Here is a 60,727-nt window from a genome sequence, read left to right on the forward strand (position 1 = left end):
AAATATTACTCATTCAATTATGTAATATATACTTTGATAAAGGTACATATATACTATGTGCCTTTTGTATATTGCTATTGTATTTAAAATAATAATATTTTATATATATTTCTTCATGATCATTTAATTAATTTTAGTTAATTATAATGAACTAGGTTTACTAGATTTGGAATATTAATAATTATCATTATATTATTGGAATATTGACAAAATTATCTCACCAGAAGGTCCATTTAGTCGCTGTTATTGACCTTTTCAAACATGTCACATGACCTTCATTAGCATATCAAATATGTGCAGTTGGCATGAAACTGGAAACTGTATTTTTCTGAGCACATTAAGGACTTTTCATCCATGCTTAAACTTAAATGTTGAATATTATTAAATCATAAATGTTATCAAAATCTGTAATATTATTGGAATACTGGGGTCTTTCCTTTTTCTAAGTCAGTATCTTTAATGAGCACACTGCTGTCCCCAAAACTGCCAGAAATTTTAAACAATATGAAGAGTTTGGACGTCAGTACATACTTTTCTGTAACATGACACCTTTCAAATTGCCCTGATAGAGCACATTCTCTGCCAGTGCTTATAAAGCTAGTTTGGACTGTTCACCATCCTGACTCCAGCAACACCTACTGCCAGCTCACTGCACCTCCCTCCTTCCTTCCACTTCTGTCTTTACACTCCCACTGTCCCTCTAATTTGCTCTCTGCTACAAAACCATTGCTGTTTATTGAGATGCTAACTCTCTTTATGAGCACCTAATCCCGGGGCAGGGGGGATAATTTATGAAGCATTTACATGAAGAAGCCCAGCTAATTGGAAGCATGTGTCTGGGTAAGCCTCGCCAATACAGACACACTGCAGATGAGCAGGCCAGGATTCTCACCGCCTCTAATGTAACATCATAATCATCATTTCATCGCAAGAAAAGAATTCTCCAAATCTCTTTTTCGACTCTGCAAGCCAGCTAGTTCATGATAGTGGTGGTTGTAGCGGTGCCATATGTCAAAGAGGCCAAGCTATCAGCGCAGAGAGTCTGGAAAGCTGTCTTTTGTTTGCCTGGAGATGTACAGATGCAGCATTCTTCTCAGGCTAACTGCCCCATCAACAGAGAAATGAGCCGTCGGAGAAACACTCAGCGCTGCCTCTCAAGACTTGACCCCCAGTCTGCCATGTCCAGGGGGAGGTCAAAGGTCAGGTAGGCAGGTCTTTGCCAGACAGCCAAGAGGGCACTGGCCATTTTGATGTCAGATGACACCTCAATCCTCCACTTACTGCACCCCAGCATCCGTGGCCCTATTCTCTCCAAACCGAGCCTTCCTCAAAACACCCCCATCCTCATTTACATCAGGTCGTTTGTTATGACTTTATGATTATATATGGGGCTTTGTCTGGCTGTGCATGTTCCTTCACCACTCCCAGCTGGTCCCCATTAATAACAGGGCCCCGGTGTAGACAGAGCAGGAGAGACGGAGGAGCTTGTTAGCGTCATAGCCGAGCGCAGGGGCTCAGCATGTGAGAGTGGAAGGGCCGACAGGACAGGAGGGAGATGTACAGTACACACACACACACACACACACACACACACACACACACACACACACACACACACACACACACATAGTCACCTGGAGCATCCTCTTACACTCCAACCACAAATTTGAAGTACATGACATGATGTCCGGCATTTGTCCTAGCAATTGCACAAAGCCATCATGGCTGTATTTGTGAGGAGCTACATGTGTAAATGTGTCAGTCTGCCTGTGTTTGTGTTGGTGTGTGTGTGTGTGTGTGTGTGTGTGTGTTTGTGGGCCACTGGGCATGTGTTGGGGTGAAAGCATAATGAGGCTGACTGGACGGAGCGGGCCGCCATGCAGACGGGCTCCATTGTGGGTCCCAAACGGCAGCAGAAGCCCCTAAAATCTGCGTCCCTGATCCAAGCTGCAGGAGTCGGTGGGGAATAAAGGCGTGGAAATAGGATTTATTTAGCACGCCTCATCAAAAGGGAATTAGCAGGGTTTGGGGAGGGAAGACGGGGCTCTGTTTAGAGCTAGGATGAATGGCAGGATCATCTCTGTAATCCCTGGCCCCCCTCCTCTCCTCCTGCACCCAAGAAAAAGAAGAGAATCACCCACATTAGCTGTAAAGGTGCCTTCTGTAGCCTCACCCTGAACCTCAAACCAGAGATCCTAAAAGGGAAAATCAGTTTGTAAGATCCTGGCAGGTGAGGTTAAAGCACAGCACCTGGTTCCTTTCTTCCTTTCTCCCACCCATCTGTATCTTTTAATTCCTCCTCTCCCTTCAAAACATGGCCGCGGAGCTGTCAGACTCAATGATAGCGAGGCTGATGGCAGAGAGCTGGCGCGCCAACATGCAACAAACAACGAGCGAGCGTGTAAACTAAAGCAAACAAAGCCCCTCTCCGCTCCTCCAAAGGCAGGATCCCTCCCACCTGCCACCCTGCGCCGCTGATGAAACATACAGTAACAGAGAACAGCCATTAAATGGGTGAGCGGTAAAACCGAGTTGTACAATGTGAGGGGGGCTTGTTGTGGCACATCCTGCTCTCAGTCACACACACGGAGCTTGTTCATTATCATCCCCGCTCGTGTTTGTGTTTTCCCGACTCCTCAGTCCCAGACATGGCGGCTGGGTGCATTGTGGGGGATTTGTTACCTGAGAAAAGGTGACAGCCTAAAGGATGCTTGACTGGCAAATCTCTGTCACTGAGGTGATGCAGTCAAGTTCCAGACAAATCTCATCAACATTCCTCCAAGTATTTACAGTATATAATCAGATTCGGAGGGGGTATCAATAATTGACAGGGAGCTCAATCTCCAGATGTTGGCCAAACTAAGGTGTAAGCACCAATTTTTTTTAAATGTCAGAACAAAACCAGCATCTGAAATATATATTCCTGGTGAGCTGCAAATATTTTCTGGTCAATCTTTCAATTTCTCTTAAAAAACCACCAAGCTACCAAGACTTAAATGAGGCTAAAGTCCACACATTTAGACAAATGAAGTTTTAATTGTGGTAAAATATGCAACAGTATTAATCTACATTTTCCTCTCCCATGGGCTCATCTTGCTCCCTCTCTGCTTCTCCCTCCTCCTCCTCCTCCTCTTCGTTTCAGGAGCAGGGCTGATATAATGGGCTTGGCCAGAATAAGCAATGTTACCGTGCCCATATATATCTCAGCGCCTGGGTAATTCCAGCTCAGTTTATGTGTCCTCGAGGCTGCGTCAGGCCCCGGCAGACCCATAGCTCCTTTATGTAACACCCAGGAGAATCTGCCCCCTGCACACAGGTACAGGCCTGGGAGAAACAAACACCATCAGTAACCTGTCTGCTGTACACAAGGCTGCTGGGCCCACCTTCACCCCTCCTCCTCCTCCTCCTCCTCCTCCTCCTCCTTCTCTTCCAGTCCATCCGTCCCCTCTTTTCTCTTCTCTCTCGCTCTCTCTCTGCACCCCGCAACCTAATCATCGTCGTCCCCCATTCCCATGATTTATCGCTCCACGCGCTGCTGAAAACCAATAGATCAGGCTTGCGGCGGGGGGCCCGTGAGGCATAGAGGTATTGGGGATGGGGATGGTGGCGGGGGGCCCGGATGGGAGGGGAGGGGACCTGGAGAAAAACCCACCTATGATGAAGTGCTCTGTGACGCAGAGGAAAAGCAACAGCAACATCACAGCTCGCAGTCGGCGCCCTGCCGTCCCTCTGAGCACATTCCTCTTTTTTTCCTTTACTCCATCTCTGTGCAGCCCTCTCTCCAGCGTCCTCCTCTGTGTCTCTGTTATTCTCATCTTTTTTTCTTTATGAGTAGCCTCCCCCCCTTGTTAAAGCTCTTCCCTGTTACTCCATGAGGACTTCATTTCAAAATTAGCACAGAGATAATTTACACAATTAGCTTGGATCAGTGGCCTGCTCAGTGGTGAGTGAAATGGAACAGGGCCGTAGCCAGGATTTACAAACACCCCAATCTGCACCAGTTATCCCCCCACCCAACCCCCAAGCCCCTACACTTTTGTATTATGTGGAACTTTAACATTTTATTTACTTAACTTTTCTGTTATATTTTCTGTAAAATATTTTTCCCAACATGACGGTCTAAATCTGCCTCCTCACTGCTAAAAATAACAGTAGGTTGGTCAGATGCTTGTTTATTCACTTACTTACTGATTTTACTTAAATCAGGAAATTAATTTCTAACTTAAGACTATATCTATATATACAATATATAGGTAAGTAAAAAAAGGGTAAAAACATTGTTTATTCTCCAAATTAAGGCATTTTACTTATGTCGATACCCAGCCCTTGTTCTTTATCAGTTCATTTGCTTTTGGCCTCAAGTAGTCAAATTTAAGTATATATGCTAGAATCAGCCTGTAAAATACCTGCCGTCTGTAAGCTTTTTATTGCAAGGTGTAAACTCCCCCCAGGTTACTATAACCCCTCAAAGTCCCCTCAAAAAAAAATACCACGTACATGACCTCAGTGTCCTCTACGGCAGATATGATGAGCGCAGTGATTTGGACTAATTTGTGGTCGATGTGTGTGACCACTGACCCTGACACAAGCTCACCATATAAAGATGCCTATCAAATCTGTTCATGTGTTCATCCTCTCCTAATCCTTTCATCCACTTGTTGTAGCTAGGCATGACATTGTATATCATGTGGTGACAGAATCGTATTGTAGATAGAATATTCTTTAATGTTTATAGTAGATCATTGAAAGTTGTATTTTATATACTTCTGTAAAAAAAAAAAACTTAAGTCAATAAACCTATTAACAATACATTACAATACAGAAATTTGACAATGTGGATTGTGGAGGTGAAAATTTGATGGTTATGGATAAAAATCAACTAAATCTGACTCCCAAATGATGCTAATTTCTGGTTGTATACACTAAATGCCAGAAAGTGCAATTAATTGCCATCTATTGACACTGTAAACTGTCAAAAGGCCTCAGCTGCTGCCTAAAACTGTTGACATCCTTGTATTAAAAATGTCCTTATCCCTCTCCGGAAATCACAATCAGTTTGTATGAAGATGTTAAAATGGCTTGTTTAGAAAACAGTGAAAAAATGTCGATTACAAGTTCCGATTACTAATCAACCAATCTATCTCTCTCTCTCTCTCTCTCTCTCTCTCTCTCTCTCTCTCTATCTATCTATCTATCTATCTATCTATCTATCTATCTAGAGAAATAGATATACACTCACTTGCCACTTTATTAGTTGCACCTGTACAATCTCATCTTATCAAGCTTTCAGTTTTGTTCAGGTTTTTACACATTGTCAGAAAGGTGATAATTCTACTTTATGTTTATTGTGGAGGTGGGTGGCGGTGTACTGCACTGCATTATATTGACAGCTGTTCCTAATATTTTGTCCACCTCATTTACATACGTGAAGAGTTAGAAATAAAAATATAGGTATAGATTCTGGGTAAATTATCCAGTTAGAGGACAAAAATGTGGTCAATTAGTGAAAGAAACACTCGAGACAACAGACACATTGTGATCCGTTAATCAATTAACTAAATTTTACCGTTAATCAATCAACTGACTAATCAACTAGCACTTATGTAACTTGAAAACACAAGGACAAATAAATAATGAATTTTGTACAGTTTTTTCAAATTCCCTGAGTATAATAAACCGTCATTGTCTATCGTACTGAACCGTGAGCTCACTCCATCTTTACACCAAACCTCTCAATCCAGAAGCAGACACCAAGGACAACAGAATAAGTCCTGGCCTTCCAAAAACGCTCATGGTCTTGCAGGTTGACCTACTGCCACCTGGCCTCTGCGTTTTACAACGGACACATGGTGTAAGTCCTCAGAGACTACACTTCATTACAAACATAGATTGGATTATGTCTTCCAAAACAGACTGACCGTGTCCAATCACTCTAGTGCGGCTTTGAATGAAGAATATTCACCTTATGTCTGGACTGGTGGGTCAGGAAGGTTGATGCACACACACACACACATACTCAGATACTGGTCCTCCTGGGGACTGGTACACTGGGCTGATGGTGGAACTGAGGGGAGAAGGAGGGTGGGGGGGGCAAAAAAAGAAAGAGAAATGTCTTTTAAATGACATCCCCATTGTGAGCCGGAGCAGGACGATGGCACTTTGCAAAACTGCTAACAATGAGCACAGGAGAAATCCTTTATCCTACAGGGGCCCGGCAGCATGCTCGCCATTACCATAGTCATTTAAATACAGTAATCTCATTTTCTGCCTCAGCCGAGGGGGCATGCTAAATTTCCCAGTGTGAAGGGAGGAGGGAGGGGTGTGCACGGCGTCCATGGCATGCAGGATTAGTGACTTTTCCCAATCTGTGTGTGTATGTGTCTGAGTTTGTGAGGTCGTGGTAGTGGCACACTACAAAAAAAAAAAAAAAAAACATTTTACCAAGTAATTTTTGACTACTATTCCACCCTAAAAGTCTAATTCTAGTTTATTACAACTTGCGTCTATGGTCATAATTCTTTTGATAATAATAACATTATACTTACTGAGTTAATAGCTAATCTTGGAATGCAGAGACATCACTAAAAAAAGTCATATTGATCAAAAAACACACGGAAACAATCAAACAGGCTGTAGACAAACAGCCAGGTTATATGGAAGATAAAATAAAGGCAAACTTTAAAATAATTACCCAAACTGTCCGTTGTAAACGTCTTCACACTTAAATGACATTTCAGGTGCTCTCAAAGTGGTTTCAATAAACTGGTTATAATTGTTTTTTTTACAATCTCTCATGTTTCTTGCCCTGTCGGACTTTGTTGTAGCAATGTCACCTTCTTTCCAGATTTCTGCTATTTCAGTGAGTACAATGTTATAACCGATAGAAATGTTGGACAAACCAACAAAAACAAGGCCCAAGTTGTAATAAACAGGAATTGTCCTCTAAAAAAGTTTAAAAATATAAGCTGCCAATGCAGTCAGTTAACTAATTTTCAATGTGTTTCCAGTATAATTCAACTTTTTTTTTTACTTACTTTTACTTTTTAAAATAAACTAAGGCTGCAACTAACAATTATTGTCATTAGCAGTTAATCTCTTTTTTTCCCATTATTCATTATTTTCATTTATAAAATTAAAAAAAAAAAATAGAGAAAAATGCTCATCATAGTTTCCTAGATGCTTAGATGATGACTTTAAATTACTTGCTTTTTCTGACTAACAGTCCAAAATCAAAAGATTTACATGTAAGATGGGAGAAAAGCCAGATAATATTTGGGGTTTTTACTTAATAAAAGACTGAAACAATAACTGCTTATCAAAACCATCATCGATTAAATGATTGATTTATTAAAATCAAGAGTACTTTTCCTGTACTTTGGTGTATCAATCTGCCTGCTTCTGTCTTGTTTCAAGAAACTGACACACACCTCTTGAGACAAGCTGACCTTCACTGACAGAATTTGTTTACTTGCTTTAAGAAAACACAACTTTACAGTCTCTAGACTTGATCAGGGCAGACATTTTTTGCAGTGCAGGTGTCTTTGCATGTGCGAGAGTGTGCGTTTCATGAGGGGAGGTGGAGTGTGTGTGTGTGTGGGCGTTGGTTGGGGTTGCTGCGGCAGCTTTGGGGATATCATATCAGATCGCACAACAAAAGAGGAGCAAGGGAGAAAAAGCTGTTTCCACACAAGCTGTTTTCATTCTTCTCCGCTTCCGGTCCAGTGGAACAGTTGATGAAGTTTAAATGAAGCAGAATTAGGAGATCAAGCAGACACAGGAGCTGGTGTTGATGGTATCTACCAGGCCCCCTCCTTGCACCCGGGGAATCGAACCGGGGACAGCTGACCTGGATGAAATCGAGAGAAAGAGAACCGCGGAGGAGGAGGAAAAAAAAGAGTGAGGGCGAGGAGGAGGGGGAGAGCTGAGAGAGATAAGGGGATGAAGTATCTCCTAAATGTGATAATCTCCAATCACCTCTAACATCAATTCTGTCAAGGCCCGGGTTAATGAGCTCACAGCCGATCAAGCGTTATGCACCGCCACCCCCACCACCCCCTGATTCTCCCTTTCTCTCCCTCGCAGTCGCTCTCATCATCATTGTTGTTCTTTTGATTTAATCCCTCTTACTTCAGCTGATTTGAGCAAGAGGGGAAAGAGGGATGGAGGGAAGGGAAAAGCCTATTACCCAAGCTCCTCTGCTCTCAACTATCTAAATGCTAACGATGTGAGGGGGCGAGAGAGGAGGGGAGGGGAAAGGAGGGTTGGAGGGAAGGAAAATGATGATGGGAGGAAGACACCGAGGGGAAATGGAAAAGAGAGCGTGAGCGTGTTGGCAGGAGAGGACGAGGTGCAGCAGAGGGGGGCTAATCTGCTGTTGCTCGGGGTCTCCGGGAGCAGTTTGGTTATTTTGAAAGCAGGTTAGCTGAGGAGAAAGCCCAGCGTCCTGTGTGCTGACCCTCTGTCCCCAGGGTCAAAGCACCTGATCTTGGTGCTTTACTTCCACTTGAGCAGTTCTGACACACCAGCGGCGGAATCGCTCGCCTTGTCTGCGCTCATTTTTTTTTTTTTTTTACCTGTGTTCACTTTTCTATTGATTAAAACACAAGGAGAGCGCGCCCGCCTGCTGCACAGAATCACATGTTATAGATTTGATTCACTTTGGCTGGTGTAGTTGGTTGGAAAAGACTGGGGTAAAAGCTGTGGGTCACCTTGAACTGAGAGTAATGTCTGATTCGATCTGGTGGCGCACCGAGGGACCAGAGGCTTTTTCAGATTGTTTCGTTAGGAGTTTTCACTCCTCGCTCTGCCTCCTGAACAATTGTTTTCTTAGTTAGGCTTCTTGATACAGTACCCAGAGGCCCTAAAAACAACTGAGTAAATATTTGGCAATTGCTCGAGCTGAAATGATGATTATGAGCCAAGGTTTGGCACAACCACGGGATGCAGTAAATGTGCCACCACAACTCAAACCTACTGAGCTTTAATTGGACTACAAATTCTCCAAAGAGAGCGCACGCAATCCGGCGTTTCCCTTGTTTAATTTCGCTTTTGTGAACTTTGCAATTACACGGCGATAGGTAGCGAGGCACCTGTGTGTCTTGAATTAATTGCCTTGCAAGTTCACACAGCAGCTCGGCTACTTTACATGGCGATATGAGGGGGAGAAACACGGTGCAATGTGCCATTCTTTCAACTGTAACAATCATTTTGATTTGTTTTCACTGCCTGGCACTCAGCATTTCAATTCATCTCGAATACACAAGAACAATGGGAGGAATTTGCTCGAAACACACACACACACACACACACACACACACACACACACACACACACACATTCGGCTTGTTCACGTCTGCCTGAGAAGCACAGTCACTTATTCTGTGCATAACAACTCTACCCCTCAGATTCTCCTCTTTCAAGAATCCCATTTGATTTCATATTGGCCAATGAAACAGTGGAGGGTGAGAGGCAAGTGAACAATCAATCTTTGTAATGTGATCCACGGATTGAGCGCAGTGAGTAAATGTTTGCACAGGCAGCCATCCAAGCCAGCAGTCAAACGAATTCTGCAGAAAAGGAATCTATCCAGGGCAGGCCTCTCTCTTTATCTCTCTCCTGCCCGACAGCAGCAGGGTATCAAGCACATTATATTCCAGCGCTCTGTGCATTTTTCATATAGGCTCGCCTTTTATGTTTTATGTACGCCAGCTCAGGGGAGAACAGCTGTGTGGGCGCCGCATCCTCTGTAAGTTTAGAGGGAGAGAGAGAACTCATTTCAGTGGGAGAAGTGGAGCAGAATGCCAAACGCAGCGAGCGCGGTACCTGCGAACAAACAGGAGCTGCAGACCAAGGCCTGCCTCAGCTATTACATTACCATAATACACGGAAACAACACCTCGCATGCTGTTACTGCAGTAATTTGAAAACAGATTGACAGGATTTACAAGTTCTCAGCTTATCTTCGCTGTGACCTCTGTGACCTCCATCTTCACTGTGAACTTTTGGAGTAAAATCATACGTTGGAGGCTTATTCGCAGTTCCTACAGATGTTTCCAGGATAATCTGGTATTATATACAATAATGCAAATAGATTTCTTTTTTTCTTACATGTTGCATTTGTTTCTGTGGAGATGGGCCCAGACCAAATCAGAAAAGAAAAAATATATAGTGTGATTTTATAATTGACCCTACTTGCTCCTTGATGCAAAGTTGTTAAATCCCTCAGACTGGGACTGTCAATCCGAATATAACACACTGCTTATATGGAGGATCTCATTAAATGGAAACTGTGAGCAGAACAGCTCTTTGAGAGATTAGCCTACCTTTGAAATTAGTTTATGGTCTATTTAAAAATGTAATTCTAACATTTTAAACAAAAAAAGATATTAAAAGTAACCGATAACATGGTTTTTAGTTAGATTTTAGGTTTAAATATTAAAATGCAAAGGTGCTTGTAATTATTGTTGATGCAGTTTAGTTTATTTAGTTTTAAATGTCAAACATTATTCAGGTTGTAAGATTATTTGAAGATTAAAAATCGAAAAAGTGTTGTATGTGAACTCTTTCAGGAAGACTGATTTAGAAAAAGGCAAACCACTGAAAAAATGAGAATGACATTCAGTTTATTTTTTCCAAAGTCAATATAAATATATTTTGTGTGAGCTTTAAAAAAAGTGTACTGTAGCGTCCCTTCTGTTCCACAAACATCTGTTAGCAAGAAATTTATTCCTTAACAATTGGCTTTTTTACATGATTTTTCATGACTTCATTTTTGTTGATAGATTACAGCAAACAAAACTTTATAGTGACTGAATTTAAATATTTGCTCATTTCAATTAAAATATACAGTACATCATGAGGACAGACAAAAACCAGCAAGTTAATTTTGATGTATTTGATTCTTATCTGGAGGAATAGAAATGGGGAAAAAAATATGTGATTAAGACTGTTGTTAAGTCATTTTTAGGATATTTAACTGTATTAAGCCTCAGACTGAACAAACCTTGATGTGGTGTCTGCTAAAATAACCCCAGAGACTCCTCTCACAGACTGAGCTCCTCTGCTGGAGACACAAGGTGAAATCTTTTTGTTTAGAGGGACACACTGCCACCCAGTGTTACAGGCTGTGAGGCAGGAAGAGCTGAAGTTCACTGAGGTTCGTACACTCTGATACCAGCCGCTTCACCCCGCACCTTCTCTGCTTTAATGATCCTGTCTGATGTTATGTGGTCCAGAGAAGCTAACAGAGTGATGCTGAGAATTATCCACTGCTGAGAGCTGCATGTTTATAATGATATAAATGTACGGCTCCTGAATGGAACATCACTCTGCTCAGAGAACTTCACAACTTTGTTTTTGTTCTTTTTTGCCACAGAAAGCATATAAACTCCGGGCTTAGATTTTACATATCAGGTATGCCAGAATCCGAGGATTAATATTGGCCTATGAAACACAGATACTTCCTGCCATGCTGGCTTTTTTGATACCATCAATAGGGGGCACCAAATATTTAATTATGTCACTCACATCTCATATTTTTACTGCCGTGAACAGCCTGAGTTGTGGTGGTGGTGCATTCCTTTCTAAAGCATAAAGAGGAGATTTCAGGACTTCATGTAATTTCATGTACGTGTCAGAATGTTGTTCAATGATAAGATCAGACCAAACGATATCAGTCCGATAATGGCCCGTCCCGACAGATGTGTAGTGTTGGGGAAAATGAACATTAATCATGACAATTACTCGTCTTTCACCATCAGGTGACAGTGAATGGTTTCAGGTTCCCCACATTTACATACACAGATATCCTTGACCCCCTTCTCTTCAGTTAATATATAAATGATTTACCCTAATAATGCAGTGGAGCAGATTTTCAGATGTATGCAGATGATGCAGTTATATACAGTATGTATCTGGTAGAATCATTTAGTTAAGTTTTTTCGCCGTACTTACAATTTATAACTGCAATGGTTTGACGTGTTTCTCTGTTCGGGGGATCAGCACTGTACATGTATGTGGAACTCCTCAACAGAGCTCAAAACAGATCATGACATTTTAAAATCAAGTTAAAGTAGTTTTTAAAGAGGGATCAGTTGTGTAGTCACGGATGATGAGGAACTTTTAAAATGTTTATGGTATTTTTATTGTAACGTTATGTATCTCTTGTATTGTTCTGTTTAACTGTTATGTTGTCTATTTATAGGAAGGCCCAACTAGAGGCAGGTGCTGCAAACTAACTCAGGCTATAACTGCTGTGGTATGTGGCATTGGTCTACACTACGCACTTGTCCCTGTTAAAATAAACAATAAATAAATAAGTAGGTATCCATTTCCATGACATTATTTAATTATGATATACTAAAGTTGTAGTTATGCATGGTTAGCCATCACTTAAATAGCTTAAGTATATCATATTTATGAGATAGCAAGGCAAGTATAACAGAGTTGCCAATTTCATTATGTAAAATTTCTTACTAAATGAGATACTAAGCTCTACTTATACAAAGAATCTAAGAAGTATTAACTTTTCTAGAAATAATATGACTTATTTATATATGAGATGCTATTATACATTAAACTGATTATCTCATTATTGTGGGAAAGTTTATCTCATAAAGTGCTATAAGTCAGATTTATATGTTTCTCATAATATCAGAAATATTATTTATGAAAGTATGAGATGAGCAATATAATGGTGACTTTAAAAAGTTGTATACTAATTGTGTGCTAATTCGGTGTTAATCTCATTGTTTATATGGGCTCATGTCAGTAAGACATGCAGTATGCCCTGATGGATGATAGGGGAGTGTCAGCCTAGTAAATTTCAGTCAGTCACAACAAACATAATTTTCTCACAGACTGATCAGGCAGTAAAATTACCACAATCAAATCTTGATGTTTCAGTGTGGATGTGTCACAGATGCTAAATGTCTCCAGTGAGGCCTGCTTAGCTCAGGGGCAACCATCCATCTGTTAGTCGAGATCATTCTGATACATCCATTATGACATTTTCAATTTTCAGTCTCTGTTTGACGAAAAATGCTCGATTTTGCTAAAACTTGGTTGAATGATGCATCACGACATCTAGATCTCATGTTGTCAAAGTAACACTAATTATTATTGACTCATTTATGTGCCATTCATAAAATCTAAGGTAAGACTGGTGAGATATTGACAAATGCAGCATATTGCTGCTGCATTCAAACACTCGAAATGACAACTGATGCCCTGGTAGGGAAATAGACAGCTGGGTGGTGCAAGGTCATACTGTATGCTGTATTTGTTACTGACTGGCTTAGACAGTGATTTTATTATTCATGAAGAAATGATGAATTCACATGTTGACTGTTGTCTAGTCATGTTATCAATCCGCAAACATTTTCACAGCATCAGCTGAACTGATGCATCTCACACCATTTGTAGTATACAAACACTACAAATAAATAGAGTGATAACCACATTAGGTAGAATGAACAGCACTCATATATATTTTATATCAAACAAACATCATATCCCTGCTGTCAGTCTATTGCTGTTAGTTTTCCAAAGAACAGGAGTCACACTCCTCAGACTGTAAGATAAATATGACGCCACTGCTTCTGTTTATAAATGGTTTCTATTATGCAATACAGTTATAAAAATATGAATAAATGAGCAATGAGTCATTAGACTTGTTTAATTATACCAGATCAGTTCTATTTACTCATCACTCTGTGCTGTTGTCTGCAGATAGTTACAGCACAAGCAGAGAGCTCACTGGAACCACCTCAATGACCTCTAGTGGTCACCAGACATCAACTGCTCCAATCAACAGAAAAAAGACAGATTTCACATTTACAGACTGATGTTATTTATTCTAGGATTAGCAACGGAGATTTGATTCTATATGCTCAGTGGATGTTCTTTGAGCAAATCTGTGAACCCAAAATTGTCTTTTTTAAGAACAATTACAGTCAACCATTTACATAGCACTGAACTAGGAATGAATGTATCTTTACACGTGCCACTCGCATTTAAATTCCTCTGCATGTAGACATGAAGCACCGTAATAACATAACATGTAATCTGGTATTTATTGTTTTTCTTTGTACTGTGATACAATAAACTGGCTTATGCCGCGCCTGTACATTTTCAAAGATCTGAGTGGGCAACACAGACTATTTGGCTCTTAATTGATTCTTTTGTTCACCTCAATCCCCATCAGCATGAGGCTGAACCTCCATTATTGTCCAAAGAAAGAAGGAGGGATAGAGAAATGGACAGACAGAGCGTGAAGAGAGATAGTTAGAGACAGAGAGAGATAACGAGGAGGGCAAAGTACCCTGTAGGATTAGCAAAAAGGGTGGATAATAGGGAGCAAGTGTGACCGCAGATACAGTAGCCTATCAAGTGAGAGTGGAAAATGGGGGAAGGATTGTAAATGAGCAAATCATATGCTGTAACTTATCCTCCCAGCTCACCAGAGACCAAAGGCACTTTGGATTTAAAGCCAGGGAGGCCAAAGTCCAGGTAGCAGCAGTGAGATGGGAGAGCATTTTTTCACGTTTGAGAGGGTCCTCGCTGTGCCTAACTGGCCACACTGGTCACCAATCCTGTACACTGGTCCCAGCTTAGTGCTTTGTCAATGTGCTGTGAATAATCCAGGAGAGGTCCCGCATTTTCCCTCAACCTAATTAAAAGAGGATTAGATGGGATGGAGCTCTAGTCCACTCCAACATGCATAGCCACCGTCCCTTTCCCAGGATAATCACTTACTGGAATTGCCTGGATTTTCTGTGCAGGCCACCACCTGAACTCAACCAACCAAGGTCCAAAAAAGGCACTGTAGCAATACCCCAACTGATAAATACACTACAAACCTGTTTAATTTCTAATGTTGTATTTGATAACTGTTTTTATCTCCATCATTTGCTGCATGTGCTGTGGGGATGTCTAGTGATTTAAATGACACTTGGCCTGTGTATTTTCTTGAAAATACCTAATTCATCAAATTTGCACTAGTCTGATAATCTATTTTAATTTAGAGCAACAGAAAAGGAGCAAAACTGAGTTAGGTGCCTTTACCTTCCTTTACACTCTCAACTTCACTGTATGTACAAATTATTCAACATGTTCTACATGTCAAGTTATATTGAAAAAGAAAGGACATGAAAGAAAACAAAGGGCAAAGTGAACCAAATAACAAGGATTAACTGAATAAAGAGATACAGTAAATGAACTAGAATGCATGATAACTCTCAGCAGATAAAAAAGGCGTGACTGGTATTTGGTGGGTAAAATCTGCCCTGGAATTTGGCTTGTAGGCAGCTTGAGTTGGAGCAGTCTTCCAGACAGATATGTGCAGACCACTGTTTCGACAACTTTAACCGTTCATAAATTGCTTGATTTTCATCCAAATACTTTTTTGTGTTTTAATCTGACTATGATTTGTTGATCTGATTAATTCAAAAAATACTGAAAGGAATATGTATATTTTGTTAAAAGATTGCAAAGTTGCTAAATATATTTGGACTCAATTTTTTTCAGTCAACATATATATCACACAATAAATAAGATGGAATAAATAATGGAAAATCATAGAAATTTCAAATTAATTAATTAATTCTAAGTTTGAAATGAATAATGACAGCGACATCCGTGACACTTTCCACCACTATCTCCCAGAAATGCCATGCTTGCCATAATGACTTAGATACCCATTGTTTTGCTTTTTTGCTTTCGCTTTCCTGAAATACTGTATGTGCAATGCTGTGCGATGTCTTGGAAAAACCGTCTTCCTTGTACATGTTTTTATTTTTAGCCACTTCAAATATTCCAAGCTCTTTATGTACTCACCACAAATCAAGTGACAAACTAAAAGGCTCAAAATTTGCTATATTTGCTGACATTTCTAAATTTTCCCCAACTTTCTCAACAACTATATGGAAACAGGCATGGCTCCAGGTTGCAGGCACAATGTGGTCAGAAATTGCCCTGTGAATTGACTCAACAAACAACCTCATGTTCAGGTGTCATGCAGCTGAATGCTGAACATGAACATGTATGGTTTGCACTTATGGAAAGAATAACATAAAGTTAATATGGAAGATAAGAGTGGAATCTGCTTTCAGCTGTTAACTAATTTGGCTCTGTAGCTTATAAATAGCCAGCTAAGATTAGCTAGTTTTAAGTGCTTGCTAGTTTAGATACCAGCTGTCACACTGAGAAGACTGCATACTAAACACATACTAAAGCTCCATCCACTGAGCTCGACGTTTCTGGTGATGGTTTCATCACCCTCATTAATATTGGGAAACTTCTTGAGAAATAATCTTTAGTGAGAGTCCACTGACCATCTTTTCCCAATGTGTTCCAACACATCTACATCAGCATACCTTGTGTATAGACTGATAAATGCACTTGCACTTTGACACTTCTGACGTAATATATGTCTCTGTGGTGTTGGATATTGTTGGCCAGCTACAGATCAGCCACTGCCATTAATCTTTGTGTATTTAAACTCTTTCTAGCGTTGTCATATTTGTATTCTTGCTTTTTATTATGTGTGTAAATGGATAAAATATTTTTGAATTTAATTGAATTGAATAGGGAATTTGCTCAGTTGTCATCACTTAAGTATGGACAAATTTCAGTTTTGTCTATCTTAATGACTTTTTAGATAGGCTACCAAAAAAAAAAAAAAAAAAATCCGCACGTTTTCTTACATGTATATAATATAATATGATCCAAAAACACTATAAGATCATAGTACATCTTACTCCCTAGCTACATGTTTGCTTATTAGTTCGTGTGATGTTTAGGAAATATACATTCTAGGATAGTTTAAGACTGCATTTAAAAAAGACAAACGTTGGATTTAGCACTGCAAAATTGGTCGTTTGTCTTGACAGGCTGAGCTAACCCACAGCCTTAAAAACTACTATGTGCTGCGTCACAGCGCCTACAAGTCCAGGTTCGGGGTAAACTCACCACAGCACCCCTCAGCAGCAGTATACAGACATTCGGTTTTGTAAGTTCACCACGGTTCTCTTTACTACCGCCAGATATTTCATATAGCGTTACATATGGATCCATACAACGAAGATCTTAAAATGAGAGAAAGTAAAAGACGAGAACGTCAATCAGGTAACGTAATGTCTGCTACCTTCATTAATGTGTTAGCTTAGCGTTATTTCTGGCACTCAGGGCATCATAAGTTAAGTTAATAACTGTAACGTTAGCAAAGAAGGGACATGAATATTAAGCTATTAGACTTTTACATTAACGATAACACAAAAGCTAGTATTAGCTTCGATTTGTAACTTAATTTGGTGTAACAGTCCTAGTAAACGTTAGGGTTAACTCATGTCTGCAAGCGAGCTAAATTAAAGCTAATATTAGCATGTTCGCTTCACAAGTTAATGTTGGCTAAGGATCGATAACGTAACGTTAGTTAACGTAAATGTCGTCTTGACGGTAAATGTGCTTATGCAGATCAAATATTCCCATCGATAGAGCAGAATAATGCTGGTTCCTAAACCCTTAGGTTAGGTTAACGCTAACGGTTGTGCAGCCGTAGGTTTTCCTTGAGGTTACTTATAAATCTGTTCAGTGAAGACAACACTGGAATCCTGTCCTGCAACTTACTAAGGTAACGTTAACAGGTCGTTGCTTGTCTTTAGGACTTACTAGCTAATCTAACTAGCAAGTGCTGAAATCAATCGCAATTACCGCTAATCACAGGGTGTGACCAGAGGCGTGTATCATGAAGCAAATTCACTTTGGGTGAGCTCGCTTCACTGAGCCTAACATTTACCGACCTGGATAACCAGTATCACGAAGCTGACTATTGTCGAGGACATTTACCTGACTGATGAGGTCTATCTGACCCAAATGTTGCATTTATAATCATGGGAGTCAATTAACAGTGTATGGATTATTGTTCTAATAAAAGACAATCCTTTGTGTTTATTTCCAGTTATCATCACACAGTTGTCTCATGTTATTCTGAGCTGCAGTGATGGAATCAGAGTGTAAAATCATCCACACTGTCAGCTGCCACTCTGGGGATAAAACAGAGTTAATTGCAGCTAAAATCATCATTATGTGTTTAGTGTTGTCAACGATCTCTCTGTGTCTTAGAAGCTCTGTTTTAAAACCAGAGTGGAAATTTCGGGATCCTGTGGGAATGATGACTCCCCCCCTCCCCCCAGTGATCTGATTGGTCAGTAGTCGGGGTGTTGACAGGTTATGATCTGATCCTCTGAAGTTAACCTGCTCCTTAGCAGGTTAGCTGTTCGGCTTACGTTGCCATGGTGATTCATCCCAGTTTGAAATGGGCCAGCTTCATGATACTTCAAATCCTGAGTTAAACCCTAAGATAGTTTGATAACCTACTAATCTCTTTTAGTGATAATCAGTATTGATTATGTTTGTGACGTAGGGATGTTGCTGTTATGTGGAATTGGCATTAAGTCCACTGACATAATGGAAGTTGGGTAAAGCTAAACATCAATTAGTAAACGTAAACCTTGTATGATTTTTATTTAGTTATTGTAACGTTACTGAAAGTCATTCAAAGGCGTGTTGACCTCTAACTTTGTCTGTAGGTTCAAGCAGGTATGCTTTACGTGATGTTGAAGGTACATATCTCATCCACTGAATGGTTGCACGTCATTAATAATAATAATAAAAGAATAACCTTTCAAAACAGTGTTACATAGAGCTTTGCAAATAATACAGAATTAATAATACATTATGAAGTTCTGACTGAAGTGAACATAGCATTCAGGGCTCCCAGCGTTTTAGGGGATGAACATCATGCCATGTTTCGATACTGAAACAGAAAGCTTTGAAAGGTTGATACTCAGTGTTTGAAAGCCTGGTTAAAAAAAACAAATACACCGGGAGAACAGTGACGAATTTGAAACTCTGAAAAATGTGTTGGAGAAACATTGTAAAAACAGAGCTGCAGCTGTGAAGAAATACAAAATAATGTATGCAGAGAGTTGAAATTTTTTTGTCAGCCTATCAAAACATTATGCAAGCATTCAAAACTTTGTTTCAATCTTGCAAAATCTTTTTTATTAGGTTTTAAGCTTTCAAACACCGAGTTTTCACCAAACACCAGTGTCAAAACATGATATTCATCCCATAGTGTTCAGCCTAACAAATGTCTAAAAGCGTGGGGGTGTGTACAGACTGCTGTGTACATGTGGGTGGAGATGATATTAAACCTTACTAACCATATTTATTTACAAAAGGATGGATGTTCAGAGATAAAGCTGCTCTGACGCATGACTGGATTGGAAGAAAAATGTCCTGAATTCAGTACATATTAACGATTTCCCACCACTTTGAACCAGTTGAAATGATTTCAGTGCATGTGTTTGTCTTCTTTTTCCCCCAGCCTTGGAGAATGCAGACACGGACATTGGCATGTGTGGCTGGCTGTTGGTGGGGTTCTCCATCCTTCTCATGCTGGTTACCCTGCCCATCTCCATATGGATGTGCATTAAGGTCAGCTGCTGGTCAATTTCAGTGTTTATTCACCACGTTACGAGTCAAACTCCCTGGTATAGTAGAGTAAATTACTAAGGATGATCTACTTTATATATTCAGTGTTTTGGGAATTTGAAACTCATCCACTATATCAGGTATATTTATTTAACGGCCTTTAGAAGCTGGTGAACCATAGTTTTGCATGCGTTGCATTGAGCAGATTAATTGCTCAGTGCCTTTTCAAAACGAGCATCCACAGTCACATCCCAATATCCAATTACAGGATATATGTGGACTGTCAGATAAGAGAAAGAGAGGTCTCCTATACAAGCCTTTTACGTGGTTTGTCTCTGCACACAGATTGTGAAGGAGTATGAGCGAGCCATTATCTTTCGCCTGGGACGCATTTTGCGAGGAGGAGCCAAAGGACCAGGTCAGAAACCATCTGTAATATTCCACACAGCAGCATATTTCTCTACTCCGTCCACATGCTCAGTTCTTTTATTGAAATGTACTTCAAACGTGTTTTATTTAAGTTCCTTAAAATATACAGATACTTTACATTTGTAACAATAGAATACAGTAAAAGTCAATTTTATATGATTAGATTTGGTTGCAGTTAGATTTGATATTTTTATTTTTTAATAAATGGGACTAAAATAAATAATTTCAGAAAATGATGTCTCTAAGCATGGGCTGTGATACACTGGATAACTTCTTAGCCAGCTCCTAAGGCATTTTTTTCACACCAATGCTGCTGATTGCGTATTATTTACTTCAGTTCCTTCAGCATTTGATATTTTCATTGGTTTGAAGCAGGTACGTGTTTGGGAACATGTTTGTTGTCTGGACTTTGTTTACCAGTTTAGGCAATAAACCAAGCCACTAAACAAACCAAGACACAATTTGGTGCAGAGCCTAGAAAAGCCAGTAAATCATGTGATAACAGGACTTAAGCATCTAACTTTTAACTCTGTAATATCTGCTTCATAGTGAAAGAACCTTCTAAAACTAAAATATCTCAGTCAGGACCAGTTGTTTCACATGTTTAGGTTTATATCTCATTAAATATAAAGGTGCGTTGTATTCTCCCCTAAAAGGTTTTCACTTGCATTTTATATTGAAAAGCTTTTTTGTCACAAATTTCACATGACATGGGTAAAACAAGTCAGACAGATTGTGGGGTTTGATGTCTCAGCTGCAAACAACAGTAAAAGGCCACCTCGCTAGCTCTTCCGTTCATGTTGCTGGTCCTTCGTCTTTAATGCCAGTCAGACTCCTGATTGATGACTCATTTTCCCAGCAGCCATGATGACGTAGAATCACATGACTACTTGAATGCTTTTCAGTTTTCTTCACAGAGAACAGCCAAAATACAGCATGCAGGGATGTCACCAGAGATATTTACAGTAACAAATTTTGTTGTTTGTTGTTTTGGGCTCTGTGCTCCAGTACACTCAGTTTGACATGAAACAGTGACTGTGAGGTTAAAGTGCTGACTTACAACGTAAATTTAGGGTTGTTAACATCCACAATGAAAGAAAATCTGGCCCCTCAATTTTAGGGGAACATAAATATTAGACAAGCGATAAAAACCTAGACCTTGTTTGTTTCAAAAGCCTTTTGTCTTCAGTCTGGTCTTAATTATGAAACACATAATTAGTCAGATTGAAGTCATGTGACTGACTCAGCCAGTCAGGATCCTTCTAGTGTTTGGGTATAAAAAATCCTGTGGTTGTCTTGTAGTCATGTGTATGTATCGTGAAATTGGGGGACTATGTATAAAAAGGGTTCTATCCCGTCTCCCAGTATGAATACACAGACTCTTACACACTCCTAAAAACTGAAAGTGAGCACCCAGTCAGTACTTTCCCTCCCATCCGTTTCCTGCCGGTGGCGAGGAACACAAAAAGCAAATCATTAGTACAAATTAAAAATGGGAAAATATGTGGGCCCAATAATAACAACAACAGGATGTCCCAGCTCCAGTTCCCAGCTTCCCCATGTAGCACATAACCAGGTCAACCAAGTTACATGCTACACAGACAGAAGCACATGTATGGTAATGCTACTGCACATGTCTGTTGGAGGTCTGAATTCCTTAATCAGCCTATTATTGGTGGTGCGACTTGTGTTGTAAAGGCAGTGTATTTGTTTAAAAAAAACCACATGACTCCCACGAGGTATCATTTGCATACATCTCATACCTCACTGTCTCTTTATCTTTGATTTAACTGGATCTAAAAACCAGGCAGTGTCCTCTCAAAATGCTAAAATGTGACTGCTCAGAGTGCCGGGGGGAGCCGTTTATGACAGCGTGGGGTAATAATAGCTCTCTGCCAACAAAAGTCACATTCCTGAGGAGCCAATGCCAAAGTCGAATCCAGCATTTAGTTTCCCGTAATGCCCCTTAACCCCAGCCTCAGTGCAACTCCATTTCCCCATATATTTAGTTTAGAAACAGGCTTGTATGATAAAATTGGTCATAAAATGAAAAGGGTGTGTTTGTGGAACATTTTTGATCTATATACACTTTTCTGCTGCCTTGAAGATACATGTTTGTGCATGAAGCTTTTTTTTATGATTCTTGTTAGTGGAATTTTCCACTGCATCACAAGATTGCTTACAGAGTCTGCGTGAGAGCGACTGAGGACTGTTGACTTGTTGGAAAGATAACTGTTGAGAATGCTGGAAATGTCTTGCAGATAGACTGCTGTCGTCTTCCTGCACAGAAGATTGTGGTCTCACCATTAAAACGCACATTTTACTGACAGGAAGTGCATCCCACCAGTCTCTAACTGGTGTAGCATGCATGTTTGCTAAATGATGGCACACCTAGCACATGTCTGTTCCACTCAGGCAAATGCCAAATATTGTTTAATGCACTAATTCAATCATTGTGACTTGAAACAAGCTTATGAAAGCTGCAGATATCCACAGCTTTGCGTGGCTGTCAGCACAGCTGCAGTCTTATAAAGAGAGCTCGACTTGGCCCGCCGCCAGTATTTCATTCATCCCGGTGTTTTCAAACATTTGTGGAGAAGCTTCCTCATTATTGTGTTTACACTGGCTTTAGTCTTTGTTAAATCTATTTGCATTCTTGTGAACCGCAGGGTTGTTCTTCATCTTGCCGTGCACTGACAGCTTTATTAACGTGGACATGCGCACCATCACCTTCGACATCCCACCGCAAGAGGTATGACGTGCACAATTACTGATTAATTAAACACGTTTAATGTCACATAACATCAAAATTCAAATAACAAACACAAATAACTGTGCAAAATCTTGATTCAGTACACCAGTAATTCACTCTGTCCCGTGACATCCAACAAGTTTTACCTTTTATTTCCTGACATACTCTCAGGTTTTGACCAAAGACTCTGTGACAGTGAGTGTCGATGGCGTGGTGTACTACCGGGTCCAGAATGCTACTCTGGCTGTGGCTAACATCACTAACGCGGATGCTGCTACCCGGCTGTTGGCCCAGACTACTCTGAGGAACGTCCTGGGTACCAAAAACCTGGCAGAGATCCTGTCTGACCGTGAAGAGATTGCGCACAGCATGCAGGTAGAGTACATTACTTCATTGATTAGATTCAGAGTAAGCGGGTATTGTGTTCTAGTCAACACATAACATATGGTAGTAATAATATGCTTCCCGGATTGACTAGTCTGTGAATACTTTCTGTGGTTGGTTTACATTTTGAAATGTAAATATGTTGGTAAGAGTAGTTTGTCTAATATTCCATATAGGACTTCCTGTTACCACAGTCGTCATGCTCTTGTGTTTAGAGTGAGGAGACATTTAACATTTAAAATCAATTAGCTGTGCTAGAAGATCCCCGAGATCAGACATGTTTTAAGTAGGGATGCCACTGTGAGGAAATCTTCCCACCGACTAATAAACTCGTGACAACACCGGTATTACTGGTTACACAGGACATTTTACAAAAAAAGATATCCGTCAATGACGCTCATCTGTAGAGCTCTTACTTTGATCTTGATTGATTTTTAGTTTCAATCTTCCCTTTATTTAAGAGTTAGTGACGGCGGGCTTCAGGCTGCTGTGGTCAGCGGCTGTGGCCAGAGGATGCCCGCCGCTTAGAACCAGAACCGGAGCAACTTACCTGCCATCCGGAGAGACACACCGAGAGCAGGTTAAGCAGGCAGAGAGCGGCAGAGTTGCTGCTGAAAACAAGCACTGAGACCTGGGGAGACATGAAGGCAGCTGCCCGCTATCTGCTAGCGTTACGTTTGTTTACAGCAGCAGGACGGAGAACAGACATCTCACTCTGCTACTTTTTGCTGCTCCTGGAGCAGACACTGTCAGGTTATAATTGTAGCGTCTGTTGTCCAACTAAGTATATATAACATGCTTGATACTTTACAAATTGGAGTTTTTTTATTTGATGAACGTGGACACTGATATGCGAAAATGAAATAAATGGGTTTGTTTCTATAGAAAAAAGTAAAACTACGGTATTGGCGGTGGGCAAGTAATGTAATTGGTGTAGGTCCCAACACCGTGTAACACTGGTAACATCGACCACCACGGCAACCCTAGTTTTAAGACATAAAATTTCAGTAATATTTTAATAATCCTTTAAATGGCATCCACACTTTCTCCTTCATTAAAAAATCCACAATCAATGAACATATAAATATTTTTAATTTCAACTTTAACTGCTGGACAAAGATGTCTCCTAATTCACTGATAAGTCTGTTTTCAGTGTTTGTGCACCGGAGGTTTCATGTTTCCACATCACACTTAAGTAAGTTGAATACTGGACCAGGATTGCCTCCAAACTGGTTGCAATGTCATAAATCATGTTTATAGGTTTGCCTTAAAGTGAGACTTTCGATGAGCACAGAGAAACTTTCCCCTTTCAGCAGATGAATGTGAAAACAGCTTTCTTGTGTCAAACTCTGCACATACATCATTCTGCACAGTGAAGCTGAAGGAACAATAAACTTGAGTTGATGGGACTTTAAGTTAAAGCTGCACCAATGACAAACTCTGCTACACAAGACTAGGTCAAAACCTAGTATATGGCTGGACTGTGTATGAAACACTAGAGGGCTTTTAATTTGAAACAACAGATACAGGAAGTGGTGGCACTCGGCTGACTGATGTTGTGGTCCAGTCCACTTTACACTACCTGCCCAGAACCAAGCAGCAGATCTCTACAGTCTTATTCTATATAGATCACTTTAATGGATGATCTCCCTTTATTTGATTTTTGTGACTATTAGACTGTTGATGATCTGTTTTGCTAAAATTTGATCTTGTATATGACTGAGCATAAAAGCCTGAATACTGATGCTAATCCTTCTACAGTTCTGAGTCATTATGTCAATATGTTGATGCTCCTGTGATTGTTAGATGTAGAGCTTGTTTTGGGGGCTGAACCCTTGAATAATGCACAATAAAGCGTCAGTAAAAACGAATGTAGGCAATAATATGATACTTTAATATCACAGACTGACTCATACAGAAAACAGAATGGAGGATTAAAGTGCCACCTCGCCAGCTGCATAATGCATCAAATAACAGACTGCAATAGAAAGTCTATCAGCTGCTTTGAATTCAAATATTAGAATTAGCTACTGTAAATGATTAAATATTTATTTTAGATGCACATACATACATTCAGATGGTTTATCAATAATCAGTAGATATTCATTAATGGTAAAAAGTGCTGTATGTGTTCAGAATTTTACACTAAAGTTCACTATCGCCACTGAAACACAATGGAAAAATGGTTAAACCTCTTCCTCCTCTCATATGGTTTTCCGGGAGGTTTGCAAACATCAAAACTGTGCATTACCGCCATCATCTGGCTCAAAGTGGGCTTGAACTGATAGACCAAGGACATCAACATACTGTACATTTAAATAAAGGTTAAAACACAGGCGATATATCTCTGGTGCTACTGCACAAATATAACATAGCAATTCGATTGCTTAAATTCCAGCACCTGTTAACAACCGAGTCTACTGCTGCTGCATTCAGAGCCTTGATTACTCACAGCAGAAACATAAAGCCGGTGGAATTTACAAACGCATGCAGCACAAAGCATACCCCCGTACGTTTCATTTCTGTTTTCACAGTAGGAGGCTTTGTCTGATTTGATTAAACACAACAAGAACAAAGCTCGTCAGTTTAACACGACCAGTCTGTTCTCTGCTGATAAGGCTTTAATATGTAGAAGGTGATCAGAAAACATCCTTCATAGAACTTAGAGTGTATAAAAGGTAATATGAGTGATGTAATCTGTCACTTGCTCATCATTTAGTGTTTGTTTTCTTCAACTTAATTGTGAAATATAAATGTAGATTGAATGCTGAAATTTGCACATTAATAATATAAAATGAATGCAGTACTATGATGCTGTTAGTGGTTGTATTGTGCCACAGTGTCATGAAATTTTAGGATTGTGTGTTGTGGTGTGATGTTCGCTTTACATGCACCTGCCATCAGCCATATTCCATTAAGGTTTCTCTCACACCTTTACACCATCTAACTGTCATCTCTTTCCTTATGAGAGAAGCATGAAGCCTGGTTGAGCTCCATCTGCTGGACAGACTTGAAAAATGCAAGATAGTCCAGCTTTTAAAGAGAAGGAGAGGGTTCAGGTTCATCTTGATTTTAGAGATGAGGAACTTGTTGGAGTTTAGAGCTGCAACAAATAGTCCATTAATGAATTAGTTGTCAACTATTAAATTAATTGGCTGATTAAATAAATAAATAATTTTAAGAAAAAAATGTCCAAATTCTTGGATTCCTGCTTCTCAAATGTGAATATTTTCTGGTTTCTCTTGTCTTCTATGACAGTAAACTGAATATCTTTGGGTTGTGGACTGTTGGTCAAGACAAAAGAAGAAATTTGAGGACGTCAGCTTGGGCTTTGGGAAGAAGTGATCGACATTTTTCACCATTTTCTGATGTTTCATAGACCAGACAACTAATCGATTAATCAAGAAAATAATCAACAGATTAATCAGTCATGAAAATAATCATTAGTTGCAGCCTTATTGGAGTTATTCAGTTACAAATGTACTTTTTTTGCATTCAAATCTTAGTGGGAAAATCTGCACTTAAATAGAAATGAACTCTAACCTCCGCAAATTATCACCATGTTAATTGAAACTGGCTTGTTGTCAGTTTCTGTCAAACGCAGATAAAATTAGTTGATTTCATCAGAGTCTCCAGAAAACACATTTTTGACCATTTGTCTCTCTCTCCTCAGTCCACCCTGGACGACGCCACAGATGACTGGGGCATCAAGGTGGAGCGGGTGGAGATCAAAGACGTTAAGCTGCCCCTTCAGCTCCAGAGAGCCATGGCAGCCGAGGCCGAAGCCACCCGTGAGGCCAGAGCCAAGGTAAGGTGGTTCACCCGCCCCGTCGTTCTGTTTAAAGCGGAATGTCAGATCCTCAGAGGAAGATGCCAGTTTCTTTTAATGTGAGCTGAAACTGTGGTTCAGTTTGTGAGTCCACATAACAAACAGTGAAACAGTAAAACTTCTTCTCAGCTGTCTGCAGAACAACATAAGTGGCTGCAAGCGACACACAAAAAGACGCACAATAAATGAATACAAATGTATAATAAAAAAAAAAAACATTGTATTGCAGGCTGTACTCATTCCATAAGTATTATAACATAATTAGTAACCAAACATATACATAACAATAGATCTTTCTCACATTCAGGTTGTTGATTGACAGACATTTCTCACCCTCTGTCTTGTCCTTTTCTTTTCCTTCTTCTGTCGTTTTCTTCTCTAGGTGATCGCTGCGGAGGGAGAGATGAACGCATCGCGGGCGCTGAAGGAGGCCTCCCTGGTGATTGCCGAGTCTCCGTCGGCCCTGCAGCTGCGCTACCTTCAGACCCTCAACACCATCGCAGCTGAGAAGAACTCCACCATCATTTTCCCGCTGCCACTGGAGATGATGCAGGGCTTCACCAAACACTGAGGAGACTCATTGTTCACACGTATCACTTAACACACACATACGCAGCCCCTTTGTCCATTAAGCTCTTACTATAGCCTCAGTCCTCTGTTTGAAGTTGCACTTGAACACACAGTAAAGACTAATCAGCCAGCTGACATGCATGTATGCTCTCCACTTGCGAGTACATTTATCATCTAAAAAAAGGAAAAAAACGAAATTACCAAAATTTACTCACCAGCAGGTCTTTGGTTACTTTGTTCCAAATTGCCATTTAATTGCAAAAATGATCTTAGATTAATTAGAGAGATTTAGCAGATGAGCAGAAGTTAAAAAATGAAATGCAACTGACTTGTACAATCTATAGCAGTCCGCTTGGTGTGTCCACTGAGAACTGACCAAAGCAGGTGCTCACTGTTGTTAGATTCGGTATTGTGACTTAGAGTTAAATCAAAACGGCCACAGTGCAGCAGGTGGTTTAACTGTTGTCTTGCAATTTTAGTTTTTTTCCTCTATTTATGCAACAAATGTGGAAATCAGGCAAATTTCCCTGACTGTTACAGTAGAAGCCTAAAAGTTCTCATTAGTGGTTTTACAAACATTTTAAAGGAAAGTGCCTGCTGGATATGTGGCCTTACACCTAAACACACACTCACACACACACACACACTCACACTCACACAGGTACGTCCTTGTGCTTAAGTATGTAATATCTCCTGATATTGTTGCACTCCTGCATTCACTGCCAGCATCGTAGTGCTGTGATTATTTTACAGACATTTAAATGAAATCCATACGAGGACTTTGAGGCTCGCGATCCTCAAATCCTGACAAATAGTTCTTTTAGATCTACGCAGTGCCATGTCATGTATTCACTGAATTATTGGTGTTATTTATGAATGTGCAAGAAAGAAACACTGACACACTTGTATGAAGATCCTCGCTTTGCCTTTTTTACAACGTTAAGAGTTGTAAATACAGTAGAAATGGTGCGTAAACAGACTGAACTGTTTATACAGAGAGACGTGAGATGGATGAGATGGTAATCAGGGAGGATTGCATTTGGTACACTTTAGCCTATACTAACCAGCATGAGAGGTATGCAGTGGTCTTTAAATAGCCTGTTTAGAGTCTAGGGATTGCCCAGAGTGACGTGTAAATAACATAAACACACACACACACACACACAAACACCCTTTTTCCAGTTGCCAAAGCTGTTGTCTCAGATTACAAGCTAAAATGTGGCTGGGAGGAGATAGCCACAGTTTTGTTTGTTTTTTTTGTTTTTTTTTATTGGCTCAATGTTGCTTGTACATGTTTACAGTATGCTTTCTATTCACACATAGTACATGTAATATTTAGAAGGGTGGACAAAATGTGAACATAATCAGCTTTACTGGTACAACAATGTGTATCGTAGGACTGTCAGTGTACTTGTTATTTTGTCCACCCCTTGTCTGGCTTCACTGCTTAGTAGAGGCAGGCAGGAAGTAGAGACTGTTAGGAGGAAACTTATCGCAAACCTTTCAGCCAAAAGCCTTAACGTACTGCCGTGGCTTCATTTTACAGTCTAATACGTTTCTATGCATTTCCAAATGAAACCTCAAATAGCAGTCTTTATTTACCTCTAGTATTTTATGACATGCGCTCTTTTTGGGTGTAAACAAGCCAAAAAGTTGACATCTTTGCATTTATCTATCTAGAACTGACATGTAGTTGTTTGTTTGTTTGTTTTGTTTTCTCCTTTTGGCACATAAAGGCCAGGGGCTTGTTTCAGAAAGCGGGTTCAACAAACTCTGAGTCAAACCCTGAACTCTGAGTTGAACCTCCGTTTTCAGTTCCAGCACAGCTGATTAGAGTCAGTTCAATCAACTCTGAGTATGGTCACTCTGAGTTAAGCACGTGCGTGATAAATGAAAAAAGCCATCATCAATGGAGCTCCGATACTACAATTCACCATGGCAACGGGTGAATAAAGGGCAGAGCCTCCATTTTAATTCAGTAGACATAGAGATATTAATGCATGCGTCGTGTGTCAGTAAGATTTAGATTCGGACATGCAGTAAACCTCCACTAGTGAATGCGCTTTGATATGAAACTCAGGGTTTGTTGAAGAAAACCTGCCAGCGAGCAGGTTAGGTTCACAGAGTCAGTTACCATGGTAACTGACCTCGAATTTAAGTTGGCTCTCTTTCTGGAAATGAAAACCCAGAGTTTTCCTCATCTCAGGGTTAACAAAGTCAAGAGTTTTCACTAATCCCGCTTTCTGAAACACGGCCCACGAGTGTTGGTAAATGTAATGTGAGCATCAGTATCTATTGTGTGACTTCGTAGCGTACCTATATATTCATATATTCAGAAATATATATATATATAGAGAGAGAGAGAGAGATTCTTTTTCTTTTATTTTTCTTTATGGTATACAAAAACCATTACTGTTACTCCTGAATATATTATGTGTTGCTATAACAGATAAATGTGTTAATGTGCTGTAGCTCTCACTGTCAGATGTTGTGTAAACTTAGACTTTGGAAGTTTTCTTCTAACCTGCCAAGTTGAGTTTTGACTGTTTTACAGTAAGTCTGTTCCAGATAGAAGAGAGGTAGTTACATACATACGCTCACAGCACCATCACTGAGCGGCTACTCTCTAATGTTTCACCAGATATTCCTGGTGGTTGCGTCTCGTCCACTTTCTCAGGCAGAGTTTGTATTTATAGAACTCTGCCTTGAGATCACTTATGTGATCATTCGGCATTCACTCAGACAGTAAGTGTTGTGAATTTTTATCTTTAATGTCAACAAATTCCATGAAAAGACCAAAACCAACAATGAATTAATCTACTAACAAGTATTGTCTGTGTAGCCAAAGCCTGATGGATATTATTCCTCTGTGCCATAGAGCTTCATTGTTGTGCTAAAATGATTTAAAACATGTCAGCGTGCCACATTGCTGTACTGGCTGACATGTCCTGTCATTACAGTCAACATGGCCACTGCAATTAATTTAGAGACAATCCCACGCACACCATCCTGCTGCTGTAAATGGCCCCAAACACGTATTAATCAGACTTCATTGAGAATCAGTGACCTGCTTCTGGGGTAGAGAAGTCGAAAAGTATTGAGAAAAGAACTAATACATTGTAGGTTTTGGTCTTTTTATGAGATTTGCTGACAAGAACACTTAAGATTAACACCAGCCTTATCTTGTTATGAAAGCCTGTCATAATAGATAAGGTTGATGTTCTTTCAAAATGAGTACAAATGTTTGTTTTAGAAACTCATTTGTGAGATAAGAATTCATTAATGCCGGATGAAAAATTCACATGGAAGATGTAAGAAAATGTTACACTCATCAATATTACTTTATGAAATTTTACTCAGAATTTGTGGTTATGTTAGTTTTGTTTTTTAATGGGGTTTTTTTTGTACTGTTTACTAATATTTGATATGGTTTTATCTTGACATTGTGTATATACATGAAGACTTTAAATAAAGATGCTATCAGACAGCTTCTTTGTCTGGATTTTTTTTCAGAACAGTATTGTGACAAAGTTTTAGTAAAAGCAGACACATAACACTTGATAGGTTTAATTTGGTTTTATTGAAGTGATAGCAAGGCTTAGGGAAACCTCAGAAAGTGTCACAGAAGACATGACTGGTTTGAAAAGCAGCAAAGCGTCAGGTTTCCCACGAGAAGTTGCAGCGTCACAAAAGCTAACGTGGCATGAATCTGTGGCGTTTTATTCTCAAATAAATATAACAGTCATCTGACCTGAAGGTACAAACAACTTATCTATAAAGGCATCTTTAATAACCGGTACAGTACCTTATTTTAAAAAAAAGCAGGTTTAATGTAAACTAAAGGAAAGAATATTTAAGGCATCACTTGTATTGCTTTTTATAGGTGGTGTTCTCTTGGCAGTGAGTTCAGATGTTGCACCACATTGAGGATTTTTTGCCACATTTGCTGTCACTAGTGAAAAGGTTTTGTTTTTAAAAGATATAAAATAGGTGAGAAAATTGGCTTTAGTAAACATCATGGTAGCAGACTGTATTTAGTGCAAAACTCTACAGGAAGTCAGTGTATCTGTTAAAGCTCTATTACTATTGGTTGGTTTTATAACAGGTATAAAGTAATCACTGGCATGAGGGACAAAATGACTAAAAACACTGCTTCATCGACCTGTATCCCTTAAAAACACACCAAAAAGTAAAAAAAGAGAAACTCCTCTTGGTTCAGGGCGTACTGGCAGCTAAAAAAAAGTCTTATGATTGGAGCTCAGTGCTTGTAGCGGAGCAGCGGGGTCAAAGGCCAGAGCTGACAAGGGAGGGTTAGGTGGGAGCTCACAGGGCCAGTTCAGCCATAGCGCGCTCCAGGGGGTCGCTGGTCCAGTAGTCGTGGTCCCAGCCCAGGAACCAGCCGGTGAAGGTGGGTGGCTCGAAGCCCTGCTTGATCCTCACGATGGGCGTCCTGCGGTCTCTGTTGGCTGGATCTGTCTCGATGTAACGGGCCGCTGAGGAAGATGAGGAAAAGCTTGAATTGGCACTAGTCATAGAGTAAACTAGAATCACAGATGCACAGCAGAATGATGTGTATTTGCTTTGAGTTTAACAACCAGAAAGGGAATCAAAACTAGATTGCATCAAAATTTTACAACTTGCAAACTGATAAGTTATCCAGAGAAGGTGCTATAAATAGCCAGACATCTATAAATTAAATGTTAAAATAAATTCTGCCAGTGAAATTGTAAAAAAAATCATCTAAAAACACAAAAAAATTCTGTAATACAGAGAAATTTGCTTGTTCAAAACAAAGAATCTGCACAAAATGGCTTCATAAAATCTCTTGAAACTATTGAGTTTCTGGCCCCTGCACCACGAGTGCACAAAGCAATGGTGATTCTTAAAATAGCATTAAATAAATTTGATGGATGATAAAAATTCTGAATTTTCTTTTGATCTCAGAGAAGGCGGTTCAGAAACCCAAAGAATTGTGTTAAAATTAAAAACTGGAGGGAAATAATAGTAACATCACCCTTATTCGTTCCCACAATTTCACAGGTCTAAATGATTTCAGTTCTTGAGCTAATTGAGATCATATCTTAATAATATGAGTTTTTCCCACAGATGTCCTTACCAGATGTCATCGCTTCAGTCTTCTCTTCCTCTTGGGCCTCGTTGCCGATCCAGACAAACACCTGAAAATGGGAGAGATTAATACATTGTTGTTGTGTTCATGGCAGTGACTCTGCTCTGAATCCATATTATATGTCTAAAACAGTTTCAGCTTTGGTTTCTCTACCTGCTCCCAGGTGTCGAGGATCATGACATCATCAGTGGCGAGATCATCTTGGGTCAGCTCCCCGGGTACCTCCTCGATCTGAAGGGAATAAGGAAAAGGATTCATTGGTGTTGGTGTAGGATGTACTGTGTGCACATACAGCTGTGGAGCATTCAGAAACACATTTACATGCGCATTTTATTGAGCAGCAGAAGAAGAAGCTTAAACAAAAGACTTACGATGAAGTTTCCAGTCTTATTGGAGCAGGCGAAGAGTCTGGGTGGATGAGCATCCATCTTGTCCTTGAGTCTGGTAGAAGTGCGGTATTCTGTCTTTCCTCCCAGAGACTCCCAGAACTGATCTGTGAAGACCACAGACACACTTCAAGTTATTATAGTTTTCAACAGAAAATAAGAACATAAACACCAGAAGGGTTTAAAAGAATAGTTTTTGGAAAACAAGCTGATTCTCTTTCTTGCAGATGGCAAGAAGATTGATGCACTCATGTCTGTGTCATATGAAGCTGGAGCAAGGAGACCGTTAGCTTAACTTAGCAAAAAGACTGGAAACAGGGAAACAGCTTGCTGACTCTGTCCAAAACATATTATATCCTGTTTGTTTAACACATTGGACAAACAGGATATAACATGTTCATTAGTGAGCTTTAGAGGTGCTGGTAAGTGGATTTTATCACCTTCAGACCAACAGGCTATTTGTTTCCCCTTTCCCAGTCTTACAAGACTGTACAAAAGCTAAGCTAACCAGCTGCTTATATTAACGGATAGGAGATTGGTTTGAATCTTCGTAACTCATTCTCAGCAAGCAAGCATCTAAGTGAATTTACCAAAATGTAGAACTATTCCTTTAAAGTTTATTAATAGCTTTTTTGGCAACAAAAAATACATATTTGACAATGTATCACCTCACAAAGTTGTTATGGCTAACTCATTAGCAAAAAATTACTTATTGCACATCCAGCAGACTCAGAGCAAGTTAGTCACCTTTGTGTCTGCTGAATGTAAAGTCCAATATATTCATTCTCCTTTTAGCTCTGTAAGTTTTGTCTCCACCAACTCTTGAGAAAAATATATGGAAATGAGTTTGATGAGAGTGGTGAGACTGTAGCAAACAGCAAATGTGCCATAAAAAGAAAACTATGAGCTAAAAGAGGCTAAAAGGCAAGATAAGAATAAGACTCTAATAAGAATCTAAGTGATAGATTTAAGAAGTGGGAAACAACAGGGAATGTAAAAACAAAAAAATGTGTGTTAGAGTTAACTACAGTAACTGTTACAGACATTAGTAGTTTCATTAGACAATTTCAACTCATTTCTCATACACAACTGCATGAATTCTGAGTAGAAAAGGTAAGAAATCATTGGCTTAACATCTCAAAAATAAAATGTTGAATTTCAGTCTGTAGCAGCTATCAACTGAGGCCGATCCTTAAAAGCAGGGTGCTTATAAAAATGGAATCTGTTATGTTTTAGCCTGAGGTTTTATATTAGAAACTGGAGGCAGAGAATTCAGTTTCTTCTCGTGCTTTGAAAGCAAATCACAAGACGACTGATATCCTCTAAAGGGGTGATGCAATCAAGACTCCTTTGTTTTAATATAAATGAACACAAGCACCCACTATAGTTTAGTTGAAAGGCAAAAAGAGAAAACTATTTAATTTGAATTTAAAGTGCTATTTCAGCTAACAGCTTGACCACAGTTTGTAGCTGATGCAGAAACAACTCAGATCATTCATTGCTATTGGTGTTCAGTTCAATTCACAAATGCCAAAACCACTGTGAGAAAATGTTATTTGAAGTTAACATTTTCATCCTGTTTCCTCACCTGTCTCCCCTCCCTCAGACAGCTCGGAGGTCGACACTCCCAGGATGTCACACAGCTGCTGAGCTCCCTGCTTCTCTGTGTCACTGGCGCCCACTCCCACCCACATGAAGGAGTCTCCGGGGGTCACCAGAATAAACGCATCGTTGGAGTTCAAGTTGGATGCCACTGTGTCAACCTGGATGAGCACAGAAATACTGTTGATTAACATGTGCAGCTCTGCTACCCGACTGTATGTTTGTCACAGTGTGAGCTGTCAGGGTTTGGCAAAGCATTTTCAGTCAACTTTAACCAATGTCCACAAACAAATACTGTGTTTACCGTGTTTCAGGCAGCAACCAGACTTCATTGTGTTGTATGGCCATACAATAAAAAATGAAAATGGTTGTCTTCCTTCATTCATGGAAAAAGATTTATTTGAGATTGGTGACAGTGAAAACTGTGTGACTCTGTGAACTGTGATTGAATTTGGCTACATTGCAACTAAAAATCAATAACTTAACAAGCCGTTTAGTCTATTAATGAGTCCTAGAAAGTTAAAGTAAACAAAGTAAAGTACCAATACAGAAAGATTATTTTGAATCAACTGTAATTTTCTCTATTCCACTGCAGTGATCTTCCTTACTGTGCTTTGTTTTGTTTCAGACATCCATACGAAGTCAGAAACATTCTCAAACAAGGGAAACTGCACTGAAAACAAGCAGAATATTCTCACCCAACTGGGAAACATTGTTATGTTTTAAAACAAGTAAACCTTGATGCTCAAGAGACAATATGTTATTCGTCCTTTTTGCAGTAAAAATCATGAGTTCAACAGTTTTGGAAAATGTTGAACTTGATATTTGTGCAGAAGTCTGGCTTTATTCTATAATTTTATTATTGCTAAAGCATTACATGCAAAGACGAAACCCATTAAAACATGTTATTCCGTCTCTCAACACTTCCTGACTTCTCTGGCATGTCTGTGGCACTCAGTCCCAAGCTTGTTCATTCCTACATAGCACTTTAAAAATGGGCCACACATACACTGTATAGTTTCATAATCCTTTTTTTTTTTTTTTTTACATCATAGTAATTTCCTTACACAGCTGGGCACTGCAGTTTTAACAAATGTTACTCAAACAGGAGTAAATAGTGCATTTGTTTGGGACTATTTTCAGCTGTGGATTAATACACATTTGGTGCTTTATAGTTTTTGGATAACAATGCCAAAGAGAAATAAGATATATCAGGCTTTGGATCCACAGAAAATACTTGTAAGTAGATCAATTCATTGTTGGTTTTGGTCTGTTATTGGGATTTCTTGACAATAAGAAAAATACAGAATATCACCAGACTTATCCTTTAAAATCACCCTCTACAATGTTACTGATGTATGTTCTCTTACCTCCACAGCTCTGGTGTGTCCTGTGGAGTTGGAGCGCACCTGGAAGAGTCGAGTCTCTGCAGGAGCGGACTGACCTCCTTCCCTGGACGTACCTCCCTTGTACACCACCATGGGCTGTCCTCCAAACAGACTCATGAGATGGGCCGGCTCTTTACCCTGCACCACCCTCACCTGATGCACAAAATCCAAAATTAAAACTCCACAACTGAGTAGAAGGTCGTTATATTAATTCACACAGCAAAATATCTCATGCGTTTTGATGTTGTGAGGTATCACAAGGTGGTGCAACAAATCCAAAAACCCCAGCAGGCAGATTCTCCCCTAGCTGTATCCTATGAAATATGAATCAATAATATATCTGCTACTGACACAAGATGGCAGCATCGAGCTGAGCCACGTGGTCGCTGACTGTTCAACAAGGTGGTGGGTGTCACGGTTTGTGAAATCAGGACACTAACTGTGACGCAGGTTATGTCTGAAAAATTATTCTAAGTCTCTTTGGTCTGCAGCTTTTCTCATAAACATTTGAAACATTTGTAGTCTTGAGGTGATGTATCCAGTACTTAAGCAGCAGAGAAAATTATACTAATTCTGAGTTGAGATGGAGAACTGGTAAATATTCATTGATAACTTTACACATTTTAGTCCACAGTAGTGCACTTCTAAACTACAAGCAGAGCTACAAACATTTCCCAGCACATGTAACTCTTTCTCTGGCATGATATGAAACTATCTGTCTGTCACACGGTGAATGAAGGCACCTTGCCTGCATAAACTGCACGAAAGTTGTACTTTAGTTTTGTCATCTTACACCAGATGTCTTGTTAAGTAAGTGTCAGATTCCTTGTTGTGGTTGTGAAAATGTTTGCGTATTTTCCACTCGGCTGCTAATCACAGGCCTCCACAAAGTCTCACTTCAGCTTATAACTCAAAACTAGAGCACTGAGTAAAAATTAGAAGTATAATACACACAAATCTGATATGTTTTGTTGTTTGCCTCTGTTGTGCAGTTTTTCAAAAGTTAGACCATTGTTGCTTCTGTGCATTATTGTGTCGTTGGGATCTCTCCCTGGGTATCAAACCTCAAAACTTTTTTGATGCCAACAATGTGCCTGAAGCACAAAGTATAACAACATATCATATTCCAAAGGTTGACAGTGAAAGCTTGCTCAGATTCAAAGTACTTTTTCTCAGATATTTACTGCTTTTGAGCATAATTTTGTCAATTTCATAATAGGCAAAGTTCCTGTACAGGTGTTTGTGTGAAGACAACATTAAACATTTGAGGAGTTTTGTAGAAAACTTTTATATTCCTCAAAGTATTGTTTTTGTATCTGTTGAGTAAAATGTCGGAAAGTGGGGAAAAATGCCAATCACAATGTCCTTAAGCCCAAGATAATTCCATTAAATATCACGTTGTACTCAATTAACAACCCAAAACACAAAAAATATTCAGTTTACTATCAATAATGCAAAGAAAAGCAGCAAATCCACCTACATTATAAAGCTGTTTTTCAGGAAATGTTTGGCTTTTTTGCTTGAAAGAAATGACTTTAAAGATTAATCTATTATCTACAATTGTTGAGGATTATTTTTCTATCAATCTTCTAAGTGATTAATTCATAAAACTCTAGGTTAATTTGACAAACTGTGAATACAAAAGTGACATTAGCAAGACAACTGTTCTACATTTTGAAAGTGAGAGCAGGTAGGCTGAACATCTGGAAGAATAAACTTGGCGATGTGCAGATGTTTCCAAACGGGATGGATTCAAACATTTCTACTTAACACATGACACACGCACATATGCAGACAGAAAATGTGTGATGTGACAGCACAGACACAACGCAAACATGAAGGTTGTACATGCAAATGACACACGGAAGGAGTGAAGTGTGAATGGAGAACACAGAAATGACTGAATGACTCACATAAAAACAGAGCAAGGATTCACTCGAAAAAAAGCCTGATCTTGTTTTCCACAGTTATTCCCAAAGTCTGTGTTCATGCATATTTAACACATATTTGCATCAACTGACAGGTTATGTCATTATTGTGTTGTTGTAACATCAGGTCCAGAAACAGGGCTGTTATAAATATGAGCAGACAGGGTCGGCGGCAGAGGAGATAAACATCCCCAGTGGAATGTCCTGTTTGTTTCTGACCAAGATGGTTTCTTTGTAAATTAGACTGAACTCCTTATCACATTAATTAAGTCTTAAAATAGCCAGATAAATTAAGTTAACTGCTATTTCAAAAATCAGATGCTCATATTTATCTGGCAAGTGACAAAAGGCACGAAATACAAACTGACAACGAAAATCATTTTTGTTTTGCTTCCTTTTTTTTTCGCTGGCTCCGGATAAAATCATGTGAGTCATTTTGGGAGGATGAGGAGCAGGGAAGGGGAGGGAAAATACCTGAGTGGTTATAGGAGCACCAACAACCTGAAGAGAAACGAAGGAGGAAAGACGCAGTGACAGGGAAACCAGGAGGGAAAGGAGACAGCGAAAAAGGATGTAGAGGTCAGAGAGAAGGTAGTTGTACATAGTGAGCCAGAGAAGAGTGGTAAAATAAATTCAAGAAACGACAAAAAAATGAATATAAGCTCATGGAAAAAAAAGCAGACAAACACAAAGTCACTAAAGGAATCATGTGTTTTTACCTGCACAGGACCACCGCCGAGCTCCTCATCCAGCTGGGCGCAGAGGATCGCAGATGCCCCGATTTCATCCTGACTGGAGTCCATTCCCTGCCTGCAACCATTTATCATTATCATTACGTTCAAATCAGAGGCACAAACTGAGGTAAGGTATGTGCTCACAAAACAACTCCATATACCACCACCAAAGGAAAAGTTCTCTTTATAAATACCGGTCCTTTATATCATTGATGCTTAAACTTGTAACATGCATCTTAACATTGGATATTTTATTTCTAACAGTGTATAACATATTTTTAGAGATTATTGTGTTTTGCAGCTGAAACATTGTTCTACAAAATATACATATAGTATATATATACGGCAGTTGATGAAATGTATTTGACTTTTCATCTCTGCACATTATTTACTTCTTAACTTTCAAATCAAACACCATAAGTGTTAATATCTTACACGCTTACTCACACAGGTGAGTTTAACCTTTGTAGATGTTCAGGCAGTTTGTATTTTGCTCCCTTATCTCAACGACTTTTTGATTTAGGCAGTTTAGACGGTAAAACTTTTTTACAACAAAATCTTGCCGAATTCAGCTTTAACTGATGTCAAACTGTCAGTCTCTTGTATTCTCACCACATGTAGATAATGTGTCCCTGGCGTCCTCCGTGACTGTAGTTGTACAGGATGATGTAGCTGTCTCCTCCATAGAACTGTCCATATGTGGACGGATCCACTGGCACCTTGTCGGCTGCCTCGATGCGCCAGATCTGACAAGAAAGAAGAAAAGAAAAGAAATTTAGGGAAAAACAAATTTAAGACCCTTACCCTTACATACTACCACTAGGATCTGCAAAAATACAAAAATGGTAGTCCACCTGTTTCTCTCCGCTGCCGTCATCCACCATACCGTGCTGGGCGGCCATGGCAGGGGAGTCGTGCAGGCTGGCGGCGTCGAAGGGCACCTTCTCGATCTTGGCGATGCTGTTAGCGATGTAGGCTATGCCCAGGCCCTCTGTCTGATCTTTGTCCCGCCAGTTTTTGAAGAACTGCTTGAAGAGCGGCGTCTCACCCATCTCTGGCAGGATCTGGACCTGCGTGTGTTTGGGGTAACCCATCTTCTTGATGAACTCATCTGCTGCCTTCATTGCTGCCTTTCGCTCATCCATGTTGGCGTCTTTGCCTGCAAGCAAGAAAAAAGTTCTGAGGTAAGGATTATTAAGTCAAGCGAGAATATATTTCAACTCTATAAAAGGAATATAGTAAGTAGTCTTATGAGTATTTTAATTTAAAAACTGTTAACAAGAATAGTTTTTAATTCTTTTCATGAGGCAAAGCTGACTGAAAGAGATAGTTCCTACAATGCAGTGACTTTTAGATTTGGTAACTTTCTGTAAAACTAAAGTTATAAATTCCAATTGTTGCAACATTTTATCAAAAGAGAAGATTACAAATAACATAATAATGAAAAATGCATAATTTATAGGATTTTGTTATTACTTGGGTTCTAGGATTATGATTTATTATTAATTCTAATTGAAGTTGAGTTAGCATGACTTGGATTAGATGCATAAAAAACAACGTTGTTGTTATGCATTTAAAGGGGTAGTTCAAGATTTTTGGAAATACACTGCCAAGAATGCGATAAAAAGATAGATTCCATATTGATTGATATCGTCTTTGTACATTAAGTTTGAAGTTATAGTCAGCAGACTGTTAGCTTAGATTAGCATAAACACTGGGAACAGGGGGAAACAGCTAGCTTGACTCACAGATAAAAAAGGTGTTTAATCCCTACCAAACAAAGAAAAAAGAAACAAGTTGCCTGGCAACCTCACAGTGACAACAAGATAACACTGCACCCAATCAAAAAATAGCTCACACAAAGTTCCCCGTAAAACCACACTATGTCATTGTCACACTTCTGTTTTTGTACAGAGAAGTATAACTGAAATATCACACATATCTTCTCGCCTGACTCTCAGCAAGAATGCAAATAAGCTTATTTCCCTAAATGGCAAAACATTCCTTTAATTCACCTTCAGGTCTATATCACTGTATTAGAAGCGGGTTTAGCAAGTGTAAAGAGAATTTCAGATTTGGAATTGGTCCACACTTTACACAAAATAACTTTGGTTCTTTGTATGTCAAAAGCACTACATGTGATTAATAGCTCAAAGTAAATTACAGTCTGCCTGAACAACATCCCTCTCATGATCAGCTGAGGACTGATCTGAGGTTTGACTGTTCACTATAAACCACACAGCATCTATTCTGCAGTGGTAAAAATGTTTCATTAGTGAAAGTGAACCACTGCTAAATGAACATATGGGGACTCCACTGCACTGACCTTTCCAGACAAAGATCCTGCCATCAGAGCCGTGGTCCAGAATGAAGCAATCACCAGACTCCAGGGCGCTCTGGGCGAACGGGTTCTCTGCTGCCACCAGCGTGATGGTCATTCCTCCACTGGCATTGGAAACCTGCAGGAAGGGACAAAGGAAGAGAGAGCTGTCAAGCAGGGGCAAGAGGTGTCACTTTTGTAAGAATTACTATGTAAAGAAGTAGATCAAGAGGCAGAACTAAAGAGTTAACACATCTGTCATGAAAAACTACAGTACTGTAACTCTTCACTGATGACCACAGGAAACCTTTTACAAACATAAACCTTTTATTCTTAGATATTCACAAATATTGACTATTTTTCCAAAGGAGATTGGTAATTTTAACGTTGTCTGCTCCAGGAAGGCACTGATCACTGTAGTTTACAGTATATGATGTCCTCTTGCAGCAAACACAGCTGAGAAAATCTTCCAGTTATTATATATATATGATTATTATAAGTGAAGAGAAACACTGGGAGAAAGTTCAAACCTGCTGATTATGAGTCCCTCTACTTTAGTAAAAACAGTCTAGATGGTGAAAGGTGGAGGGCTGGTGATGAGACTTTGTGCTGCAAATAGTACTTTAAAGTCAGATTTTTGCCTGGATTTTAATGTATTATTTAATCCAATATTCAAAATAAACACTGATGAATTCAAAGATTTTTATTTCAAATACACACTGATCATAGTGAGCCTACATTACAAGACACTATCAGTCTAATATGATATGACAGCATGAGTGCCTACAGTGTTCCTGTTTATCTCACCTTGTAGAGTTTGGCCCTCTTCCTGTTGGAAGCATCAGCCTTGATGTCATCAGGACCTCCTTCAGGCAGATCTGGTTTAGGACCTAAAACCTGAGGACAGAAGGAGGGTTGTGTCAGCAGATTCTAACATGGATGTCCACTGCAGCATAATGTGAGATTTAATTTCTTCTCATAATTCACTGATCTCACCTCTAGCATCTTCTCTCTCTCCATCCCCTCGTCACAGACGTAAACTCGGGCCCTCCCGCTGCGTTCGTTGTCACGGATACCCTTGGCGACCTGCGTAGCCTTCAGCTTCTCAAAGCGGTTGCTCTGGGAGCCACACCACTGAAAAATCTCCTGTACAGCAGGAACAAGAAGAGCAAATTGAAAAGTAGATGAATAAAATCTTTACTGAAGGTGGAATTTTGTTTTTTACAAATTTTTTTTTCCTGTAATCCTTATTGCTTCCTGTAAGTAACAATTACGTAATAATATCTTGTAAATGTAATATTAATTTGCTGGATCGCCTCAGTCTCACTCACATCACCCATGTCCAGTATGAAGCAATCTCCCGTGTTGAAGCTGTCCCAGCTGACCGGCACCTCTGTTGCCCGGACAACACGACGACCTTTGACCTGCAGCAGCCGCTGCATAACCACCTCGTTGGTGACGACATGCTTGAACCCAGATGCCACGCCGCCTTTCTGGAAGATAAGAAATGCATTTTAAATAAAATACCTGCTTTCCAGGTAAAGTTGCTCCTTCCTCCAAAAAAAAGAAAAAAGTAAACGTGGTAAATAATGGTAATGGATATTGGGAAATTTGACACTTGATTGACAAAATGATGAGGTCATAACCCAGCAGATCTTCTATTGTATAGATAATGAATGACAAAATTCAGGTTACGTTTTATTATTGTTAATAGTTGCATTGTTTCAGCAGTAGTAAACATTAAAGAAACATATTTTTAATAAATATTTGGAAATTCAGATACTTGGTTCACATAATAATTGTGTTATACATTATTCAATCTTCTTTTTAAAGATACTGAATGAGAAAAGGCTGTTAATCTTTTGAAATAAGTTGAAATATAACCACAGAAATTTAATCAATAAACAGGCAGAAATCACACTTTAAACACAACACTCACGATACACAATCCAAGGTTTAAAATTCACCAATAAAAGCAAAATAGAACATGCGGACAGATGATTTTGAGGCTACAAACATGCAAACAGTTGAAATCTTACCATGTATTTGATTCCAGACTTGAAGTAGCCCAGAAATGTTTTGGACTCGTGTCCCTGGACCTCGCGATACTGGATGGGTTTTCCCCCCAGGAAGTCGTCCATTTGGACTGTAAAGATGGCCGCTGAGCCGCTCTCATCCTGGGTGCAGAAATCACCTGCACCAGAGGAACCACAGATGGACTCCATATTAATCCAGGTGCATATTTTATCTCAGCAGTCATGCATCTAACCGTGAAAGCTACATTGTATGTTCGAGGAATTCACTCACTGAGGATTCAGTGAGTCAGGAGATCAATATGTGTCAGCAGCAGACACATTAATACATGCACCATTATTCTGTTTCTATTTCTGTCTAGTTCAGCAGCATGTGGGAGGGTTACATCAGATCCTGTTTATTGGTAAATGCTGTTTCCATGATCAATTTAGCCAACTAAAAGCACATGAAATCAATATGGAAAAAAGACCCGACTCAGCTTCTTGTTTTTTCTTTTTGTTTGTTTTGTTTTGTTTTTGTTTTTTGCTTTAAGCTAAATCCTAAAAAATGACCCAGTCAGTCAGATACCCCTCCATCTGTCAATACTCATTTACAGGGCTAGTCTTTAGGTGGCTAAACAGGGTTGCGGCTTTAGCACATGATCATTTGTGTGTGAAATAGTGAATCTGTGAGGATGAGGAGGGATGTTTTAAAGCACTTCTGTCATTAAATTTTAAAATAACAGCCAACACTACATTTACTGCACTGCTGCAGTTGTGTTTTATGTTTCTGCATTGTCTCATCCTGTTTACATGGAACAGCCTTTACATTTGTGATAGGCATTTCCTCTTTTCAGGAGGAAGGGACAGATATGCTTTGTGATTTATTATCAGCTACACATTCCGTGGAACTTCATGGCAGACATTTTTCAATGATCTAAAAGCTTATAAGGTAAATATAAGGTTTTAGTTTGAGACCAAGGCATTTTGTCTATACCATTTTGAACCAAACACATCAATTATAAACAAATATATTGTCAGTGGTGGTTGAAGTATTCAGATCCTTAAAGAACAATACAAAATTGTACAAATATTCAGTTTCAAGTTAAAAGTTCCGCATTCAAAACTTAAAAAACTGTTAGAATGTATCACAGATAAAATACTGATCCCGCACAGGGAAACTGATATGTCACAGCAGTATAAGGTAGTGAAAACAGATGCATAGTATAGAAAAGTAACCTAAAAAGTAGAATATTATATACAGTATGATTATTTACTATATATAATATGAAGCATGAAAAATAGAGAATCAGATATAGGTACAATTTACAAACTATATTAACTAATTTTATGTTTTGTATGTAAAATCTGAACCTGCAAAGTAACCAGCTGTCAGATAAAATACCTCAAAATCTTGTTTTAAGCTTTTTAGATTTAGTTTTTTTAATGTAAAAATAATTCTAATATATGTAAATACGTGGTTTTAATGACATTAATGTAATGGGTCAAATTGGTGTTTCCACCTTATCTCCAAAAATCGCTTCAATATAAACATAATTTCTAGGAGACAGGGTGTAAAACAGGTATCAGTGTTTACCACTTCATCTTTTAATCTTCAAGATAAAGATGTTGCTTACTCCGCACTGCCCCTTCAATACATGAGTCACTGTTCTGACTTCTCTCAGCATCAACAGTAAATACAGCCAAGCAGCAACAATGTCAAGTGAAATTACTTCTCAGGAAAACAGACATATCCTGATGTAATTTGCAAGTTAAACAGGATCATAGCTTCACTGGAAAACTGAGATTCCATGTTTGGGCACAAGTCCATGGAAACAGGAAAAATACTCCAACAAAAAAGCAAAAGAGATCCACAAACTAATCATGTTGTGTCAATGCTCCTGACTGGCCTTAAATATAATTACCCTTCTTTTGCAGCAGCGTTGGCAGCTGTGATTCAAGTTTAAAAGTTCACACTATTCCATCCATTATTTACTCCATGCACCTGTATTCTTAAATCATTTAAACACTTTAGAGTGGACTTTAGAGTGGATTTTCCCTTTATTTCTGCTTCTGTATTTAACTCTAGGATAGTGTCTGGCTCACTGCACTCACCCAACCAGAAGTGGAGATCATACTGCAGGTTCCCGGAGCGTTGTTTGATGGTGTTGAGGATGAGATAAGAGTCTCCGGTGTAAAATCCCCCATACAAGTTCTCTGGAACGGGCACTAGGTCAAAGTTCTCCACCCTCCACACCTGGAGGCCTGGGTTCTGTCCAGCCCGCTCGAACTCTGGGTGGTGTGCTGCCATCCTGTCTGCGGGGAAATCACACACCTGAGATTTAGTGCTTTTCTACTCTGCAGGCTTGAGCATACAGGTGCGTTCCTGTGGCAACAAGCTGTGATTTTAAGCTTCGAGTTGGTGGTCAAACACTGCAGAGATAAGAATCGTCACTCTGGCATAACCTTTTAAAAGTGAGACTGGGACTCCCTGTTTGTGAGACGTTTGCTCTGAATGACATTGAGCCACTCCCCTTAAGGCTGAGATGTTGCCATGGATACACAGTTTAAGTTAAGGGCAATAGTTAGATATTAATGCACAAGTAAGGTGAGTCACTGGTGCCCTGTGCTCTGGGTGTTTTCTCCAGTGAGCAGGAAGTTCAGGAAGTCCAGGCAGTTATGACTCAGGCGTAGTCATAACTACAAGTGTTGTTGGCAGAGGAAACACTGTGTATAATTATATATAGGAACAGAACCACATTTTCGTTCTTCTATGTATCCTAACTGTATGTATGCCAACACAAATCTGCACACTAAGGTTGAGAGATACAGAGAAAATCTTCCATCACAGTATTTGTAAGCTTACATAAAAACAGAGAAATACAGACCAGTAACAAATCAAATATAGATGCCTTGGTGGAAACCTAGAAAAATAGCAATACAGCAAAATTTCTACCAGTTCTCATAGTGTACAGCATCATAATGCCCAACCCTAATGGACATGAGTGGTCTGCCATCTGTCCAACAATGTGCATATTCAAAAACACTCAGACACATTCATGCACACACATACCATACACTTAAGCTATATCTGAAAGCATGGAAGACACATGGTGCCTAATCAAGAGTTTGAAGTAGGTGTCCATGCTGCATTGGATTACAACCCACTGGCCTCTCAGTGGCATGTGTGTGGATGTTTGAGATTTTTAAGATGGGAGTTGAGCATCCTGTTAAAGTCTTTGTTATGGCTGCCTGTCAACTGTTTGTAGAACAGTTTATGAATTACCAGCGAGGAAATCAGCTGATACTCTTTGTTGGGACGTGTATCAGATGCCTATCTCAGAGAAGTGAGTTTCAAAGAACTGATTATCCGGAGTCTTGCCAACATAAACATGAGAGTGTAACACTAATTTTGAAACACTTCGTATTCGCTCAGCTTCAATGACACCATAAAGAAAGTTTTGGTGATGCAAAGGAATTTAGTGCACTTGTATATGTAATTATGATGTAAATTTTTGAAATTTTACAATTTCACTTTTCTTGCTACATTATACTTTAACTCTGCTACATCTAAGGGGCAAATATTGTACTTCTGACTCCACTATATCTATTACCTTTCAAATTAGGAAACAAAATATAAAACCATCTTATAAAATTTGATGCAATGCATTATAGATTAAACTACCCAACTGTAGTTAAGATCAGCTCCACCTGACCACCTACACCATTACTGTTGTACATTACATTACATTCAACACTCTGAAAGTGGTCATTGTTCATTATTAGTCCTTTTACTTTTGATACTTAAAGGATAATTGCAGTTTATTACAACTTGTGTCTTATTTTGTAGTTTTCTGTCAGTTATGATAATTGTATTCACCAGAGTGATTACTGAGATCTATGGATATGAAACACGTACGGAAAACTGTGCACACATATCTATGCTAAGTACAGTCGAAGTCAAAGTTGAAGTAGTCTCTCTGTAAACTGATGGATGGATGTTTGTAACAGAGCGACTGGATAATAAGTTGGCTGTTCCTTCCTGTTTCAAATGTTTGGCTAACCCGGAGGTTTGTTGACAACCTGTTCGTTCACCTGATTGCTTGTGTTTCTTGCCCCATTGGACTTCGTCCTTGTAGCAATATTGCTGCATTTCCACATCTCAAGATTCCACGCAACCCTATGTAGCAATGTTTTTTAAGCAGGTTCCCATTTTGTTAGTGTCTCATGCACCCAAGAGTGACGTGATACACAATCTTGCAAGTGATTTCACTGACTGACAGTTGGTGATGGTGATGTGCCAAGAATAGCGATGCACCAACAAAGGCAAGGAAGAAGAGGACTGCTAGCAAGCAAACATGGATTTAAACAATGTAGCTAGGTTTCTAATAATCTAATTCTTCCAAAAATCAGCTCTGCAAATGTTAAAAGGTATAATGTGTAAGATTTGGCCAGAATTTTAATTTAAAACATTCACAAATTAATTAAAATTATCAACAGAGTGTGAAGAAATAACAGTTTGGACGTTATGTCAAAGACCTATATGTATTGTGTTGCAGAGATATCTACTGAAGTTAGTATGCTAACCAGCTAGCTTTGGCCCGTAGTGTCTCGTGATACCACTTTGTACTACAGGGGTGATAGTGAATCACTGTAGCTTCCAGTCTGCCCTCAGTCCAACATGAGAGGAAGAAGTCGCGCTACGCAGTGATGGCGGAAGCAGGGTGAATGCTGTTGAAATTTTCGCTGTAGGACTGTCACTTTATTAAGTTTTAACATTTTTTCAGGCATGAAAGTAACCATGTAGATTCCCAATATGTGGTCAGTTTATCCAAATAATGCCTATTTGGAAAGTTGCACCAATGTTGCCGGAGCAGCTGACTACGGCTATAGATGCTGGCTGGGGAAACAGCAACTGTTCATGTCAGCTGATCCGATGAACTGCACTGCGTTGCACCAGCTATGTGAAAGCTGGCCATTTGGCATGGTTGCATATCATAGTAAGCTGGATCGATATTGAAATATATCAATAAATTAGGTCTTTACTGGATTTCCGTGTTGTAAAATGGCAGCAATTAATGAAAAACTGATGCTGTGTGGCAGAAAAACTGCTGTTTTACCATCAGTGAGTTCTGTGACATTTTATGATTTCCATCTACCCTAGGGGCAAGCGTGTAATTATTTAGTTGTTACTTAGAGTTATGTTGTAACTTATCTCCGTGATGCAACTACTTTCTAATCTACTTTCTAGCTCATCTGTAATTTACCAGTCTCTCATGTTTCCGTAGCATTTTGAGATCTTGATAACGTCACAGCACAGATACACTGTAAACAGTAAGCTTTCCTCTATATTTAGAGTGATAATGGTGGTGGTGGTGTATGTGTGTGTCTTTAACAAGGAAGGAAATGCATTTAACACATTTATAAGGCCTCAACGATACACAGTGACTTTTGGTGAAAAACAGGAAATGTAAATATATCTTTGTTAGTTTACAAATTGGGTACCTTTAACTTAATGTTATCACTACTGAGAGAAATCATGGCTATAAACATGAGATCCGAGTTGTAATACACATCTTATTATTTCTTTCACCTCTGGCAACTTTTTGCGGTTACATCTAAATTCAATCAGATTACACAGTTCAGACCGTGAAGCAATCATTTTCATAAAATATTCAAAAGTGGTCAGAAGTGTCTCTGAGTTCTTGCAGCAGACTCTGACCCCCACTGACTCCACACCCTGTAATAATTGGTGGCCTGCACAGTAAACACTGCACAGAGAGTAAAGTTCTCTGAAGTGAAGCAGTGTTCTCAAATTAGAATCTAACCTCTCTGAAAAGGGCCTCTGCTCTCTTGCCAGTAATGTTTTGTAAACCTTTACTAATTTATTGATATAATGATGTGCTTATAAGACATTCAAACCATCACTTCTTATTAACAATTATGAGCTCTCTATAAAGCTCCGCTTCAGCTATTGCAAACATTTTATAAGATGGGGTCATGTAGTTCAAACTGAACACAGAATCTAGTTTTCCACAGGAATGCTGCTTGGACCTGCTGCCTCCAAATTTGCATGACTAACCACATGGGAGCAAGAATCGCCCATTCTTCCACACGGCTGTCTGCCCACAAACATGGCAGGAATCTGTTCCTGATCCTGGAGGAGGGAAGTAGCTCATGAGTCACACAGCCAGGCCAACAAATGTGGGGGTTCCTTCTTCCCCATATTTGCTCCCCTCTTATGTAACAGCCGGACTCATGGCACAATATTTTGTAGCCATGGGATGTTTCAACATGGAAAAGAGGTAAGTGGAAACAACCATTTTCAGTCAACTTCCTTGATTTTTGAATGGGACACGCTAGCTGGTAGATTTCTCTACTTTAAATTATTGGGATAGATATATGACGTTATAAGAAAAGGAAACACACATGTTCAGTTGACAGTATGCAGTTTACATAGTCAAAAGGAAGATGAAGCCAAAACATCTGGGTGCCCTGGAGTCAAACCAGGTCATGCATTGTCTGAACTTCCACGATGCTGCAGCAGCTGTATCCAGGTTTGGCCAGACAAAGAGAAACTGAGGCTGCTGGGTAATTCCACAGGGGTCATTATAGCTTGATGGAGGAGGTGGAAAGCTGATTTTTTTTTCCAACAGCAACTCTAAAGTCTGAGAAGCTTGAGTGCCACAAAACACAGCAGCGTAGGTATGTTTAGTCATCAACTCATTTTGGTCTCACTGAATATCAGCTTTCATGTCTTCTCCGTCTCTGCTTTTGATTTTAGGAGATGATATTGGTGTCTCATCACAGTGCATGTGGTGACTCATAAGATTTTCCACAGGGAAACACTCATATGTTGGAACATGGAAATAATCACATGTGGAAACGTTGGATTTTTGGCACACGTAATAGTTATCAAGTGTCTAAGGGTAGAGGATGCTATAAACTGTAGAGATATTTATTATATTTTTATGACAAAAGCGAGAAAGAAACCTTTTTAATGTGGATTGTCCGGCATTGATACCAATCCAATGTTTGGGTAAGCCTCAGTCCTTCTGTTTTCCTATGAGCTGTGTTTATCGAAGAACAATCTGCAAAAGTTCCAGTTGTATCTCTATTCAGGCCGGTGATTGGACTTAGAGAACAGGATAGATAGTTTAAGTCCTTTAGGTAAACCAAAAAAAAACTATCTGTGTGTTTAACAGTAAAGTATGCAATGTTGCATGAAAGCATGTCATCATAAGATGTTCAATGTATATACTGTAGGGAGACTGATATATATTATCTATAATACTGTGGAATTTATCCATTTTATCACTACACACATTTTAGAAAGAGAAAAGGTGCCCAGCTATCATACTTCTGATTTATGATTTAAAGAAATAACTCAACATTTTGAAAAATATATTTATTTGTTTTCTTTCCAAGAGTTATATGAGGAGATTGATACCACTCTCATACCTATGTACAGGGCTGGAGCCAGGAGGTGATTAGCTTAGCTTAGCATAGAGACTGAAAATAGGGGGAAAGCAGTTTACCTAAGTCTTGTTGTCACAGTGAGGTTGGCAATTTGTCATGGAATACAGTAGTTAGCCTACTACACAACTCCCTCTAAAACCGCAAATTGTTGTTTGTAAATTAATGTTTGTGTACAAATTAAACAGAGATACAATGTGTTAATTTGTGGGCTTCAGAGTAGCTGGCAGGCACAAAACAGAGAACAAAAGGCACACTGATTTTGATCTTTAATTGTGCAAACAGAGTAATGTTTCAACACTACTGTGTCTTCATCAGAGTCAAAGAGACTCTGACTTTCTGGAAGTCAGAGAGAGTGTCAAAATGTTAGTCTGTTTGCACAATTAAAGGCTATCTGTCCTGGACCTGAGAAGCACCTGATTCCGCTGTATTTTGCTGGAGGATGCGCGGATTAGTCTTTACGCTACGCTAGGCTAACCACCTCATTGCTACAGCTCCATACTTACACAAAAGAAAGCAAATGAGCGTATCTCCCAAAATGTTGAACAATTCTTTTAAATTATTAATCATTTAATTATTCATTTAAATGATAATAATGAGTTTATTGATATATAAGTGAGGCTGGCTAACATGCCATGATCATCACTACTGTATGTAGACCACAACAATGAGATAGTAACCACATTCTCTAAACTTCTACTTCATAAATATCATGGGGAACAATCTAAAGCGGTTGTGGTGAGAGAATACAATAACTTTATATTCCCAAGCAGTTTGGTAGGCTAATAAATCAGTAACTTCTGCCTGAGCTGTTATAAAGCCATTTATTAACTGAAACTGACACACCCAGCAAGAGGATCCACATTGACACGGAGACGGATGTGGGCGACAGCAGAGAAACAACTTTCATTTCAAACCAAGTCCCTGAAGGTAACACCAGGCATATCAACAGATAAATCTGTGGTCATGATGCAAACATACAGTGTGTCGTTGTAGGGAGCAACCGGAAAACAAACTTAGACTTACACAAACTTACACTTAAAGTGAAGTTTTACACAGTTGCTGCTATGTCATGCAAGTTTCATGACAAAAGTACTCATGTAACCCATTAAATCCCCATGATAAATGATCAAATATATACTGCATATGTAGCTGTCTGTCTGAAAACAGAGCTGCCTTTCTTTTTTAAACCCTGAAAAGTTGGCTTGTTCAAAAAATCAGTCTTTTCATTTCAAAAGCAGCTGCATACCTTTACTCACTCATGAAAAATATCACTTTTGTGCAACTTTTTTTTTTTTATTCTGAGGATAAAGTCTCCATGGCACTAAATAAATTCGACTGCGTTTGACTATGATCTTCCCCCCTGATGGAGGGAAATGCTCTGTCTGTCTCTGCACATTAAAGCAGTTTTATCCCAGAGTTAGATACTCGCACTGTCTGTGACTTAATAAAGCAAACATCAGAGGGGATCTGAATAACCTCACACTTTGAATAAATCAAAGCCGGTATTAAAAAATGTATTAACAACTCTGGCAAAAGCTGGATGATAACAAAAACTCTAACAGAATGAGGGAAAAGGTTAGAGAAAGTAGTTTTAGTAGGTTTTTATTAATTATTATATTTTTGTTGAATGAAGGGCATCAGCTGACTTGAACAAACATTAACCATTAAATGTTTCTGGCTATTCCAGCGTCCTCCGGCTTGCATAAAGTGACTCATTGAGGGGTAGTTGGTTTGACTCAAGACACGCACAGCTACGAGCGTAAATAGAACAAGTCACGTGACTACTGGTTAGTACGTCTTCACAGACATGTTGGAAGAAGCAGATGGTGTCTGCGTGCCACTCCACACCTCTATGAAGCCGGAGGTATTCGTTGAGTTTCTACCCACTCATCTGCGGGCTCTCTGTCCCCCCCTTCGCCTCCAAACAAACATGGAGTGAGTCTGTCATTCCAAACTCAGTTATTTGATCCCCCTCCCCCACTTTTTACCAGCCTCTCTTTTGTGTCTGCCTTCGCTTGAGGTCTGAGTTGAAAAACTCCAAACTTGATCCACCGCGCAGATAGCAACAGTGGATTCATATGACAAGAAACGAAGTATTTTATTGAGCCCTTGTGATTTGTCGCCTGGTGCCCCACTTCAAAAACAAGCGCATTATAGTTTTATCTGTGAAATCTGGATTTCTGTGCAGTAACAGCATGTCTGTGCTGAGTTTCTCCCCCCAAAAAGAGATTCCTCCCTCGGAAAGGGGGATTCTTGATGACTCATTTTCTCCATGGATGCCGCTCTCAGGCTGTCCAGAGCTGTTCAGCTGCCCTCCAGCTCATTCAGGACACACCAGATAACACTCTGGAGATTCTATACTCATAAATAGCCGCTCTGCTTCACTTTTATGTGTTTACACAGTATTGAACAAAGAATCAAAATGACTGTTTATGACTTTGTAAATGACCAACTTGATATATGGATGGTTATTAAAGGATATGGGAGGTGCAATTCACCTGATAACACTTGAACACTGCTACGAAACAGCCAATGGCGTTATAGCAATATCGTGCACAATGTGTCATAATGAAATTGATATGGAGTTTCTAAAATATCATCTTGCCCTAAATGCAAAGCAGCTAAATGACATGATTTGTGTTTTGAGAATAGGGCGTGATTTATTTTTTCCTCAACTGGAAAAACCCTCTGGAAAAACAGTGACTAAACTGAAGTCAATGGGAAAACTTTCTCCAGCAATACAGTGTCAGTAAATATTTTCTCCAACAACTTGGTTTCGGGTGCTAAGTCCACTTCTTGTAATGTGTGTTTTGGTAGAGATTTTGAAAGTTTTTGTTTTATGAAGAAGATATTAAGGCTTAATGAGGGGTATGTTTGAAGCATGTTGGCTTCGTTTACAAGAGTCTCCGCCTGTCTGCCAACTTGCTCATCCTACACCTCCGCTCCACGCCATTCCCCAGATTTCAATAGCTAAATGGCAAAATAGCTCTTTTGTCAGTGCCCCACCCAACAACTACCAAACATGACTGATCCACCATCTCTGTGGATAAGATTTGGTTAAGTTTAAGCAACTAAAACTGCTTGGTTAAGGTTGGAGAAAGATCACTTTCATGGTTAAAAGAAGCCAACATTGTCAAAATCACGCATTTCTTACGTAAGCACTGATTTGGTGATTTGCAAAGCTGACATCTTGACATTTTTGGATACAACTGGGCTAACCTTTGCTGGAAAGTTTAAGGTCTCCTAGATGTCTAGGTTACACATAATCATTGTTTCAACAGCACTTCAGTAACTATGTTTCAATGTGTAGTTAAGAAATGCTTCAGAGTGAAATACAGTTATTTAACTGCTAACACAACGGTTCAATGTAACCAAAACATCTGTAAAAGTTTAGTTTAGCTCAGTTTTAATCTAGACATCTTCTTATCTGCAAATCACCAAATCAGTGTTTACTGGATTTGAATAACAGATCTGGCCTCCTCCCCCCTCACTTTTTGCATCAGTATAACAATGTCATGCCACTTTTTGCTAATGAGAGAGGACATGGAGGACAGTCATTGGATGACTGCATGACCGCAAGACGTCACTTGTCAGGAAACATTAATGTAACCTATATTTACGTTTAAATAACAAAAACAATGCTGTCATTGTTTGGTTTGAGGACAGTCTCTCAAATTTGGATTTTCTGGCTCCAGCAGCTGACAGCAAGCTGGAAATGTCCCCATAGAAACATTTTGGGGACATCACAGATGCTATGTCTATGTCCTTTCTTTCTCCTTTCTTATATTTAGACATGTGGTAGTTCATCTGTCCTGCCACACATGCACAGAGAGCAGGCACACAGTTGTTAGAGGCTTATATCTAAATCTGAAGTGGGGTGTAGTACAGTCTGTGGATTCAGGCATCACGTAATCTTTGGCCATCTGACTTTGAGTGTGGATCTGACACAGCACTTTCTGAATGGCTAACAAATGTCTGTCTACACCTCTTCCTCACACACTCACACGCACACATACACAGTCTGACGCACTCACCTCACGGTTGCTGCACTGAAAAGCCACATACAGGATGTTGGGACTAACTGAATAGTTCTCCTCTATTTGGTTCTGTGTTTCTATGGTAACCACTGATGTCCCTATATAGCACGTACAGCTGTCCAGAGGACATCACAGTGTTTAACGAATAGACTTTTTCTATATTCTGAAAGAAAACACAGCGTGTTAAGTTGTGTTTGGGTTTAGTATCACATCATGGCAGCCTGAACTCATTTTAATGTTAAGAAAAAATGTGACTGTGGTCCGCCTAAGTGGAACCACACAACAGTTTTAGTCATTATGCAGGGGTTCCACTGCCTGTCCATATAAGGCAGCAGCTGCTGCACTAAGCACAATAAAATCTGTGTTTACACCTTTTTGAATAGACTAGAGAAAAAAGAGCTTCAGTGTAAGTAAACTTCATGCAGAAATCAGCCAAATACTTCATTCAACACTCTCTCTTTCCTTCAGCAGAGCAGACATTAATTCCAGTCTGCATGGAAAGTAACGGCTCATTTCATTGTAGCGTTAATTAAAGGAGCCTATTAAATCACCGTTGGGCAATCAGTGCTGTATTGTTTGACTGAACAAAGCGGGGTTTAACGTACCTGAAGGTGCGAAAGTTGTTGTCGGTGGGTCGGACGGACGGGTGTGGACCTGAGCCGCGGTGAGCGCTTCTAGCTGCAGCCGGAGCAGAGATGCGTCGAGTCGGCAGAGCAGCAGAGAGCAGAGCCGCTGTTTATGCTTCTGGCCCGGGACACTCCCCGTTACGACACTCCCCTGACCGGCCTGCAGCACCGCCTGCAGAGGGCGCGCACATGCACACTGATACCTTTATCAATCTGTTTTACATTTTACATTACTATCTATCTATCTATCTATCTATCTATCTATCTATCTATCTATCTATCTATCTATCTATCTATAATAGCCTACGATATCTACAGTATCTCAACAATTAGACCTAGAGCTACTTCTGTGAAGCCTTTAGTGTAATGTTCCTTTTTAAAATAGTGTCATAAAGATGTGCATTTGCATAATTGTGCATAATGCAAAGCTAAAAGTTGTGGTGTTTTTGTATAGGATTGAATTAAATCAAAATTCAGTTAAACTCTGTCTGACTTGATCTCAATAAAATATTTTATGAATGCAAAGGTGTTTTTTATTTGCTGGGGCTGTAAATGTAACCTCAGCCAGCTCTCGGTCACTTCCGGCCTCCAATAGAACGTGCTACTTGAACAACACTGCCCCTGTCTGGTCCCGGTGTACCACTAAATGATAACAAGGCAAAACTATGCACCACTGTAATGCAAACTGTTCATGGTACACGCATATGATGTGAGCCCACCATCAAACAACAGTGATTCATAACTTTATGTTTTCTATGATGCTATCTGCTGTATGAATGAATGGTTTTTCATGTGCTCACTGAAGGTTGGCAGTCTTATCACTGGGCAAAGTGAAGCCCAGTGAGATCCAAACTGATAAACTGAATTTGTTTTGAAGAAAGGAGATTACTGTACACTGTTCTTGCAATTAAGCCATTTATTAATTAACAGTACATTCATTTAATCTTTCCATTGCACCACACTGTGTACCTTTCTTGGAGATATTAAGCCCTATTAGCAAGCACCTGCAAGAGAAATTGGAAGTACAAATTTATAATCTGGTTCCTATTCTGATAATCTATTTAACAATAATGTGTCTGGAAGCAAGAAAATCAAATTGTTAGTAGATGTATATGCAGAGTATATGCTTTATTATATGCTTCATTTTATTCACCTGAGATATAAAAAACACAGCCAAGGTGGCATCTTGGTTTCATGTTTCTGTGCAAAGAAATTTATTTTATTTATTTATTTATTTCAATCATGATTGCACTTAAACACGCACACACACACACACACAGACACACACACAGACACACACACACACACACACACATATATATACAGGTAGTCTGAGAGCATATTTCTAGTCTTGCAACACACTGCTTTTTGGGCTTTTTGAAACACTGTCCGATAATTACCAAAGTTATAGGAGGAAAAGTAGGGGGTTACTTTTTGTACACCTGCCATTCAGGGGTTTATGAGCATTATGGGAACTCAGCACTGGGTGGTGAGACATGGACAAGATGCATAGTACTAGTCAAAAGTTTGGACACACTTTCTCATTCAAGTGAATAGGAAGTTGTGTCCAAACTTTTGACTAGTACTGTATTTGTTTTTGTTGCTTTTACATAAGCATTGTGAAAAGCTGATAATAAGGACATAGAGCCATCTGTAACTACTTATACTAGCAAGTCAGTGATTAGTCCCTGCAGATATTTTTGAATGCAGAGGTTGTAGAGGCAGGCCTCTAAACATGACATATTTAGTTATTGTGGCTTTAATACATGTGCAAGACACACGTACACTGCTGCAGATATCCGGTTGACTTATGAGAGCAAAGGTAAGAATGTCTTAGATGTGGTCGGAACTGTTAAGAAGAAGCAGCTGCTCCACCACCACAGAGAGCTCCATTATCACAAAAACTGCATCCAGTTATGGTTTTATGTTGTTTTAAAATTCAATTCAATTCATTTTATTTTATATAGCACCAAATCACAACAAAAGTCATCTCAGGGCACTTTTCACATGGAGCAGGTCTAGACCATTCTTTTAATAGCCTCATCTATTCCATGGTACTGTTGTATTTTTTTTAAATTTTATTAGCTTTATATCAACTTTTCTTGATCATATCGGGGTGCACTATCACGGAGCAAACACCCACTGACTGAAATCACAGAGGCTTTGACTATTTCACACTGACTTAGAGACATACAGTATCTGCAGCAATCACCTCTTTTATTTGTCTGAAATCCATCGAATATAAGAAAAAAACACACAAGCCGGCATGGTGCTGGTCATGCTAAACTGCTGCAGACTGAAAGCAGATCTGCTTATAATACTTTCATTGTTTACACTGAACAATCCTGCAAATACACATGGAGGATAAGAGAGAAAACAGAGTACAGTTGTCCACACCTTTTGATAGGAATTAACTGCCATCCAAACTGGGTTTTTATATTGTTTAACATATATTTCATTCTGTCTTCTCAGAAATATTCTGACACTGCTACTACTAATAATAATACTACTAATTATATTTCTAATTATATGTCATTTCTAGGAGAAATGTATAGATTTGATTTTCATGGTGACACATTTTCTGAAAGCTTGCCTTCCCTGATCCTGATAACAAATGTTTAGAAAAAAACACCTAAAAGTCTTCACTAAGTGCTATAACTGTTCCATACTGAGTTATTAACACTGAGGATTTGCGAAATATTTGAAATTAAAGTGAAGCTGTGAAACTGGTAAATTTCATTTTCAATGTTGTAGAGGAGCTCCTGACCATCTCTGCGGAGATGTAAGACCACAAAAACTTATACATAATTGGGGTTAGGATATCCAAAAGACCAAAAAATATCAAACTGAATTTGATATGTGCATCTTAAGAAGTAATTTTGTGGACACAAGACTTAAATAGTTGGATTATCTGTGAATGCACCCAACAAATACAGAACATCCCCCAGATTAGACAGTACCAGCTGACAGATTCCACCACTGTTTGTACAAAAACATTAATTTGGGGATAGTTTGTCTGTGGATGAGGAAACTGATGTAATACACAAACAAACACACTCACAAACAAGCAGAAATAAAGCAAATATCACACACATTTATCCTGAAAGCTTGTGAAAGCTTACTGTGAGATCAGTTCTCTGAGGTGTGTGATGATCTGTGGTTGAGGGCCTGATGAGTTTATTGAATTGATGCCCACAAATCATTGAGACATTGAGGATATACATGCTCCTGATTGTGGTTTTCCATCATCAGTCAGTTATAGTCTGACAGAATGAGCTAGATTGCACTTTATAATCCAAATTCAACACTTTGATTATAAAAGTTATGGATTTAAAAAAACAAAAACAAAACAGCAATAAAGGTCTGTTGCAGTATTATGTAACACACATACAGGAGCATAAGTATATTTACACAGGCACGTTCAAATATTTTTAAGTTCATTATAATATCTATGAAACCTTAGCTGACACTACCTGCATTGTCTATATAACTGATAAGAGATCATATCACTCCTGTTTTAGCCTCTTTCCACTGGTTACCAGTCAGTTTCCAGTCAGTTAAAATAACATGCTAACATTAAGAGTATGAGATGGAGAAAAAGTTACCTCTGGCATTAACCTGGTGGCCATTTACTTCATATTAAACCACATTTTCGAGTCTTGGTTGCCCTCTAGTGGACAAAAGAGTGAAAAGCAGGGCAATCTGCATTCATACTTATTAGACAAATGATTCCGTTTAAATCTATTCAGTTGACTGAATAGGAGAGGTAATAACAAGGTTGCATTATAAGCTGGTTTCTGACCTGACTTAACAGGACAATTTGATTTTGACTGATGTGAAAAATTGACAATTAACTGTCAATTACAGAATGTATTTATCTCCCTTTCCCTCTCTTACCTCTTCTATGTTATGTATATACCATTGAATACTGTATAAATGTATGTTGTGATAATGAACAGCTGTGGAGGAGGTACAGTGAAGAAAAATATCTTTACTCCCCTTAGGGACAAAATGTTAATGACAGTTTTATGGAGATCACATGTTGCCTCAAACTGATACTGTATTGAAACACTCTCACTGTCTCATACATTGTCTACTGCACATCGCCTTGTTTCTAAATTTAAGAGCAGTAATTTATGCATACATTCAAGGGCTCCAGTCATGGATGAAAACATCCCAACAAGAAAGTCTTGTTTTTGTGCCTCACTGTTTCAGACAGCAACACATGCTTGCTTCAGGAAGTCCAGCAACCCTCAATAGGCAGAGTTGTACACTTGAGACTTTGACTTGAGTTGAACTGGAAGGGTCAGCTCAACCAAATCACAAAAACACATATTTTCCCACGTACTCCCAGTGGTAACCATGGAGATGTTTTTGGTCAAAATTGTAAGATGTCTTCCACGTTGATGTTTGCTGCAAGCCTATAACTGAGTTTTTATTTTTGTAGAGAATTTTTTTACTGGGTTTTATTCTGTTCTTTGTCGGGATGAGTCTGTATTAATGAGTCTGTTTTTGTCATGCTGCTAGCCAAAAGTCCCATGTGGAGCAAAAATTAAGAATGAAATAAAAATGAACTAAACTGAAATTAAATGATCTGTTATCCAAAAGAATTTACGTTAGGTGGGAAAAAGAATCATTACAATGACAATTAATTTCATTTCTTGATCTTTTTCTGGTCATTTTACGTACTACTGGCTGACAAATCTACTAAATTAAACCTTTTTTGTGTTGATCAAAGCATTAAAAAGTTAAATTAGAAACTACTAAAGAAATAGTCCCAGTGAAAATGTTTATCCACAGTAAGGTCTGCAGATCTTTAAAGACGGATATGCATGAACCTCAGGCTGCCAACTGGTCCCTGCAAAATTTGAGGCTTTCAACAGGGATGCCCATTACTGCCCTCTGCTTTTCTTGTATTTCTTTGCTGAAAAAAGTTTTTTTTGTGCTGTCTGTTTCCATGATTAGGGGCAGGTGCTGGGCTGGCAGAGGAGTGCACTGCTACCGGCTGTCTGAGGAAGATTGAGGAGGACCTTGTCTTTGGAAACGTCAATTAAAGGGTCTGAAATCATTGACAGGTGAAGTGGGTCAGAAAGCAGTGCCTCCTACTGAATTGACAGCTTCACTGAATCTAAAAAGATATTGCAGTTGGCAGTTTTAACAGCTCTACTCCGACTGAACAACCTCCCAGCAAAGAAATAGTCATCTCACTTTCTTTTCTCGTGGGTTGCCATTTGATGATATTCTTCACATTACTGCATTTCTTAGGATGCCGTGGCTCAGGAATGCTGTATTTCTCTTTTTCTTCAGTGGGCATACTTCCTCTGAAAGAGATAAAGGATCTGAAGTGTCTATGTGGGTTGTGAAACTATCACATACACATCTGAAGGCCTCTGTGTTTGTGGTGCTAAGGCATCTTACAAGCTCCTCAGTCCCCTCCAGAGTCCACCAACTGACAATAGTTCCTTTGCAGTATACATGACTTACTGAAAATAATGTGAGGAGAAGAGAAACGTCTTCTTCTGAAATTCTGATGGGGCATTAAAAGATGGTAGAGGTACATTTTGGATTGCTTAAGTCATGAGTGAAAACATGCATGTATTTTAATTATGCTAGACAGGTGGTGCTTATA

General features: G+C 39.3%; 2 protein-coding genes across 4 annotated transcripts; one reads left to right on the forward strand and one right to left on the reverse strand.

The window, feature by feature from the left end:
* Nucleotides 1–16,941: 16,941 nt before the first annotated feature.
* stom (stomatin) lies at nt 16,942–30,302 on the forward strand. Of its 2 annotated transcripts, none has more exons than XM_042394525.1 (7): nt 16,942–17,124; nt 19,388–19,497; nt 19,840–19,912; nt 22,593–22,675; nt 22,847–23,050; nt 26,733–26,867; nt 27,271–30,302. In XM_042394525.1, the coding sequence occupies exons 1-7, from the start codon at nt 17,064–17,066 to the stop codon at nt 27,457–27,459; spliced, it is 855 nt and encodes a 284-aa protein (XP_042250459.1). In that variant the 5' UTR covers nt 16,942–17,063; the 3' UTR covers nt 27,460–30,302. The 2 variants fall into 2 exon arrangements, with proteins under 2 accessions (XP_042250459.1, XP_042250460.1); XM_042394526.1 differs by lacking the exon at nt 16,942–17,124 and adding an exon at nt 17,169–17,629.
* A 717-nt stretch (nt 30,303–31,019) lies between these two features.
* On the reverse strand, nt 31,020–55,262 carry gsna (gelsolin a). Of its 2 annotated transcripts, XM_042394523.1 has the most exons (17): nt 55,078–55,262; nt 45,072–45,272; nt 42,984–43,138; nt 42,276–42,437; nt 41,941–42,090; nt 41,752–41,841; nt 40,951–41,083; nt 39,479–39,783; nt 39,237–39,370; nt 38,610–38,700; nt 38,365–38,391; nt 35,945–36,115; nt 34,561–34,735; nt 32,958–33,079; nt 32,740–32,817; nt 32,575–32,635; nt 31,020–31,951 (listed from the first exon to the last, which is right to left on the reverse strand). In XM_042394523.1, exons 2-17 carry the CDS (start codon nt 45,265–45,267, stop codon nt 31,782–31,784), a joined length of 2,220 nt encoding a protein of 739 aa, XP_042250457.1. In that variant the 5' UTR covers nt 45,268–45,272; nt 55,078–55,262; the 3' UTR covers nt 31,020–31,781. The 2 variants fall into 2 exon arrangements, with proteins under 2 accessions (XP_042250457.1, XP_042250458.1); XM_042394524.1 differs by lacking the exon at nt 38,365–38,391 and having other exon boundaries at nt 55,078–55,261.
* Nucleotides 55,263–60,727: the final 5,465 nt, after the last annotated feature.

This window comes from Thunnus maccoyii, chromosome 19 (genome assembly GCF_910596095.1).
Source record: "Thunnus maccoyii chromosome 19, fThuMac1.1, whole genome shotgun sequence".
Lineage (NCBI taxonomy): Eukaryota > Metazoa > Chordata > Actinopteri > Scombriformes > Scombridae > Thunnus > Thunnus maccoyii.

Excerpts from the sequence above, each read along its gene's own strand:
- stom (XM_042394525.1), top strand. The coding sequence starts at position 17,064 with ATGGATCCATACAACGAAGATCTTAAAATGAGAGAAAGTAAAAGACGA. Across the intron at positions 17,125-19,387 it reads AAGACGAGAACGTCAATCAG|CCTTGGAGAATGCAGACACG; the intron begins GTAACGTAATGT and ends TTTTTCCCCCAG. Across the intron at positions 26,868-27,270 it reads CCCGTGAGGCCAGAGCCAAG|GTGATCGCTGCGGAGGGAGA; the intron begins GTAAGGTGGTTC and ends TTTCTTCTCTAG.
- gsna (XM_042394523.1), bottom strand. The coding sequence starts at position 45,267 with ATGGCAGCACACCACCCAGAGTTCGAGCGGGCTGGACAGAACCCAGGC. Across the intron at positions 34,736-35,944 it reads GACACACCAGAGCTGTGGAG|GTTGACACAGTGGCATCCAA; the intron begins GTAAGAGAACAT and ends GTGCTCATCCAG. Across the intron at positions 33,080-34,560 it reads GTCTGAGGGAGGGGAGACAG|ATCAGTTCTGGGAGTCTCTG; the intron begins GTGAGGAAACAG and ends TGGTCTTCACAG.